Below are 66,834 nucleotides of genomic sequence, written 5' to 3' on the forward strand. Positions count from 1 at the left end.
CAGGGCGTCTTCCTCTCCGTCACATGCTGATGACAGGAGGGCCGATTATGCTGGAGCGCCATATTGTAAACTACTCATCATTAGCGGGGCCCATCCCGGCTAACGACCGAGCTGGAGATAAACAGGGCTGATGTGGAGAGCCATCTTAATCAGGAGGGCCGTTTAAGAGTGGGGCTCTGTCATTACGCACAGCTGCATCACACCAGGAAATGGGAGATGTTGAGCGGTAAAGTTGCACCATGGAGGCAGCTCTGGCCTCAGTGCTGAGCTCCGCAGGGCTTTAGTGTTGTTCTGATCGCCACTTTATATCCTTAATGATGGAGAATAGAGAAATAAGTGCTTGAAAGATCCAGCCAAGTTAAATTATTACCCACCATTGAAGGTCTCTAGTCTGAGCCTCCCAGGGATGCTCACAAACTAAAGCCAATAGCGAGAGGGGGAGAGCTGAGATAAGTTGAATGTGTTGTTTTTATGCTAATCCTGCTCCCTCACTACTCCTGAATCTTCTGCTCTGTTTATACACAACACTCCCTTTTCCACTCATCTCTCTTTCTCAAACCACCAAACTTTTCAAAACATGCATGAGTGCTTCCAGAGAAACAACATTCAGAAACAGCACACGCACAGGCTCACACCAAGCACACGTACGAGACATGTTCTAGGAAGATCTGCTTTGTGTTTATAGTCAGTTAATCCAATGTTAGACAAATATATGAGGAGATAATTAGCTGCAATTCAGTTAAAAGGAAGATTTTCAACTTTTTACAACTTTTTTCACCATTATCAAATTTCCCTTGTATCCACTCATCAAAACTCCTGTGAGTAAGTTTGAAGATGATTCACAAAAAGCCTGACAATGTCTATGTTAAAAATTTGAATGCTTTTGACTGTAGCATGGAGCAATCTATAGCATGGTGTATGAAACCCTCTTTTTCACCTTTTCTACAGCAAATATTGTTTCGAGCAATATGATTAAAAATTGCACTTTATCAAATCAAACTTTCACTTTTAAAACCCCAATCTCAAAACCTGCTTGTGCCTATAAAACTGCTGCAATTTTAAGTTGCAAAAGCAATCTTAGGAGTGACTAATAGGTCTGTTTTAAACATGCTGGTCACTTGATTCTTGCTTTTATTCAATAGCATTTTAAGAAGACAATCTAAAAAAAAATTAACAATTATAATGGCAAAAACACTAAATCCCTTTTTTGACCAAGCAGTTTGATTTGTCTCGGAACAGCATGCATTTTGTGGTGTGTCCTTTGACTAATCCCTGACAGGTCCCTAAATTACCGACCCATACCTTACAACTTTTTAGTAACCTTCTAATAGGCTGCCAGGCACATCGATCTGACCCCAGAAGGTGGAGATACAAAACACTGCAGTCCTTTGATTGGTCAAAAGACTTGTCACTTACTGTAACAGCGGTAACAGCAGCGGCTGCTGTATTTCTCTTCATGGCACACAGCCTTCTCAAAAACAAAACTTGATTGCGCTTTTTAACAAAGAGCCATATGGACAAAACAAAGAAGGCAAACTGCTGGAAATCTTGCATTTTTGTTTGGTTTACTGTTTCGTGATTTTCTTCTTTGTTGGATTTATTTGTTGGGTAAACTGTCATCACTTGTAGTTGACACAGCCATCGGCATCCGGCTTACACACCGCCTATCAAAATGGGCACAGTTGGTTGTGGAAAAACAAACGGGATCAGGCATTACAGATGCAATCCGTACCAAACTGTACTGGTCCATAATGGACCGCTTGGTGGAAACTGGGCTTTGGACTTTCAAGTTTTACACATTAAGGCATGGCTGGATTGACTCACAGGCTGGCATCCTGTTGATGTCTGCAAAGAGGATATATGCCCGCCTCTTCCCCTCATCCTAACTTAATCAAAACTTGGTTGACTTCAGCTTTTTCGACATGGTCCACTCTGACAAAAGGCTTCAACAGTTCCAATCCGAAACAAATGGGTGACGTCTTGGAGATCACATCCATATATTATACAGTCTGCTGTTTCTTTTCATACAGACCTCTGTCGTCAAAAAAAAGATAATACCGAAAGTCCCTCCCCTTCTTTTTTTAAATTGGTCATGATCAAGAAATGACATCAGCGAGTGAGGTGGCGTTCCAAAGCTGAGCTTTTTTCAACAATGTTGAGAGCGCAGCGAAAACCAAACCAGCTGATGCTAAGAGCATCATTGTGTTGAGGTTGATGAACAGAAAAACGATAAACTGTATTGTTCGAAAAATAAAAATTCCCTCCTTTTTATTCTTAAGTGAATCCTTCACTATAATTTTCTGACTTAGTTTCTAAGATGTTCTTGTTTTAATATTCTTGTGTTATTAATCTAAAATCACATCAGCCTGAAGAGCTGCTAAAGCATCACACTTAAGTTGGTCGACTGGCTTATTTGGCTTAACGAATTACACAGATTAATTTACTGTGAACACACTCGGTAACTAATTTGACTGAAATGTATATTTCCCCATTTTTAGTTTAAATGTCATAGTTTTAGATTCTGTAACATTCAGACCATTCTTTGTTTTCTGATTTTCCTTATCTCCCTCCCTTCTTTCCTGTATCAGTGTCATCTAAAGCATCCAGCCCTCTCTCTCGTCATGTTTCCCAGTTACCCGCTCTCTTGTCCCTCAGACGGACAGGCCTGAGTTGTCTGGACAGGCCGTAGCTCTCCCCACAAACGCTTGAACAATTGGAGGTAAATACGTTGGAGACAGCCCATTTGTTTTGTGCCAGCGGTGATGCATGCTTTTGCAGCAAGCAGCACATTTTTACCACACAGCCCAAAGCAGCTGTGAGTAATGGACTGCTCCGGCCTGTCCACTCATTCTGCTATTTTTATTATTGTCTCCCTTATAGTTTTCATTTTTCAAATCTGTAAAAGAGAGAGAGTGCACACAGCTTTCCCTTCAAGTATGTTCTTTACCTAAAAGACACAGGAAGCGAAAAAGCCCACACCCCCTTCCCTCCCTCTTCCACTCACTTCATCATCTTCTATCAGCCATCCCTCGCTTTTTTAAGTCAGACTGACAGATTTTGTTGGATGCCAGGAAGAGACACATAAGGGATTATCTACAGACAGCACAATAATTCAGCTTGGACAGCTTCATAATAATTTTTCATCGATCCATCACTGTTCTTTTCTGGCATACTGTCGGGTTCAGCCTCGGGGGACCCTGAGGTATTCTTAGATTGGGGGACCTGTGACGAAAGGAGCAAAGAAATGAAAGCCCCCATGAACTCCAGAGGCACAGATGAAACTGCTGGGAGGAAAATAAGAATGTGAACTCACAGGAGAAGCAGCTAAAGCTTGACCCAGGCTTTGAAGATGATTCACTAAGCAGCTAAAATTATCTGCTGCTGCTCACCCCAAGGGGAACGACTTGTATTTTGCATTGAGGCACTTGTTTGGGCACCCATAATGGCTGCCTCTTAATTCCACTGACAGCTTTACAGGACCTGAGTTATGTAGCCACGGCCGTGCTGCTCGTTAAGGCCTCGCCAGGCTTCACACAGGGTTACACTAACACCTCTCCTCTCTTCCCCCTCCTCTGCCCTTTTCCATGCACACACACACGCAAATACATACAAAAAATCAGCCTTATACACATTTATAGAGAGCAACTGGGCCACACATGTACTCTGTGTGTATAATGGTGCTTATTTGTTCAGGTTCTTCAGCTGATCTTAGTACCAGATTTATTTACTACCTTTGTGCTCACCTACATTTTCTTCACCTTCTTCTTCTCCCTCTTGTTGTAGCTACCAGGCTTACACAGTCCCCTCTTCCTCCCGCCCTGCCTCCACCCTCCACCCTCCTCCCGCGCCCTGAACCAACAGTAGCAGGGTCCTGCCGGGTGATCCATCTCTGTCAGCTGGCTAAAATGATAATGCCAATTAAAGCAGAGGAGTAATTGCCCTCAGCTGCCTCTGATCCCCTGCAGATCATCTATAGGAGCAGTGGCCCCAGATATGAATGAGACCTGCGAGGCCCCTGGAGGCCCTCACCAAGGCAAGAGAGAGCGCGAGAGAGGATAGGGACAGGTGAGGAGGAGAGAGGAGGGGGCGGAGATCTGGATACAGCTCTGGGATGGTTTGGTGGGCTGAGCTTGGGGAGAAGGGGGTGAGGGGGATGTGTGATTTGTAACTTTTAACCTCCACTGATCACCAATGGCCTTGACAAGAGAGGAGAAGAGGGAAGAGGGAGAGACACACACAAAAACAGGTGGAAGTTGCTGGTAATTGTCGCACATGGATGAACACACACACATTTATGTTCAAGGTCGCTGTCACAGGACTTATGGCCCGTGCTGGTGCACACAGACTCAGTGTGAGGAGCCTAATAGGAAGTGAAAGGACCGTCCGGCAGTGGACTGTAACACCACTGATCAGAGGTGACATAGCTGCACTCTTGGGTCAGCAGGGTGGCCATTATTACCACCGTCACCATCACAAATTCACTTTTAGGGCTATTGTCTGCCTTCAGATAACGTGCACAACACACAAGGTGGTGCTTGATATCCTACCAAAGAAGTTTATGGCTTGATGTTTGCTCCATCTGTTGGAGAAGAACAGAGCCCAGATTTGCTGAATTATTGTATTACACCAACATTTCAACCACCATCTTTTTTCCTCTAAAGGTGTGTCATATTAATCTTTCACATCCTTTTGGAGCTCTTTCTTTGTTACAAGTCTAAAAAAAATAATGCTCCTTTTTTTTCTTTTCAATCCACTTTCAAGTCCTCAATGATAGAGGAAAAACTACAGGCTGCAAAAATGTTACTTAAGGAAATTTTATGTTTGATTTTTGTATTTCCACTCTGAACCTACGAAAGGAGAAAGAAAGAAAAATGAAGACACTTTGTAATAAGAATATTGGATGGGTCTCCCATCTCCATGTATCACTATATATATATATAGTTTTTAATAATAGCCACTCTATTAATTTAGAATTAACAACAATAAAAGAAAGCTCTCAATTTATGATTCTGATAACTTTGCAAGTTAACCAATGTTCTTGATGAAGTCCCCCCCCCAGAAAAAAAAAAAAAAATCCTGTCTAAAGTTGACAGTCCGACATCAGCACAGGCCTCTGCCCTCAACTTTACCACCAACCAGGCAGCCATGACAGCCCATGCATCACAGCATACTTACGGCAGCTCTGCATTGTGTGAGCGTGTGTGTGAGTATATTATTTCTGCTCTGTTCCAGGATTGTGTGGGTGGAAAGCTCGACGTTGGATGAAGTGTGTAGGTGGCTGTTAACACGGGCTCCATCACCCATCATGACTGGGTGGTGACCTGTGGCTTGGACCAGCGGGAGAGTGCAACAGAGAGGAACATGACACAAAGGCCGGGGATGAAAATCTGTTGAGGGTGTTCAGGTTTGAAGAAATGAACTCTGAGCTATCAAAAAAACAGGGTTATCACTTTCTATTTTTTTCGCTGTGTTTGATCTGTGATGCTTCTCTGTGTGTATGAACACATTCCCGAACAAGTGAGGGACACTTGTGTGCTGTGTGAGGCGTTGACTTGAGGGAGATCCCGCAGCCTGAACATCAGGAGAGCAGCTGACGAGCTCCATCACAAGAGTAATGATCACAGCAGCCTCAATGTGACAATAATCTCCGCTAACTTCATCAACACAATTTACACCAGCAGGCCACCAAATGCTTTCAATATGTTCTGCATTATGATGCTCAGCTAAAATCACTGTTACAGTAACAATAATAACACATGGAGGATCACATTGATTCCACAGAGCTATGTCGCAACATCTTAGTATCGCTTCCTAGGCTCGATGCTAACATTGACTTATTACAAGAGAGTGCGCCGCCAAATCCATAATTAGACTCCTTTTGTTGCCCCCGTTGTTGTTGAAAATGTAATTATGAAAGATGAAACACAGCCTTCAATGAGATGGCTGTAAAATAGCATAATTAATATGGGCTTTTGCGAGAACAATCCCCGCTTTACGGGAGCCCCACGTTGGCCGTGAAATTAATTAAGTGTGCCAGGATTTATGGCCTGTGCTCGGAAATGAAGAGAATTAATCGCAGGCTGAAGATGGATGGTAGCTGGAAAATGATGATGCCCAGGACCATGTGTGGGAGGCGTCTAACTGCTTTAGGGGGGCACTCCTGAAAGGGAAGAGAAGGTTTTGACACAATTACACACCCCCCAGATAACAGCTGGGCCAGTGGTGGGATGGAGTACTTTTTGGGCCAGCTTGGAGTTATGTGATTTTTTTTTTTTACACCCTCAACCCACCTGCACCTTTTCCCTGCATGGGAATTATGGTCTTGGGGTGGAGTTAGCTTTGGTAACAAACAGTTTTCGGGAGAGCAGTAGAGTTGTTTTTGTTTTCTTGGTTACTGAGAATTAATTATTTCTCTTTCTTTGTTTCTATTTTGTCTGCTTTCCAAATGAAAAGCAACCATGTTTTACACACAATTAGGACAATTACAGTATCAAAACAATGGTTATAACAACAACTCCAAAACTAGAAGTGTGTGGAAAGAAATCAATTATTGGTTTAATGAGTTACCCCATTTTTAAGTACATTTTCTTCAGAAAATTGAAGCAAATAAAGATGTTGGTCAAAGTTGTTCTGGGTTTTAAGATCCTCAAAGTGTAAAATATCTAAAAATGTAAACATGGCAAACATCATATTGAATGAAATATTTGTCATCTTTAAATTTATTGAAGTAAAGAAACCTTTTAAAGACATCTATCCCGTTGGAAGCACCGGTGGGTTGCGAAGAAGATGAAAAAATTGCCTCGCTTCATGGCGACTGATCTCACCACAGATCAACTTTGACCTCCAACAAGGTCCTCAGACCCAAAACAAGTCCCTGCACAACCTCCCAACCCTCCTCTGCCCTTCCACTGACTCTAAAGAGTGTGTGTGTGTGTGTGTGTGTGTGTGTGTGTGTGTGTGTGTGTGTGTGTGTGTGTGTGTGTGTGTATCAAGCTAATTACCAACATGGACCATCCCACACACAGACCTAACCCAGACATCGTGGCGCTGTCCAGGGACATGGGAGGTGGGTAATTAGCCCTCCATTATTACAACACACACAAAGACACATATTTATACCACACACACACACACACACACACACACACACACACACACACACACACACACTAATAGACAAAATAAATGAATGCTTGGTGGGTGTCTGTTGTTGGACAGTTGATTGGGCAGGTACGAGGGGAGTGTCTGAGGTCTCCAGAGCATGTCCGCTCTGATAATTACATGTGTGCGTGTGTGTATTTGTGTGTGCTTGTCCACTGAGAAGAAGCACTCAGCCCAAATTGCTGTCTCTTGTCTCATTGTCAGAGTGATTATGAAATATTGTTTAATTTACTGGGTGGTAGAGTCTTGTGTGATTTTGATGAATCGTACCTTTTATTTCTTCATTCCCTTTATTGTCTGGTGGTCAGGAGTCGTGTGTATGTGCGCTAGAGTGTGTTGAGTGTTTAGACCCATGTGGATAGAGCCACAACATATAGTGTTCAAACCACACAGGTATAAATGTGTGGAAGAATAAGATACATGGAAGAACAGAGTAGAGAGATATGCTCAAAAACCTCAACTTTGTAGAAATAAAGCAGAGGTATTCAGCACAACCTGGTAGCTCATTGCTACAGGTATTAGACAATAAGATATTGTTAAGTTCCCTTTTTCAATGGAGAAATAAATTGTTACATAACCATTGTAACACTATTACAATATATTTTCAATTAACACTAACACTCTTTGTACCTTAAAGTTTCATGTGTTATTACCATAATCATAGTAAGAGTCAGTACAGACTGGATAGACACAGATAATGCAGTCAGGTCCACTCTGGTCAAGAGAGTATTTGCATGCAGTGAGTTAAATTTTGCAGCACTGCTCTGTTCTTCAAGGTCCCTGCCCTTCCATGTGCTCATGTGAAATGCCAAACCCAAAGTGGGAAGAGCACACCTCCCCTAGCTTTCATGTCCATTCATTAAAATCCAAGGCAGCAAGTAATGATGCTATGCTGCTTAACTTCCAACAGTGTTGCGTGAGTTTGCTCGAAAGGAGCCAGCTTAAAGTTTACGCTGTGTTCCATTTGTACTTGGAAGTTGGAATGTCCTGAGCATAGACTGTAAAAAAAATGGGCGTCCGCTTGCTCGGCTCAAAGTGAGGTCTCCACGAAAAAAAAAAAAACTCCTCGTAGAAATCTTTCCCCTTCCGATTGTTGTGGTGATTTGAAGATATCATTTGGCTGTCTTGTATTCAAGTCCTCTCTTTTCTGAAAATTTTTGTTTTCATTAGTTAAACAAGGTTAAAAACAAGGCTTTACGTAACGTTTAATGATGATTGACAGCTGCTGTTCTCGGGTATTTTTTTCAGGGCCTGCAAAATATGTTGAAAGGTAGAATCAAGAAGTGTTTAGACCAGGGATGTCAAACTCGTGCCATGGAGGGCCAAGAGGCTGCAGGTTTTCTTTCCAACCACAAACTCCACCAGCTGATTTCACTGATTAGTCCCTGCTTTCTGCTTGAAGGTGAGGTTATTAGTGGAATCAGCTGGTGTAGTGTTTGGTTGGAAGGAAAACCTGCAGCCTCTTGGCCCTTCATGGCACGAGTTTGACATCCCTGGTTTAGACTCTCGAAAGAATTTTTTATAAATTATTTTTGTCACCTGGCTCCACTCATTCTCCCAGAATCTCTCATCGTCTCTACTGCCCAGACTCTGGCTACACAACTACTACAATGGCTGCACTTGTGACAGGGATATTTTGGCTTCAAAACCACACAATAATAAATGGCCAATCCGATCGGGAACGCCCCCCTGAGCACCCACACCACCTCCGAGTACCCAGTAGGAAATTCTGAGTTCAGGGATAAACAGTAATTAAGCTTTTGTTAAATTCTTTTTATCTTTGGATTTCTGACTAGTGTTTGTCACAATAAATTGGTATTATTCTATGTTTGTATACAGAAACGTTGATATGGCAATTTTTTCCGACTTGGAATGCCCAACTCGGAGATGACGTCATTCCCACTCCCGACTTCCCAGTTCCGAGTATAGATAAAACCCAGCATTAGTAAACAGGTTCCAAATTATCATTCACTAATCACAAACTTGAAAAATATCTCATACAGGAGTAAAAATCTTGCATAGTTCAAGATGTGGATCCTTGAAAAAGAGGAAGCATCTCATTCTAGCAAGACTCTATGGTGGTTACAGTGAACCATCAGTGATTTTCTTTTACAACTACCAACTACCATCCCCATGCATGTGTTAATGTTTGTGACAGCAGCAAGGAAGCCATGTGGGACATCCTGAACAGATATAGAGTTTGTGTGTATAACTGAGCCAGTGTACGAGTGGGTGTGTGAGGGGAGGGAGGGAGATCTGGGTCCACTCTAATTGATTATACCAATATCGACAGGGACCCAGAAAAACAGGCACTCACTTTCCTCTTGATTGAATTAAACACCTTTTATGGGGCAAATCAATGGCACAGAGATGATAGAGGGGGGGGCAGACGACGGGGATAAAGGGAGAGGAGAGCCGAGTGTTATGATATGTGGAGGTGAGATCTGTCTTTACTCTCTCGCGCACACACACACACACACACACACACACACACACACACACACACACACACACACACACACACACACACACACACAAAGCCGCCCACAGACAGGTGGGAGGTCTGATGCCATGTTGTAATTCAGGCAAATCAATGCTTTTAAAGCATTTAGCTATGCCTGGTGATGAAGTACAGTCAGTATAGGGCTCCTGAGCAATATATGTCCCGGACCAGAATCAATCATGATTACAAGGGGACCAGGCTGGGACAGTGAGCAGGCAAAGGGGGGACAGGGCTCCATTCTGTACTTTATTGTTTGATCAAAGATGAATAATAAAAGAGAATTGCATATCAGATGCAGCTCAGAACATCATCCACCCTATGTGTGATAGATGATCACAGGCCTTTCTCACAGACGTTTGTGCTTCAAACAATAGAGATGACAATTATTTTTGTATTAACCATCATTAACAAGGCTCATATTCAGTTCTCTGTTTACAATGTATTTTCAAACAGATGAAGAAATTAGCTATTCATATCTGAAGTGTGTGTTTTTCTTTTTTTTTAAGCAGGTTGTAAAAGTCTGCTTTTTTTCTTTTCTTATCTCAGTGTGTATGTGGTTTGTGTTACTTCTGCAGCGAGCCTAATGTGGAATCTCAATGAACTGCAATTTCAGCACTTCTGCACAGGCTCCTTTTCATTAGACTATAGGTTGGACCTCCATGTATCAGACTTTGTTGCCCAGCACATCCCACCACTGATCAACTGGATTTGGATCTGTGAAATGGAAAACAAGCCAACGCCTTGGACCAATTGTTTATTCACTCTGGACCCCGTCTTCCATTGTTCTGTGGTCTACTTCTGCTGGGCACCTGAGCATTGCAGACACTTCCAGTTGTGGTTCATTATGAACACACTGACTGTAATGCAATGTGTGTTCTGGTACCTTTGAGACATTATCTTTAATGGTTATTGTTATTGCACACACTTTCTATCTTGTCAAAACATGGCACAAACATTACCCATAATGCATCAGTTTGCTCAGAAATTCTGGTGTGTGATAATAACAACAACCACTAGCCCCAAGCAGGGATGAGGAACATGCAACAGTTAATTGTTGTGCAGTTTCACAGATCCAGATTTGATCTGTTTTATTTGCAAACCTTTTATTTGATAAAATTTGTTGGACCGAGGAAATCTCCCACAGAAGCAGCCAAATATTTTGCTTCTTGTCCAATTTGTGGACCTGTAAACAGACCAAATGTGAAGATGTTCGGGGGCCTATTATTTCAGAAACATATCAGTAACATCACCTCTCTGCTTACAAATAACAGCCTTCACAACAGATCCAAGCAAAGTGACATCATCTCCACTAACTTGAATTAATCAATACAAAACAGGAGGCTGATCGCTTTAAAACTCTGTTGTCCTCTCATTAGCACACAGCCCCACCCCAAGCTGTGATTTTAATAGACCTCACTAGGTTGGAGCAGGACAGTATGACCTCATACCGCCACAGGGAGACCCCCTGCCCGCCATCGCCCGTCCAAATCAGCTCCTCAGCATAGTCTGCTATCACTACATTAGTCACCAACAGCCCCCCCACTGACCCCCACAAACCGCCACGCTACCTCTAAGGTCTGCCTCAGCCAATTAACACGGCTGTCAACATTGGCCCAAACCAATTAAAGTGTCTAATGAGCGTCTTGTATAACACTAACATGGCCATTAAAGAGCGTTTAAAGAGTGGACCGGGGTATCGGGTGGAGGCTTGTGGGTTATGGTGTCATGGCTTATTAGTATTCAAGGAGCGTTTGGTTTCCATTAAGGCTGCGTTCTGGAGCGCTCCAGGTGCCACGATGGATGTGAACACTAGTGATGTGTTCACGCATCCAAGGCTTTTAAAAACATTTCTTGGCTCGATAAGAAGGACCATCTTGGCTTTCGATTGGAAATATGAAGATATGCAAACTAAATAAACAATGAGTGCGTGGAATGTGTTGGAGAAAACAGTGACTTGACAGTATTACACAGGCACTCAGTTTAATACCCAGCCATAATACTGCTGAGGGAACTGGCCCAAGGCGCTACTCTCTTTTATTAGTCATTCACTGGGATTATGGATACATTGCTTCCATTACCTAAGAGAGAGGAGCAGAGGCACTGTCCCCCTAGGGATGACCAAGTAACTATCTCACTCTACCACACATAAACACACATGAACATTAACACACACTTTCAGGCTTAAATAGATTTGAGCTCACATGTACACACACATGTCCCATTATTAGGATGAACGCAGCAATCTATGAACCCTTTTTACTGGCAGGATAAAAGAATCAATATTGCATGTTGATGGCATCTAAATAGATCCACAACGAAGCAGCTGAAAGGCACATTGAACATCTTATTATTCTTCATTCTATTTTCCTCATGATCAAGTGTGATTTCCTCTTTATTAGTGCTCCATTTAAAGTTTAATATTGGCTTCACATCGCGGGGTCACCCTGCACACACCACTCCCCACATGCCCTCACACAAACATACAGACACGCAGACACGCGTTCTTTGGTTTGTCAGCAGTGATGTGATGAGGCTGATGGATGGCACCAGTGAGAGAAAGGATAGACGGATGAATTTGATTTGTCTCAGTGCAGGCGAGTTTAGAGGTCGCAGGACCCAGAATCAGTGCATTACTACAACAACCATGGATGCATGTATCAAAGTAAATCAACAATCAATACAATTCTGCAATTTGCATAAATCAGTCTCTTTTGAGTGGGACGGTCTTTTTCTTTTCACTCATGTTCCAGACTGAAGGAGCTTGATCTTCACCTTTATGTTCGATCTTTTCATGTGTTTCCTACTTACAGGCACCTTGACCTTGAGTCAACACTGCTTACAAAAAAAAGGATGTGCTCTAGGGATCTTCAACTATCTTCAGGGCATTTCTGGTTTTCCTCGTACCCAAATATTCTACAAGTCTGGATGAACATATCTGCTGATTTTCATCATTGATCAAAAACGTGCGCAAATAGCTCTTATTTGAGCCAAATATGCACAATAAGCTCCACTGAAAGTTCCTTCACAATATTCCAGTTGTTTAAATTATGGCTGTTACTTAAAGCCCCATTTCCACCAAGCAGACCACTTTAGATCAGTATGGTTTTGGTACAGGTGGGCTCGGTTAAGCCTAGTCCTGTTTGTATTTCCACAGCCAACAGTGCCCCAGTTACTTTACGTTAGCTCACAGATATGACTCACAAGTCTTCATAAATCATAATTACAGTACACAAGAATCATCAGTAATCATTTTCTTTGCTTTTCATCATGTCTTTTAATTCTTGTGAAGCAATCTTCAGCAAGTTGACTCTGAGTTTTTCATAGCTTAGCAGTGCTTAAAAGACCAGAGAACTCATAGAGGGATTAAGCGCTAGAATACTAACCCATATACAATGGGATCCTTTTCCATGCATAGCTTTCTTTTACGGTCCCACTGCAAGAAGAAGCAACCCATGATTCAAAAAACATGAAACCCAATTGGAAGTGCACTGACCCAAAAAGCAGATTTTACAGCAAAATATAGATACATGTTCAGAAAATGGCTGGGGTCTGAATATTTTGCTTCTCCAATGGCAAAAACTGCTCAAGGCATAAAACTTTTTTATAGCTCATTATTAAGTTTACAAGTTTTGACTGACTTAACTGGCAGGCACAGTAGCTGTGTGCAAAGAGGACAGGTACAGAGTTTGGTTGAGTTCAGCATGACCATGTGGTCCCTTTCAAGGATGGGCTTTGTAACTCCATATCAGCCACAAACGGGTGATATCATGGACATTTAGTCCATGTATTATACAGTCTATGATTCCAACAAGCTAGCGAGGATGGGGTAGGTAACAAGAGATGACATCTAGGACTTAGAGCCAATCCCAATTCTACCCCTTACCCTTAGCCTTTGGTTTTGTGGGTGCCAGTGTAGTGAGGGGGTGTCCCAGTTCTCCATAAGATCAAGTGGAAGGGCTACACAGCCCTTGAAATGAAGACAAACCGAGACCTCACTTCAAACCAAGCAGTATGACAAATTTTCTCATGATAGAGATATTTTTTTATCAGATATTCAATCCTTTGCTCTCTCTCTCTCTCTCTCTCTCTAGGTCGTCCTCAGATGAGCCTTCCATCGTTGATTCCAGTCATCCCTGTCTTCCATGCATCGGGCCAGTTTGCTGGTGCTTTGAGTTTGTACCTCCACAAAGGTTAATGTGGGGCGTCCTCGCGACCGGTGCCCATGTGTTGGTTCTCACAGAACCAATTTGGAGGCTCGCAGGTCTCTGTGCCTTTGGTAGAATCCTGCGAGTCTCATCCTCCTGGCTGCTACTTTGTCGCTCACCCTTGGAATTCCTTTGTAGAGGATATTGTTGGGTACATGTGCATCCTTTCTGATGACCAGTACTGCACGCAGCATCCTGGTGTAGCACCCGTTTAAAGACTTCTGCAGGGTCGGCTTCAGGGTCCAGCATTCACTGCTATGGAGTAGAACAGATTCCACTGTAGCGAAGAAGAAGCTTAGTTTGATTTGGCAGGGTAGGATGGAGCTCCATACACAGGTCATGCCGTTCAGTGCCCTCCATGCAAGTGCTTTCCTCACATCTAGGTCCTGCTCGGTTGAGCTGACCCATGAGCCCAGGTACTTAAAGTCCTCAACCTCTTCCAGCACAGCCCCTCTGATTGTAGTCAGTGGTTGATGTTCAGGAGAGTTGTTGCAGGTGATGACCTCAGTTTTCTTGGCATTTAGCCCAAGGCCTACAGTGGCACACTGTAGCTCCACACTGTTCAGGAGTTCCTGTGCTTGCTCAGTGTTTTTGAGTCACGGCAATAATAGCCATGTTTAGAACTGTTGGTTTTATATTGAAATCATTTGTTAAAACGATTTACTTCAAGTCGCTATAGTGACAACTACAGCTACAGCTAATAATAGCTTCACTGATGTCAGACAGGTTTGACTGCGATGGGCTGCGTGTCATGAGTGATTGGACAGATAAGCTGCATTCAGGAGCTGCATCAGCTACATAAGCTATGAAAAGCAAACATTACAGTATTTAGAAGCTACATAATATAGTTTCTGAATATTGTAATGTTTGCCCAATATTCGCTTTTCATGGCTTAGCTGTCAAGTTACTCATGTGATAAGGTTCATTACTGTGGTGTCTGTTTGCTGTAAGTTTGTCACCCTAGTCTGAAATTGGTTTATCATCACTTTGAAAAAATGTGTTTTGTCTGGAAGTAATAAACAGTCGCTCTGCCTTTGACAGCCAACTAGCGTTTAGGGGTGATGACGTGGCAGGGATTGAGTGGTGTCTCATTTCTAAGAGATTTTTTTTTTTTTTTTTTTTTTGTTAACCGCTTCCCTTTACCCTTAAAACAGAGGACCAAGGGGAGGCTTAAGAATGATAATTGGGACTGGCCCTTAATTTTAAGCTACACTTGCATGCCAGTGTCTGTTCAAAGTGATTAACAAAAGATAAATCACAGTCAGATGGGTGAAGATGAGATTGTCTACGAATTATGGCTGACTGCTTTCCACCACTTGGACTTTTTGCACAGACTGCTGCCCTGCATTCAGCCAATACCAGCTGAAATACTAGTGGATGGCATTGTATGGAACCAGATCACATCCAACAACAAGAAAACAACAGAAAATACTGTGTGTTCTTTACTTTTAGCCTTTTATCCTTTTATTTTGAGAAGACAGGACAGCTGATAGGGTAGGAAACAGTGTGAGAGGGGAGAGACATGCAAGAAAAATTCTACACTCCTCTTCTGGCTTCCAGGAAACACAAGCTTTTGATAGAGCTGTCTGCAATACATTGGAATTTCTGACCTCCATTGAGATCAGTGAACAGTTGGGGTTGACATGAAGAAGACCGGACACAGCAAAGCAGAAATTAGACCAGTTATAGAGTGATGCGGGAGAACATCTAAATATGATGTGCACTCTTATAATTTGAAAGTAGCAGCACACTTCATTCTTATTCTTTGGATTGCTGTGATTTATTAGAGCTCCATCATGTTCTCAATCAGCAGCTTAGAGATTCATAACGCTCAACTGTTTCAAATGAACTAAAATAAATATTTAAACTCTCTTCTGGAAGGACAGTATTTTCTTGCATGGGCCCAATGAAATCATGAGCTGAAATTCATGTTCAAACATTTGTCATTTAATACAGTTAAGATGCATGAGCAGGGAAACACAAGCCGGGGAAAGTAGCTGCCTGTTGACATCAATTCAGAGAATTAATGTGCCACAACAAATCTTGTTGTTTTATTTCCGCCAGTGCCTCCATTATGCACTTTTAGTCATTAAGGCTGATACTTAATGATTGACACCCAGTTAAAGTGCACCCTCAGTGCATCTCTTATCATGACCCACTCCTGCACACACACACACACACACACACACACACACACACACACACACACACACACACACACACACACACACACACACACACACATATTAATATTTACTCTCTTAAACACACAAACACGCACAGGCATGCACCCACTCTGCAAACCCCAACGTGGGCATAAATTTCTCCAGCTGTGACTTAAAAGACAAATAGCCAATAAAAGTGCCAAGGGTGTTCACACATGCATTTCTGGCACAATCAAATCAATTTCCTCTAAGTAGCCATAAACATGTTCTCTTTTAAAAGGTGTGTGAGGGGTCCCATTATCCCCTGAGCCCCCTGGCCTGCTCCTCCACCCCTAGAGGTCCCTCCACAGGGGTCAGCATCAAGGCCCAATCTATCTCAGTCTACTCCATCCTTCTGTGGGACTCAGACACAAGGAGATCAGGACCTCAGCCACGTCTGAGCCTTCTAATCACAAGGCGACGTCCATTAATCAGTAGCAGGCGGGCCAGTGACAAAGAGATCACTCGGCAGGAGGTTAGAGTCCAGGAATTGGTTTGGTACTGCTCCAGGCCTGGGGCTTGTAAAGTGACCAGAAAGGGGGTTCTGTTGTACTAAGTTTTACTTTCAAAGATGATTGTGACTGAAATGTGACCTAACAGATTTAACATTGAGTCTAAAATCTCTTACATCTCTGATCCTGGTACCTTGTTCCTTGTATCCTCCAGGCACCAGTTTTTGTCCCTTTGTAATGCATTTACTGTAGTTGCTCCAAGGGGGGTGGGGGGGACTACAATTACCCTGGTTGTGCTTCCCATAGTGAGTGATTGTAATTGTAATTGACTATAACCACTTTTTGCATAAAAACCTGGTGTAAAACACTCATCCCCCAATCTGCAAATACTCACTGTCCCCCCTTTCCCCTCATCTTCAGTGTCTGCTAAACCTTAGGGCCTCCAGCTTACACTCATGGGAGTCGACACTCAGCTCCTACAAATCCAGTTAATATTCAATGGCTCATTAAAGATTGATTGCGAGCAGTAAAGGGGGAAATCAAACACATATAAGGGCACAAAGTCTTGTCTATTAGCTTTGTAATTGTGCTTTATGGAGGAGCTTCTGTTCGGCTGCTCCCCTGGTCCTTGTTAGTGAAGGTTGGAGGATGTATAGACCTGCACGGTAGGGGAGCACGGCACTGGCCCAGGTCGGTCCAGGACCTACCCAGGCTATAAACACCAGGTCAGGGCAATCAGGTGCAGGATTGCCCCCCTGAGAGAGCAGTTCATTTCTCCTGCTGAAATATTTACAAGTCTGAGCATCAAGAGACTGGAAGTAGCAAATCTTAGATACAGCAATGCATATGTGCTGGAGGGAGTAATCCCTGAGCGTCCCAGTCTGGGTGAGCTTTGTCACTCTTCCAACAAATTATAGCCAGCTTTATTGCATGTGAATCTCAGAATGCTTTAACTACCATCACTTACTGCTTTAATTTAATTCATTGTCAACATTTTCATATTTTGTAATTTTTTTATCATAATACTCAATTTTTTTCACCTTTTTTCTATCTTGTGTTTATTTCATCTTGTTTCTTGCTCTCTATTCTTCCTCTTCTCCGCTCTCCTCTCCTTCCTTCTCCCCACTCTACCTGACCCCATGACCCCCTCAGTTTCCCAGGAGTCCCTGGCCTAGGCACTGCTGCAAACACAATTTCCGTAATGTCATTTACAGCGCAGATGAAGGAGAGAAAGTCCTGGCTGTCAAAAGCACCTCAACGCTGTGGCGACGAAAACACGACCCGACACATGACAGATTCTTAGGTTTGTACAAATGGACAGCTCTCTGACCCTCCTCCTCCTTCTCGCTCCTTCAGGTCCCTCAACCCTTCACCCATCACCCAGCAGCACCTTATTCTACCTTCTTTCTCCGCTTTTTTTAGGTTCACCCCCACTGACACTCAACCACTTTCCAAAAGCCTTGCCCTCACCCTTTCCCTTATGGTGTCACTCCCATGCTCTCTCTCATGTCAAATGGGCAGAAATTACTGCATTATTAAGAATGTGTGGAGGGCTGCATCTCATCAGATCTAATTAAATCAGGCTGTCACATGACCCCTACTTTTACGGATGTGACACTTAAATATGGAAAAATTCAGCTGGACTGCTTTTTCTTTGCTTCCTCTGTATTATTCTGTAACATTCACAGTCTGCCGTGTTAAAACAGAACAAATGAGCTCCACGTTCGTCTTATATTTGCTGTTTTCTTTTATGGTTCACGCTCTTACTTCAGCTTTACCTCCTCCCACTGGCATCGTAAAGAAAGGTAGCACCCTCTCAATCATCAGCCCAATCAATGAAGATGATTGGACCAGTGAACAGGAACACATTGGGTTAACACCTCCAACCTGCTCTGCACCTGATGTGACCCACAGCCACCCGGAGTGTGCCTCACATCCCATTTGTCATCGCAGCTTTTCCTGGATCAGGATACGGGGGTTGGATGAGATTGAACGGGCCGCAATGGAAATATGATTTTCAGTACGCATTGTTAACTCACCAGGGAGAGGCTTTTGCCAAATTCTATCAAAGTGTGCAACTGTGTATTAAATGACCATCAAAAGGCCAGCCATCGTTTTTCATGCTGTAACCATGATGCGCCCCCAGGCCTTACTCCTCTACGATCACAAAGAAGGTTATTGCTATTGATCTGCTGTAGAAAAGTGTGTACAGAGGATATGACAGTGCTGCAGATGAACCGAAGCGTGACAGTTTTGAATATGAAGTCATGGTAAGTATATTGGGCGCGTGCAGAGGGCCGGGTTAATATAGCCCCTCACTCCCAGCACAGATGGGGAAGAGACCTCGAGTCACTTTCTTCCCACGCTCAAGCCAAAAGTTTGGCACTCTGTTCAAAGATACATATGGTAGCAGGTGGGTGCAGGGGGGCCATGAGTGGGCGAGAGGGGGTCCCAGTGGGCGGTGGGTCACAGATCTTGGGGTTGACGAAACATCAGAGTCTCCCACAGCAGAGAATAGTAGTTGAATGTGGTGTTCAGTGTGTAGGAAGAGAGCTGGTTAAAGTTTAACCAGCCCCATCCTGAAACCTCCATCAGCCAGCCAGAGCCAGAGCCAGACCCCCGGTACCCTACAGCCTCCACCCCCACTGACCCCACCCTTTTAGGGACAGAAGTGATGGATCGCCGCTGTCATTGTGCCCTGTGAGGAGACCACTGCAAAGAGGGACCCGTACTCCTTGTTAATCTGACCCTCCAAGCCAAAGTGGACAACGCAACACATTATGACAACCCCCCTCGAAAAAAGGGAACACATGGCATGTAACTAAACTCACCCGCCCACATATGAGCCTTCTTCCTTTCTTACTGAGCCTATTTTCACCAGCAGCTCCCATAAACCACGACAGGAATGTGTTAAAAGCAGGGTGTGTTTGGTGTGGAGTTAAAGGAGAACACAGAGAGTTGGTTAGAAAGAGAAAAATGAGAGGTGGAGGAGAGAGACGGCGAGCAGCTGTGTGGAGTGACAGGACGGAGTGGAGATGACTAATGGAGCGGGATGAACTTGTGATATTGACGTGTGATCAGTCATGCACTGATGCCATCTCTGTCCCCAAAACCATGTGTGCACTCACAAAGGGTGCTGTAATCTTGCTGCTTTTTTATTTCTTGGTTTTCAGAAAAGATACAAAAGCCTGGGGTAATTAGAGAAAAAATAAATATGCAAATACTACAATCTAACATATGAAAATGGTGTGAGTCAACTGAAGATATCGTTTCATATTATGGAAAGAACCCAAACCTTGAAGGTTTGTTTGGTCATTTTTGTCCTTATGGTTAGCATTTCACAACTTTTTTTCCCCTTTGGCCTCATCTTCAAAGGAAAAAAATCTAAAATTAAGCTTTTTAGTCCAAGCGTAGAATAATTACTTTGATAAAAAAGCAATTTCATAAAGACATATTGGATTATTGCTTTAATCAGAAGAGGTTAAAATGTCACAGACTGTTTGGAGGACAGCTAAAGAAAGAAATTTACGCCAATCTGTAACGGTCATTCTCCTGACTTTTACATGTTTCCCTCGGGGTGAGCTGGCAATGTCAATTTTTCTGGTTTGTTAAAAGAACATGATGTCAGATATAATGAAGCCATGCAGAGGATATGGGTCAAGTTTACAATTTGCAAGAAAAAAAATCTTGAATCTGTTTTCCCTCATCCTGTGACAGTTGGGGTCAGAGCTCCACCCATCTGAGTCCTAACTGAATCCACAGGGGTGTCAGGGGCACCCAACTGCCTGAGTTTGGGGACCTGATCATGGAGGGACATGTGTATAAACGTGCATCTGTGTGGGTGGAGTGGTTGACACACACGCGCTGCACCGCTCTCAGCTGACTCTGAGAATATGTTTGCGTGGGACAAGTCCACCAAGACCCATCCATCACACGGGTCCAAATGCGCCCTGCGCCACTGTTGACATGGGGTTAACAACTTGACACTGACGGAGGTGGGCGAGGCCCACGGCACAACGGAGGCTGAGACAGAGAGAGAGATGGATTGGACTGTGATCGACATTCAATTTGAATTATTGCAAATATTTCCATTTAGCAGGAAATTGAACACATTATGAAGTGTATACGCAGTCAGACAAGTAAGAGTGATGAGCAAAAGTAAAAACAAGCAGCAATGATTTGCCTCATGACCTTGTTCTTAGTTCAAAGTAATACCAAATAGAAATGCTTGTCAAAATGGCTGCCAGAGGTGAGCTATGTTGACATAGTTTTTGGAGACATTAAACTTCCTTCCTCTCAGTAATTACCATGCATTATTACACATTAAGTATGCACTAATGTACCAGCCATCAGCTCTGTGGTGAGACAACAGCGATGGTTCAAAACTTTTAGGGGGCATTGATTTAAAAACTACTTTGTGGGCTTCATGGAAAAAAAAGAAACAGTAGCTGCACATAAAAGTTGTAAATCAGAGCAGACGGACAAGTCAGGATGCCCGGAAAGATCGTGTCCAGTAGAGACGGAGAATATTAAGTAAACCTATGAGTGGCTGTGGCAGGGATGCAGGTGGAGAAAAAGCGCAAGGGAAATGTAGCGTAATCTCAGCCCCAGCCGCGTTATCGGCTGGGCTTTTTAACACAGGGGCCAATTTAATTGCACTTAAAGCAGAATGGCAGAACATCAATCTTGATGAGTGGATCTGCATCACAGTTCTCCCAGGCCAATCTATCACTATCTATGCCTCTGGGTAGCCCCCCCTCTCCAGCCCCAAGACTAACACACTCATACACACTGGTGCTCCCTCACCGTCCCATCTGCACATTCCCATCATGCTCTGTTTTTTTCTCATGTTTGTAGCTATTGTTTGAATATTGTAGCACATTGAAGTAATTTATTATAGACAAAAGAGTATTCCCACATTAGAGCAGGTGCATTAATCTTTATGGAACAAGTCCAGTCATGTTCTACACCTGAAAAGAAGACAACTGTAATGTTGCTTCATTGATACTTTCTCACTTCTGTGTTATTCATATTGTTTAATCCACTGTTTTGTTGCCTTATACTGGGAGGTTTTATTTCTATTGGCTAGAAGGATCTTACAATCAGGGTTATGGATCATTTGAACATTTTAAGGCACTGTGAGGACTGCTTGATTGCAGTGTTGAGTCCATTACAGGGACTTTATGTGACTTTTTTGGGCCAACATTGCGCCATAGAAATCTTAGAATTTTAATGAGAACATTTTAGTAAAAGATAAAATAAAGTTTGACTGAGTTATAAATATAGTGAGGGTATTATAAGCACGATTTAGGTTATTTTCATTTCCGCTAGTTTTTCATGCAATTAATGGAAACAAATTAAAATAACTGGACCTATTCAATCAGAAGTCGATGGGCAAAATAATCCCTGAAACAAATTAATCTGACTGGAGTATGCTTTGTTTAAATCTGCACACATGCTGCTGTCCACTGTATGACATCTGCAATTCACCATTTTTTCAAGATTCCCCAGATTCACATATTTGATTGATGCACATTTGGATGTATACATCCGTAGGCAGTGGCAGTTAAAGCTACAGTATTTACTGGTGAAGTAAATGTAGGGGAAATAGTTCCATGCATTAGGGCTTCAGCCTGTAGGTCTGTGGTTAGAGAACAGTAACTACCTCCTGTGCCATAAGCATCTTGAACTCTTAGTGGCCGTGGAACACTTAAATACAGAGAGCAGCAGCTTCATCAAGGCTATAAAGCATAAAGAGGACTTAACCTGCACTGAAAGCAAAGGGACAGAGCCTATAGAGGAGTAATGATCCCTTAATGTGGTGGCCTCTCTTTCCCTCAACCTCTTGCTCTCTTTCTGTCTCCTCTCCTCCCACTCCAAAATGAAGCTACATTAGCAGGGATAATAAATGAGACTCCAGCATCACAAGCATAAACTTTTTATGACCCACCTAACCAGCCTTATCAAATGTGGATGTGATTACTCCTTCAGGTGACAGATGGAGAGATGGATAGACAGAGGCCAAGGCAGGGAACGGGAGGGAAGTGCAGGTGCTTTTTTTTTAGTGGGAATTGATAATTATTTAGTGTTTTATACATGAAGGCATGATGAGTCGGGGAAAGGAGGAAGAGGAAGTGTTGAAGTAAAGGATGAGGAATAAAAAATGAGAGTAGAATGAAGAAGGTGAGGAGAAGGAGGATGGGAGGGTCTTGAGTGCTGCTCTGAATGGAGCTGATAAGATGGAGTGGACAGGCAGTGAAAGGCGCCTTTCTCCTCTACATGATAACTTTGATCCCTCCTGTTTCCACACACCAGTCAGCAATATTGTTAAGCAGCAGTTGGTTAATACTTTAACCTGGTCCAAGAATGGAGACGAGGGGCACCCTGCTTCCCACTCCCCACCCCCACCGGCCATCCACCCTGACTGTATGCTAAAACATAAATTTCCTTTCTGACGACTGTTTGCAACTAAATACTTCCATGTTAAGTTTGAGTGTCTTTGGGGCTGCACTTACATTTTAAAACTTAATAATAATAATAATAATAATAATAATAATAATAATAATAATAATAATAATAATAATAATAATAATAAGGGATAAAGCGAAACAAAATTTGGTGACAAAATCACAACATTTTCTTAGATTGATTAAATAATAATAATAATAAAAAATTAAATGAGCCTCTTGTTTCTTTTAACAAACTGCTCCTGATAGTGGATTAAAGTTACTTTTTTTTTCAATTTACATATTTATAATTTTAAATGTGAAGGGTACTAAGAGCCAAGACTGAGAAAGTAAACATACTTATTCATGTTCTATGCTTACCTTTTTCTCTATTCCTGATGTAACCCTTTAAAATAAAACTATATTCTTTTTTGGTTTAGGGATGTTTATCGCTTCACCTAGTCTCCATCGAGATGTAAAGCCTTGTTAGAGCCCATTCTGAACCCAAAACATAATAACCTTTAGCCCAACGTGTTAATTTGTTACATTTAAGGTTTTTCTACATTTTAAGTAACATTTCGTGCTCAGCACTTTTTTTTTTTTACATTATTGGCCAGTTACTACATTTCAGGTTTTGTTTCATTTTTTTTCCCAGTTACTTCTCGGGTTGTTGTTACAAACAGGGCTCTAGCAAGCCTGGTTTGTACTTTTACACAGAGTCTATGCCACAGTTTTAGTTGTTAGTCTGTGTAGCCCTGAAATTACACTGAGGTCTTCACACAGCCTCGTGTACACCTTTGATGAAATTGTAACTACAGCAGAGACTGCAAGCCCTGTGATTGTTCAGCTGGTTAACATCACCATTTCTTGCATTTATAGCTATTTCCATCACTATCTCCTCTCTAAGCTCTAGTGCCAACATTGGCTTAGACAACAGGTTTGGAGCTGCCATGGTTTCCTCTGCACAAACAAGCAGAGTATATAGCTGAGAGCAGAAAATTTGACAAGTGAAGAAATTGCTCTTCCAGCTAGAGTTTAAACAAAGTATTGTAGGGTGGCACGGATACTCCAATCTGAAAGTTTGTAGCGTGTATGACAGTGTCAGCCGCTGTAGTGTAGCTATGCAGGAGTAAAAACTAGAGTTAGACTATTGTCAGATATCCACATTTCCATGATGAAACAACACTGACATTGCTGATCAGGCTGTTACTGTGTTTAGAGATCACATCACACAGGATGTTTCTGAGCAGTAGCACTGACTCTGGACTCTGTTCTATATGTTCCATGAGCTCATGAAATGCTTATTTTACTACTTCGGAACACAGTTTGATTTTTAGATGCTGTAAATTCAATGAGTTCTTCACGACTGCTTAGCTTGGGAAAAAAAACTTGTATTTAGTTGTTATGTGCCTGTTAAACTGTCAGCACAGCACCTGCTGCTTTTTTTGTGGCTTATTCTAGCTTGGGCTACTGCTACTTTGTATTTCTTCAATACATCATAGTTAGGATGATGACTTGCAGGGGACTTATAACATCTTTTTTATCATAACTTGCAGACAATTTTCCTGTTCCTTGGACACTTTCAGCAATTTATCTATTCCTTTTTGGAATATTCAGTTATCCTTCCAAACAATATGACAAACATCCCCATGAGTGATGCAAGTTTTACTCTCTTGTCTGCCTGTTGCGGCTGCGATTTCTTCTTCTCTGCATTTAATGATAGATAGCATACCACCACTCGTTGTAGGCTCATTAATAAGTAGACAAAATAAACGTTAATGGTTATTTTTATGAGATTAAATGGTATTATCACAATGATAATAAAGTTATCTCTCATTATTGGATGAAAATTTGTTGGACTGGCATAGTGTATATACATCCCTAAAGAAAAAAACAAAACAAAAATACAGTGCTTTAATATAAGTTGTAAAAGAAAAAAAAAAACAGACTTGACCCTTTTTTTTATCTCTCAAGTAGCTAAATCCTTTTTTATTTGCATATTTACGTTCCCATAATATCACTCTCACTCTAATGACGCTACTTCTTTATGTTTGCTTCCAGAGGATTCTCAGTGCTGTTTAATTCTGCCTTTTGCTGAATATTTCACTCCTCAAGAAAAAGTGAAACATAAATCCTTGACAGGCTTAAAGGTTTTTTCTTTTCCTGTGAAGATGCCTCCTGAAATAGACGGGCTCTCCTCACGGTATCTTCTATGCCATGTTAGCTGCATGACTGATAGCGTAGTCGCATGCTAAACATGTCTGACATGTAGTTTTTGTTCTGCCTCATTAACAAACGGCCCGGGTATGAAGAGATCAGATTAAAGGTAATTAAAATGACAAAAACACACCATCACTCCTAATGCAGCTGTAATGATGGCCTAAGTGTAGCTAAATGCTCCCCCCCTCTTCTCCTCCTCTGTTCCTCCCTCTGCTCATCCTTCTCTCCAGCTCAGCTGTGGCTGCAGAATCATTAACCTGGCTCTGTGAGGAGGATGTGCTGACAGAACACTCTGCTATTGTGTTTCCTGTCATCTTCAGGAAACCAGGGCTTCCCCCTGCTGTCGAGGTAAAGCACCACTGGGTGATAAGCGATGCCAATCTTTGAATTTGCTTCTGCTTACCTTTGGTTCTTCTGTTGTTATATACGTACCCAAACAAATTAATTTCTCTGTATACCTCACTAAAACAAAATTTCTCTCACATAAAACATCTCAGGTGAGATATTCCCACATCCACGCCAGAAATTACGTCTCAGTTACATGCCGAAAATATGACACTTTTTTTCATTTTACAGGAAATTGCAAATCTATTATTTTATTTATGTATTTCATTTTAACAAAGTAAAAACACTAAAACTTAGAAATTTTGATTACTTATGTGGGTGAGTGTTAAAAACCCAAGGACCACGCTAATATACATTAAACCCCATGTCTGCTGTTGGTGAGAAATTATCACACTTCTGTCAAACAATTTAAATAAAACATGACAACCAAACTTTAATGAGAAGTAGTATTAATTATAATGCAATTAAAGCAGGGTATTTCCAAGTGTCCCTGTTGTGTGTGTATGTGTGTGTGTGTTCATTTGTTTCCATGCATCCCGATGCAAGTGATGGAGTGGTTGTGCTCTTTCTTGAACAGCACAGACTTGACGCTTCCTTTACATGGCAGCTGCAAGGCTCCGGTGATGTATCAGAGTCAGCAGAAGCATTGATCAGAACCGGGGTTAATCATTGCTCTGGGAACCCAGAAGAAATGGAGGCTGCCTGGGGAGAGGCAAGCCATGAGAGTGGGCGGCTTCACTACAGGGGGCCTGCTGCTCTACAGTAGAGGAATGCTGGAAGGAAGCATAACCACTTGTCCAATGTCTGACTATCAGCTGCACATATGCACATATTCACAAGAGGTTCTGCGTGCGTGTGTGTGTGTGTGTGTGTGTGTGTGTGTGTGTGTGTGTGTGTGTGTGTGTGTGAGAGAGCAAAAGAAAGAGAGAGACAGTATCTATGTGGTGCATGCTGATAGAACCAGCAATGTAATCCCCTTAAATGGACGGACTTCCGAAATGTATGCAATGTGAAGCCGGATCTGTGCAGTGTCTACTCAGCAGTACCCATTCACTCCCCTGAGCTGTGGAGTTAATAATTCAAAAGAGAGATGGGGAAAGAGGCCATAGGCCAGAATGACACCACAGTGAGACAGAGAGACCAGTGAGAGGACAGAGAGCTGGAAGAAGAGGGAAGGAGAAACATGGAAGAAAATTTCCAGTGAGAAAAGAAATAACGTAAAAAGTTGTGTAAACTTTTTAGAGGCCCCTTGACTACTTTACCTGTACCCTATTCCCTCTGTTGAGCACCTTCATCCTCTTCTCCTCTCACTCTCTGTCCCTCTGGGTTGACTCTTCCCTGTGACCTGCCATCACCAACATCACTGTGGCCAACATCAAAGTCCAGGATGCTCTCTAAGAAACACACACATCAAAGAAACACACCTACTGATAATAATTCCCCGCACACACACACACACACACACACACACACACACACACACACACACACACACACACACACACACACACACACACACACACACACACACACACACACACACACACACACACACTCCTGTGCAGATACTTGGAGGAATGTCAGAAATGCCAGCAGGAAGGATGAGGGGCATTGAGAATACAAAGAGGTCCATCCCTTCAGAGCGGAGGAAAAACAGGGCAATAAAACCGTCAAGTCATGCCAAGAATCTGCTGATGGCACACATACATATACACAAGTTCACAGAGACAAAAGAGAATCTGTCAGGCACATAAAGCCATCACTTCTCCTTTTCATCCCTGAGTTTTGTCCAGAGGCGTCCACCTTTCACCTCTCCCCTGCCCCGCCAACACTTGTCAGGCAAGAGAGTCATTAATGTTTAGCTGGGCAGTGATGGCAGCACTGACAGGACTCATCTGTCTAAGAGGACAAGATGAGGGAGAGAGACAGCCCATCAAAGGATGCCACTTAAAGAGTGTGAAGGAGGAATGAGAGGGGAAAATGAAAGCTGGACGAGCAGGAAGAGACCCATCTTTCTCTGTGGAGTTAAGGGTTACGTCACCAAGGTGGGCTATAAAATGATGCTTTTGTCATCTCCATCCTCCCCCTTCCTTTATATCTTCCTATCCATCCACCTACACAGTCCAGCACCTCCCTCCACCTCACCACCCCTCCACTCCCCTTCACACGCTTGTCAGCAGTTTGATTCAGTACCTGCAGGTTAGTTACTCATTGAGCCAAGGAGGGACCAGAGACAGTGGAGGTGTATAGACGGCTGTCGATGAGCAGCCACCAGTCGTAGGGGGGCTTCTTCTTTTTTTTTTTTTGATTGACAGATCTGCCAGCATCATCCATTCCCTCTTGTAAAGACACAAAAAACAAAGCACAGGAAGTAGAAGGAGGAAAACAGTTTTGAATATGAATGCTGCACTGCAGGGGCGGTTAATAATTGGGAAGTGTTGGACTATTAATCTAAGATTAGAGGAGATGTCAGGTTTTATTTTGGATTGCTGTTGTAGCCTGATGCTCAGACCACACAGACTTAAATTTTGGTCAAATTGATAGGGAAAAGTATCCTTACATCTCCTGTGAGCCACTTGCAAAAACATAACTGCTTTATGGAGTCTCAGTTTTTTGATGAACCTCATTTTTCTGTTACTTCTTGACCTCTACAGAAACAGTTGATCTGTTGTATTAGTGGACGTGACCAGATTTTTATGCTTGCAATATGGCAAACGAGTGTTTCCTTCCAACTCTCCAGATGTGTCAGACAGTAATGGAGAAGGTGCTTTGACTGCCATGACAAGTTAAGTAGAGGGAGCGGGACTATTGTCTTCCAAATCAGTTGTCAGAGCGTTTCTGCTGTCAGCACTTTGGCTCACTACCTGCCTGGTTAATCATCGAGCTGCTCCGAGTTGCGAGCTGCTGGAGGTGTATGGCCCACCGTCACGGACCCCCATCACTGCCACAACAGGACAACATGTGATTGACAGATAAGCAAGCACTGGCGCTTTTTCAAAGAAAGACGGAGGGGGGAGAGGTGATTGGAAATTGAAGGAGACTTAAAGAGGAAATGTGAGGCGGAGGTGGTGGGTGTTTATGATGGTAGACTAGATTGATGGAGGAAGTTTTAAAAGAGGTTTCTTTATTTTATGTGAGTGCAGTTATATGAAAAAGTATGGATGATATCCTGCATGTGCTTTAAGCAGTTTTACTTATTATTTTTTGTTAATGTACACCCCTATGTATTCCAGTTTGTCTGTCTCCATCTATCCAACTCTTCTTGTCCATCCAAGTGTCTCAACTCTGCCAGCAGCTGTAGATAGCTGTGGATGCATAGTCCATTCCTTCTAGGGGTTTTGCTAGTACAAACAATTTATAACTTGTAGCTATTGTGAAGTGCTTTCATTTCAATGGATTAATTTGGGTGTAGGCCATGTCTGCCTGTGAAGTGCCTTGATCTTTTTTTTTTTTTTATACTGTTAGAAGTTTGGTTGATCCACTGTCAGTGGTGAGTCTTTTGGGTCTTGATCCACAAGTTAAGCTCCAAGAATTCACAAGGCGCTAGAAGTCTGCATGAAACTTGGACATGATGTCAGTGATGTCACCCATTGATATCTTAAGTCACATTCAGAACCCAAAAGAAGGTAGTTGCCATATTGAAAATGTGGGCACAACCCTGGTCGATCTAACCCAGTTGCCCAAGTGGAGGCTTGAAGACAGAGGGGCTCATGTAACTGGGGGGAACATGGCATTCAGAACCACTGTCTTAATGCTGGAATGTTTTCACAGCAGAACGATGAACCAACTCGGTATGCACACAAGCATTGCTGTTCATTTAATCATAGAGCCACAGTACTTGTATTTGAAAGGGTTGACGAGAAAGATGTCTGAATCCCTTGAAAAATGATGAGAGACTGGTGTTTCATTCTCATAGTGGCGCTGTTAAAACACAAGTAAACATGTTTGTAAAAAATTAGATATATGTGAGTGAGATTTTGGTGTCACTGTTGAGTGGATCCTTGAGGAAGTGCAGTTTTTGGACCTGGTTTCATTTTTCAACACTGGAGATTGCCCCTTTGTCAGCGGGAGCTGAATGGGCAGATAAAAGCCAACTTTCCAAACCAGGTATAACAGGAAGTGTATGATTTTTATTCTAATATCTATCAGCTACAGTAATAATGAAAGATGTGTGGCATGCAACCTGTAAGACCAGGGGAGCCAGCAGGAATTTTTGACCTCAAGAAAATATCACAATTGGTTTCATTTCTTTACCACGAACATCTTTAATTTCTTATAGGGCCTCTGTCAGTCACAGGCCTAAAGAAAGGTCCCAACTTTTCCACTGCATACGGCACCCCTTTTAAGAGTGGATAATAAGGAGTTCTTTGAAAGTGAAATTGCCTCCCCTATTGGACATCAGGGCTGTTACAACCAACATTTGCCCCCCTCCCACTGAGATGAGGTTATCCCCACTCCAGTCATCTTTCCCTCTTCTGATTCCCTCATGCACTCCCACTGAGGGTTGATTTCAAATGGAAAAATTAATGTGAGAATAATAGCCTGGGGACAAGCTCTCCTCAACACACACGTCTCAGCCGGTCTATGGGGGTACTCAGAGGGGAAAGTAAAATTTAGATCAGCTTGCCTCAGTTGGCCTGCTGTTCCATTATGATGCAGAGCATAAGCATACACACACACACTTGCTCTCCTCCTTAGTTTATACCTTAGAGGGTTTAACTTTCAAATATTAGTACAGTGGCTGAGCGGATTTCATATAAATAAATAAATAAATGAGGGAGCAATGATGATCAAGTCTCCTGATAGTTAAATCAATGTGTTTCGTATTTATTTTCACTTCCAGGAGAATATTTCTGCAGAAATAGTGATTCTGAAATCTTTTCAAGCTTTTGCCAAAAGTCAGTTCAACCCTCAGATTTTGCAGCACATCAGGAAGTCATGTAAAGTTTTAATGGCATGATAACAAAGTCTCTTGCTTGTATAAACATAGAAATGATCAAATAATGATTCTCCTTTTTCAGATTACAGTAGCAAATATCCGTATTAAAGAGGGCAGATGAACTTTGTTGGCTGGGAAGTGCCTCTGTCATAATGATGGCAGGAGTTTTGGTTTTTGAGGGCACAAAAATAGATGCACACACACACACACACACACACACACACACACACACACACACACACACACACACACACACACACACACACACACACACACACACACACTTTTCACATTAGCTGATACAGGCCCGATCTGGTTGCAGGCATTACTAAATCAAAGTTAGGTCTTGTTTCTCTAAGGCAAGCAGCACAAGAGGTGTGCGTGTGTGTGAGTGCGTGTATGTGTGTGTCTAGCTGTGGTAGGGGGTCGGTTGTTAAGACTTTAAAAGCGGAAGAGGAGTTGGTGTTGAACCAGTATTGATGTTGGGGAAGCCCAGTGGCGGTTTGTGTTCAAACATTCAAGAGGACCGACCCAGGTGGCAGGATTCCCGCTCTTCCTGTTTCTCCTGACTTTGAGGAATTTTTACAGTGAACAAACTCCCAGTGCTCTTCTCACAAGCCCTGCACCTCATCATAGATACCTGCCTCAGCAAAACCAGAGAAATACTGAACTTTCGAGGCATTTGAGAGGTTACTATTTGTTGTTATCCTCTCTGCTACGCTTGGCTTTGATATCACAGATGGACACTCATTTTTAAAAAAATTCAGATACATTTATCAAAAGCAACACGGCACTACTGACCTTAATGCACATCATTCTTTCTCACTTACCAAACACTGAATTGTTGCAAGGGTGAAACAGTCTGAACTCGGACAGCTAGTTTGACTCAGACTGCTACAACCTTCCTTATCAGTCAACTGTTGTTGACTGTTGTTTTTATCACCAGAGGCATTGGATCAGTAAGATAAAGGGGACTGGATAAGTAAAGATGGTCAGATAAAATAAAATGGGATGTGTACAACAACGGTTTCCAAAGGGAACATGTTGGTTGTTACAGTGCTGAAGTTCAAATGCTGATGGTTTTTTTTTCATTTTCCTTTTTAAAGCTATATTTTTCATCCATTATTGCAAGAATATAAACACAAACTGTGTTAAATTTTTATACACAATCATGAAAACAGGAAATGTTTGATACGTTTCTCATATTTCTTTGTTGCCATAAGACCCCCGAGGTGACCTTGCCAGAATCAGGATGTTTTCAGTGGCAGCAAAATAATTTAGAAAACAGCATTAAGTGCACTTGGCTTGTCTGATTTTCCTCTGATCAGCTAAACCAATTTGGCTTTTTTTTTTTTTTTTTTTGGTTTGGCTTATTGGTATATACCCCCAGCAGTGGGGTCTCCAGAAAAATCTTTATATTTTCCATCATTTTTGTTTTTGCATGTGCAGCCTTGCTTCAATCTTCTTATTTTACCATCAGCTCACTGACTTTTTGTCTTGGGACAAAACTGGTCACACACAAATCACGGGTCTGAGCCCCGTCTAAAAACAAAACGAAATGAAACGAAACAAAACAAAACAAAACAAAACAAAACAAAACAAAACAAAACAAAACAAAACAAAACAAAACAAAACAAAACAAAACAAACAAAACTTATCAATCAAGAGAAAGCTCACCTTTTATCAGATTTGATCACAGCTAACTGTGGCAGCTTACCGGCTTCATGTTAACAAGTTGGATCTGTCTTTGTTAGTTTTTCTATTAATTAACTTTTATTTTTGTGTTTTATTGATAATTAATCAATTGACTTGTGAAGAAAAGACAGAAAGCTTCCATATACTTAAACAAAAGGCACAGTCTCCCTCTTTCTAAAATTAGGTTATGATAGGCCTGGAAACATTACTTAAAGTTTAAAAATCCAACAATATAACAAAGATACTGAAGGGACCTGTGTTGTTCACCTTTTAAAAAAATGTTTATGTGAACAGTGTCAACAGCTACTGGGCTTAAACTCTCAGAGGAATGATGTATTTTTGGACTTTCAGTGCCTTAGAATGAAGATTTACAGTACAGTGTAAGAAAACAAAGGGCTGGTGGAGGGGTGTCTAGGGTAGAGTGATGCGACACACTTCTAAAACAAGCCACAATCCCCACCTCTCACAAAGTGCCCGTGGGCACTTGTAGCATTAATTGCTGCCTCCACAGAGCCTGCAGACTGCGCACACTATTGCTTGCATCAAAGAAACCACACGCTGAACTTTATGAAATTTTTATTCAATGTTTTCACTTCTCTTCCCTTTTCCCTCTCTTTCTTCCTTTTCCTATTCCCCACCTTGCCCCCCCCCCCCCCCCTTCTTCTTTTTTTTTTTTTAGCTCTGCCACCAAACAGATAAGAAAGACTTCTCTCTGCCATGTTTTTCGTCTCAGCTTCCTTCCTGCCCAGGAGCACTGGGGTATCTCGTTAGTTCTCTTACAGAGAACATCTCTCCTCTATCTGCCAGGAGCAAAGAAACCTGATCAGGGGGAAATGAAAGAAAAAAAGAACAAGAAAAGGGGGGACTACAACAAGAAGTTTGGTTAGGGAGATTATCCAAAGAGGTAGGAGAGAAATGTTATATCATTTAGATACAGTAATTACAGATACAAGAGACACAAAGGAAAGATTAAAGATGAGATGGGTTCCCCCCCGTGGTCAATGTACACCAAAGGGCCTGAGTTTCATCATTAACTCAACACAAGAACATGCAAAAGACACATTTAATATACTCCACTCACCCTCACACCTTTTTAATTCTTGCCTAATAATGACAGCAGAGCAAACCCAAGACGATTGCTGCACCCTGCACATTACCTTCCTTTTAAACGCTCTTTCTCTCTTACACACACACACACACACACACACACACTCACTGAGGTCATCCATCAAAGCAGCGATTGTTGTTTCTCTCCCCCCACATGTCTCATACACACAGGTATAAATCACTGCAGCTGATTTCTGGGGCCAGGGTTTAAATAATTAAAGAGCTTTAATTTATCAGGATTTAGCACCTCCTTACAGCAAGGCTGACAAAGAGAATGAGAGATATATTGAGGAAGAAAAAAGGGTCATATACATGAGGTACACATACAAAATTATTACACATTTTCACTGGAGAGGAAAACAAACACCTTGAGCTTAGTGTCACCACAGACTACACATGAAAAGGCAATAAGGTTTTGCTCTAGCGCTACTCGATCTGGGTGTGTTAAGTTTTATTTGCCTGTTGTTGAAGGACATGTTATGTCAAACAAAAAAAATAAACTTACAAGTTAAAAGCAAATTAGTTCACCTTTAAAGAAAAAAACATACTGAAATAAAGCCATGTCAATTTAAATGTCTTGAATCTTCACATGCTTTCAGATTGGGACACAAAAAAACACAAGTACCTTTGTGAAGATTTTAATTTCCAGGACTGTTGGCAGTGATCTTAAAAATATATAAAAGCCAGCAAACCTGCAAAGTGGAGTTTTTGTGGTGAAGCAGCAAAGACACACTGGGCATGAAAAAACACAATACACTATATTACAGTTAAGTCTAATTCAAGCCATTTTAAACTGTTTTAAAGTAAGGTTGTGAATATTCAGTTTTAACTGGAACACATAACCCCACGATAACCTCAGTTTCTTCAGTGAGTGATGGAACTCTACTGCCCCCCTATGGCCATCATAGAACATGCATATATTTTCCTGCTGAAAGAAAAATCACAGAAGTGACCAGTAATGACACGCTGATGAAACCCTACTTGCATCATTTGGTTCAGTAGATTGACTATTAGCCCTATAGATTTGGAAGTCAGAAACAAGATCTACCAGCAGGCACAAGACATAAGGGATAAACATTACAACAAAACGAATAGCCACATCTGGCTTTGTTTGACCCTCGTATGAGTTATTCTTTCCAGTAGATCTTTGAAAAACAGAATGATCGCACACTCTCTCTCACACAAACATCACCACAAAGAGCATAAAAAACTTAGCTTTCATCTGCTAAACTAAAACTTCATCCTCTTTTGAAGAGTGAAACATGCTGAGTCACTCTAACTTGATTATTACATATTAACAACTTCAAACAGTGAAGTTACTTTAGTGGTGACAGGCAGCCACCTAGTGGTCCAATCCTTTAAAAAAAATCAAGCTCTGACAACAAGGTTTTTTTTTTTTTTTTTACAACTTTGGAACTTTGTAGCCATACAACGCCATGTCATTAATGAACAAGCTGCTTCAATTCATAAAGACTAATAGATCTCAAGAATCAAAATCTATGAACTCAATTCAGTGTGGGGATGTTTCAAGATTTCCACATCAGAAACAGTGCATCATTTCTTAATTAGACAGTACAATATATATTTTGTAAACATATTGCGTGGTTTATTTTTTAGAGTATAAGCCTTAAGATTCAAGGTAATTACAAGACTGGCTCCCTGTGAAACTGATAACCCATAATAATAGAGCATCACCATCCATATAACAGGTGACTGATTCGGTGTGTTGTTCTTTTCTCATAAGACTTCCCATCACCATTTCTCCACTACTTCACTCTACTGGATCCTTCCTCTGTTGAGCTGATTTCCCAGATCAGTTGTCCAATAAGGAGCGCTGCAGAGCCTCCTGGATCATTGTGTTCTCATCTGTGGAATAATCCTGCAAAGACATTGGTGGAAGGAGAGAAGAAAGCAAGACCATTAAAAAAACTGGACATGAGGAGAATACCTCAGAATACATTTATCTTCCACTTACAACAAATGTATCATAGGAGAAGGTGTGTCTGATCTTGACGTGCTGGAAAAAGTCAGCACTCCTGTAGTTAGGATCTCCCCAAGGCATTGAGGCACAAATTGGGCACACCTAAACAGAAAACAATACCTTAGAACAAATCCAAACATTGTACAACAAAATATTATTAAAAAGATTCTTAGAAGTCACAATGCAGTGCAGATTTTTTTTTTTTTTTTTACCACTTGGCGTGTATCTCGAGCATGTTGAGAGGTGCAATGTTCAACCAGGCCATCCTGATCAAGGTTCTGGCAGTTGCAATATGGGCAGGTGAAGGTGTAGCGGTTTGGCACAGGGCTGTGTGACATAAGCAAAAAACAGAGTGGAAGATGTAGATGAAGATGCTATTTTAACCTTTTTTCTACATAGACATTTAAGTCTCATCTTGGCAAACGCTGTACAGGAAATAAATTTATGGTACAGAAGAAGACAATCTAAAGTAACTGAAGTAGTCACTGCCTTTGTACGTTTTAAAAGCACTGTCCAACTAAACTAATCATGTCTACTGGGATGAAATAAGCCAAAATACAATGACTCTTTAGAAAAGCTGTCTGGCTTTTCTCCACAAGGTATATATAGCCATCTTAACATGCAGCGGTTTCACAATATAAACTGCAATTAACACTTCTTATACTCTGGGACTCTATTCTGTCATAGGTTTGGCCAACAGAACAATCAAATACAGCAGAAAAAACCCACCAAATTACTTTAGAAAAAAAAAAAACTTATTTAGAAGAATTGTGCAATTGGGGCATTGGTAAAAGCAGCTTTACAAGGCAGTGAATTCGGGCCATAAAACACTTATTGGACATAACCCCTGAGTAACCTTACATGCTTAATGACCTTCATTTCATCCGCAGTAAAACAATAAAACCATGCTACCCATTTATCTTAAATTCTATAAGTTTTTAGCCATGAAAAAGAATGTTCTTAACATAAATGTTCATCAGCCAGTCTAATAAGATCAAAGATTTTAACAGTCCTTGGAAATAACATTTAATGAACACAATTGCTATTTATGGAACATTTTTTGCTCGATCAATTCTTATATTTAGAGATATGTGTATGTATATTATTTCAGACACAGGTCTGATTTTCTGGTAACGCTCAAACTGACCTGATGATGGCAGGCTGGTTCTGAGCAGTGGTCCTTACCCCCTCCTCAATGTACTCCTGGTATTTTGTACAGCCAGCTGTGTGGCTTCTCATCTGGGAGAGGCCAACCTGTACAACAAGAAATCACACATCAGAAACCACTGGTGCACAGACAGTTAACGTTTGTTGCAAGTACATGCTCCCTATCAATTAAAAGTTGTGCATGTTTGGCATAGTGAGCACAGGCCATTCCCCCAGGCGTGATAGGTTTGGCCCAGTAAATAAACATACCTGAGTTCCACATCCCTTACAAGATGCCACAGATGACTGAATGACAGCCTCTAGTTCTGAAGCTTTAGTCCAGCGACCTAGTCCTGCCCGACATACAGCACAAACAGGCTTCTGTGGACGCAAACACTCCTGCAAGCAACTCTGGCAGAACCTGGCAAGAGATAGGCAAGAAAACAGTCAAAAGGGAGCACTGTACGAGTTTTCTGATTGAGCCTGCATGGTATTTGTTGACGGGGTTAAAACGCGGTTACACGTCTGTATGTAATTTACAGGTTGACAAGTTGCAAGAACTCGTTGGCTGAAAGAGCCCTGCGAGGCTTCTGAATTAGGGCTTCCTGTAAATCCGATGGAAATTCCCTACCTCAAGGGGGCGCGGGGACTTGTAGTTTTCTGAACGGGTTTGCTACGTCAATCTAACGGCTTTCTAAACTACAACTCCCAGGCGAGGCCTCCTCTTTGATGTAAACAAAACTGAAACTGATTTTGCAGTCTGGCACTGCCTTTGCCGTATATTCAAGTGAATAATAAAGGAATTTAGTACCACATTCAAAGCTAGAAAACAAGAATTCTTTGTTATATGACTTTGGTGTCACGACAGCTTGAAAAAACATGCATTTGTTTCCGTTTAATTCACCCAGGAACGTTGAACCATTAGTCGTAGTCGTGGGTAGGAGGGGGCTATCGAGATATAAAGCTCAATACTCACGTATGTCCGCATTGTGTTGTTACAGGACTGTCGAATATTTCCAGACACACTGGGCAGACGAACTCTGACACGTCGCAACTCCCATCCGATACATTTTTCCTGTGCTGCGCTGTGCTAAAGCTCCCGAGCATCGCCATTTCTTTTCTCCAGACAGCCCCCCAACAACCGATCCCGTTACGACGTCATCATGTTCTACTTCGTTATGTGTTATGGGCGGAGTTTGTAGCTAGTTAGCTTTTCTATTTTCTTTATCTTAATTTAACTCTGCAAAAATTTCTCTTTCAATATATATATATATATATATATATATATATATATATATATATATATATATATATATATATATATATATATATATATATATATGTGTGTGTGTGTGTGTGTGTGTGTGTGTGTGTAATTTCACCAAAATACAGATCTCAATTTTTTGTTGTTACTGTTGGGTACATAATCTTGTACAATCTTAAATCTTACTAATATGTGCTCAACTAACTAAAAGCATTAACTCCTGTTTGAGGGAAAACTTTATTATTTAACTCAAATTATTTAACATTTAGAATATTGATGGTGATGTAGTAGGCGGGCTCTGCTCGTTTCATTCTCTTCCCAACAGCACGTGGGACCATGATGCTGATGAACTGTCAGACTTCAGCGCATGCGCGTTGAGATAATGGGAATTTCCAACAGCTGAGGAGGTGTAGCTAGTCACGGCTAGCACTTGTTAAAGGTAAGGTGTGCTGTTGTGAGTGTTTCAACCTGGAATGCGGTTCATTGTATTGAAAGAAGCAGAATTAAACGTTGTCATAGAACAGCCATGCTACTGTGGCGCTATAAATCTTCCTAACTGACAATACAATTGCAAGAGATTTCTATTTAGCGGAAGACCGCCCTGTTAGCTAACCCAATTGCTAGCTAGCCAGCTGCGCTGAAATGGGCGTTCACTGCTTAGCCTATGCTCAGCTGGGGGCCCAAACCAGTGACAACATCGAGTATTATCAGATCGGAGGGATATGAAGTATTGACGTTTAAACTGTACGTGGATCTTTTTTTCTACATGCCTTCGTTTGTCTTGGCCAGCTGGCGTGGAAAGTGTATTCCTATCACTGAGACATGATGATGTTGTTAGCTAAAGCATGAGGCATGCTATCTCGCTAAACGGATTTTGGCTAAGGTGAGGAAACTGAAATAGCCACCAGCAAGAGCCTTCATCTGCTTTCTAAATTCGTAGGACAAATTTTATGTTAATGCGTATGTATATCCTCTCATGTTTGAATCAATGTCTAGCTCCCTTAAGTCATACTGACTCGGGGTTTTCACACACGCAACGACAGTACCGCTACTGTACATCCCCACATCCTCACTAGCGCAAATAGGAATTGGAGACCTTAGGCACACGTTTTACACATTGAGTTCCGATCCAGGTTATGTAAACTGTTTCTTCCTTCTTTTTTTCCTCAGTAGCACTCAACATGAAAATAATCAGCAGTCCAACCTTTTATACACAAACCAATGATCAGCCCACACATTGCAGCCTCCCATCATCCCACTCAGGGCTCAGGCATCGCTCCATGAGTAGTGGTGACTTAACATAGTCTGCCTTATTTCAATTTTTCATTTTATTTTCTCCGTATCTCTCCATATGATATTTAGAATTTTGGAATATGTGGAATATGCAGCTATTATTGCCTGTGAATTTGTGTGTGGAAGATGATTCTATTTTTTTACAAAGCTCCTCTGTGTCATTACAGCTTGGAGAGTGCAGAAGAATCACGCATCATATATGTTTCTTCAAGATGAGTGACCTTGAACTCTGCGCATGCTGAAACCTACGACTCTTCATTGGCAGTGCATGAAGAAAAACTGGTCCTGACATCATCTTGCACGATATAGGCCTGTTTGTCTCCAAACAAGTAAGGCTTTGAGCAAATAACAGAGATGCCTGTAAGAAGGCATCCCTACAGGCTGCAGCCTAGCTACGCCAACTGAAAGCACAAGTCTACTGCATCACTTGTTCCAAGAATGTGCTGCTAATTGGACTGAAAATCTAATCCCGCTCTCATCAGTCCAAAACTTTATTAGTCTCGAATGTGTGCCAACTTATGCAGTAAATTATGGTGACCAAAAATGGTGCTTGAATGTGGCATCCAGGTGCAGGGTATGCTAAAAGGGGTGAGGCTCTCTCAGAAAAGTGTAACAGCTGACTGATAGTCTGCTGTCAATAATGGATGCCAAGCTAAAAGAGGACCTATTCCGGAGGTATGTGACAGCACTGGAGAGGCGTCTGGAAGGTGGAGGGGAATATTCAAGGAGTGGGAATGCACCAGAGGGGGACAGAGGGAGATACAAGGACAGTGAGGCCTTGCTTTCCACGGCCACAGCCCTGCTCGGAGCCTATCAGCCAGATCCAGGACAGCGTTTCCGGATGGTGCGTTTCTATGAAGTTGTGGAGAGTTCTCTGCGCTGCCAGAGAGGAGGAAACATCAGGAGTCTTGAAAGAGCCTTTCGCACATTGGAAACTATCTGCACCAACCTCTTACTCTTCCCTTGGAAAAAGGAGTTCAGATGTATAAAGGTAGGTTTATTTACTTGTAAGGTTTTTGTTTTTCTTAAGCAGTGTTTCATGTTGATTTAAACCAAGGTAGTCTCTTAAATGTTTTTTTCATCGTCTCCAGTTCCCTGTATTTTGTATTGAGTATATATTCTGTGTATCGCCACTGTATGAATTTATCAGGCTCTGCACACACAGGTTTTACAAAGTTAATGTATAATCAGTCAGTCAGTGAGTTCCAATGGAAAAAAAGATCTTTTTTATCTTAATTAATAGAATAACATTTTTTTCTCTTTAACAAAAATCCAAGTATTACTCTATGATTTGAGAAAATGGTAGAAAAACAAAAACCACATAGGTTCAACTGTACTGTTTAAAAAGAATTCTGTTTGGGTTAATATTCTGAAGAGAATGTGTAAACTGTTTGGAATCTCTGTCAATGATGAACTCTTGTCTTTTATTTTTTTTAGACCTTTACCGGCCCGTATGTGTATCATCTGCAATCTGCCATTACTGATGCTGAACTCCGAGCTCTGATGCGCACTATTGGCTACGCTTGTGACCACGATTCACAGTTTTATTTGCAGGAGCATCCAGGTGGCACAAATCATCTCCGCCAGTTGGCTTTTGAGCTCTTCCTGGCCCAAGCAGAGTGCCGTCTGCTGGGAGAGGTAGTGGCTCTGGCCAGAGGTTCAGCCTCAGAGATGGAGGCCCTGGAACTCCGTAGAGGTTGCAGAGATGATGCAGCTGGCTGTGCAGAGGCGCTCCGTAGACGCGACAGCCTTGGGGCGGATATGGCTCGTCTGTCTGTGCGGCCACTGGATATAGAGAGACCTCATGCCCACCACCTAAGGCGAGGTAGCCGGCCGTCTAAATCTGTGGATGTCACAGATGGGGCTGGTCACTGGCATCCAGCTGTAAGTAAGCCCGTGTTAAAGGCCTCGCTGAGTCTGAGAAAGGAGCCTCTGTTTGTGGATGCAGAGGAGGATATGAAGGATGAGATCATCAGACCCTGCAACTCGCTATTCTCCGTGGCAGGTCCACCATCCTATAGCCCTGTTGCGGATTTCTCCCCTATTCAGTCACCTCCCCCCGCTGATGCCTACACCTCCTACCACTTGTCGTCCCTGGATGAGATCGACTTGTACACAGAGCGAGGCACTGGGATGGGAGGCAGGCAGATCCCCTCTCGACCTCCATCCAGAGAGCCTCGGGATGCAAGGGAGGCATGGTTGCTCAAAGCTCATGGTAGTGTGAAGTGTCAGGGCTGTGGGCTGGGCTGCTCCTCCATGGCCTCCTGCCAGAGGTGTGACATGATCCTCTGTTCTTCTTGTCATGATGTGGACCCCTCCCCTTGCTGCGGCCTCCAGGACTACCATCCCAAATCCCCACGGCCCCTTGACGGATACATTCCTGTGAAGGAGAAGCTTTCTGTCTACTCTAATACACACTCCCACTCCCATCTCCATCCACACCCCCTCACACTGACCCACTCACACTCTCACCCTCACTCTCATGCTCACCCTCAGATGGTGGAGAAACCCCTCATGTCCACTAAGCTATTTCCAAGCAAATCTGTCGCCTTGACAACACCAAAGGGAGGCAGCAGTGAGCGAATAGTCTTGGGGGGATCGCGATGCGGGTTCTGCAACAAGCCGGGTGCGTCACACACCTGTGTGAACTGCTCAAAGGTGTCATGTGACTCATGCATGGGCTTGTATGCAAAGGATATGTGCACGCGAAAGAATCCCCAGCATAGCTTCGTCCCTAACCATCAGCTTAACTTCAAATCTGGCACCATATCTCACTTGGTGTACCGATAAATTAATTTGTTTCTCCGGTGTAGTCCCCTTTCTAAACCCCACTGCGTAGTCTTGCACTATTGCTTTAACTATGTTCCTGTTAAACAGCTCATTCACTATCTTCCCCATTATCTTGTGGTCTTTTGCTCTCTCTAACTCACTCTTGAACTTTGTACATTTTCTCTGGCTGTTAGAAGGGCCCTGGAATGCTCATGCTACAGAGAGCCATATCGTCTGCCCATCTCTCTGCCTTGTACAAGTTCAGGCCTTTTATGTATTTCTTCTTCCTTTTACCCCGCTACCTGCTCTCGAGTAGTCACGTGATGTTGTAGCGCTTCCCGAATTCCTCAAAGTTTGTCCTCCTTAAAAAGGGAAACTGGAAAAAAAGAGTTTACTTCTTTTTATTTTGAATGAATTCCATCCAAATGACATATACTTTGCCTCCTCAGCTAGAAATTCCTCTAGTATATAAATATAAATATATATAAATATACAGTATATAAATATTTATGTGTGTATGAGAGTGTGTGAGCGAGTGTGTATGTGTAGAAAAGACCTAAGCTTGCATTGTGAAAAAGGAAATCTTTTTAAACTTGAAGTAGGGAAAACAGAGAAAAAATACACTGGAAGTCAATAAGTCAATAGTATATATTTTTAATCTCTATTCTCTAGAAAAATGTGAGACTGTTAACTGGGCATGAGGTCTATCATTGGGTTTTTGGGGTATATAGTTCTGTCAGTGGGCCTGGGGTGGGAGATATCTTAAAGAGACATACTGAGACAATGGTCAGATGCCATATATTCTATTTAAAAGATTATGCCTTGTAAATTAACCCTGAATTGTTTCTGGTTTTATGACTGAGGTTGAGGTGCTGCTGTTGACTAGGGACTTTGAAGATTTTTGCTGTTGACTCCTTTCTGGTGAAAACAAACGAAAAACCCCTGTTGCATTGTGTCCAGCTTCTCCTCCCAGCCAACCCCTGTCATTACTCCTCCCACTCACTCCTTAAGTCCCCATCATTCATATTACTGTCGTTCACCCTAACCAGATCATGTGGTTCAATGTCAGACTCTGGTATAGTCTTAGAAGTGGCATGCTGATCACAAAAATCAAGTGGTAAATGCTCTTTGACAGTGCGTGAGCCTATTGATTGATTTTTGACAGTGTGAAAGTGAATCTCTCACATGGTTACTGTCTACCTCAAATGGCTTTAGTTGAAACACCGAGTTTCAACAGTGTGGTTTTAAAGTTGGCCCTAAAACCCCAAAATACTGTATAACTTTGTAGTTTGATTTAGGCCTACAACTAGATGAAACATTTCTTCTTCCAATCAAAAAAGAAGCTACTTTTAGAAGTTAGCAGAGTTTATTTCCTGACACAATCCTGACATTATGTGAAAGAAAGAACAGAATTTTTCTCTGTAAAAAAAGGACTGTGAAGGAAAAAAATAAGACCATTTGTAGATAAAAACATAATCTTAGATATAAAGCCCAGCAGCATCTTTTCTTCAGCAATAAAAGTAATTTTCATTGAGGCAGTCAGATGTGTTGATGATCAAGTTTTTTATTGCTCTGTACTTAAGTTGCTTTGTTCTTTTGCTGGTGGAAATTTAGGAATTCTTAAAAATGTTTTCAGTGAAGTATCTTTCTTTAAAAAAAAAAAAAAAAACTATTTAAGGTTTCAAATTTTGCAAAGCCTGTCTCTTTTGTAACATTTAAAACCAGAGTGATGAAAATTTAATTTGGGTTGTGACTTTCCAAAATATTTAGGGTGTTATGTCACCCAGTATTGTTTTGTTCATTTCAGATCATAAAATCAGTCTCTAAAGCCTGCAATTTTGGCCGATTTCTCTACAAAAACAGAATACGAAGACCGTTTTTGTCTTATCCCAAGTAGAGAAAACATTATTAGGCTGAATACAAGCCACATTCATCGAATAGTCCAGAGCAATGTCTTATTTTTAAGATATTACTAGTCGAGAGACCTCCATTGCTTGTAATGAGTAAAATTTGGCCTGTTGGACAAGAAAAAATTACTTGGTAAGTTTCTAATTTTTTTGCAAAAAAACTTAATACATTTTCTGGCATTTGGCAGTTCTTATTTCACTCTTTTTACAAGTTTTATAGGCCGTGTTCTTGGCATGTAATACCTTAAACTAAAACACTTTGCTAGACTCCTCACATAAATATGGCTCATTTGAAGTTTAAATTTAGAATGTAGTTGAAGTTTAGACTTCTTTTTGTTGTTTTATTTATTTTTGTCTTTTTCTTTAACTGGGAAAAACCCCCCCACTTTTTTGGTTCGGGATTTGTGGAGACACCGTTAGGAGTATCCCCAAACAAGCTGCCTTCTGACTGGAAATACCAATAATTGAATTCCAGTCATCAATCAGTAGTTTATCTAAAGAGTCAATCCATCGTGTGTAAATAAACTCTGTCAACATGTAAAAGGAGCATCAGGAAATTTACAGTAAGCTTTAGCGATTAGAATTTGGTTCTGTATACAAAGGATCATTAATGCAGTAAATTACAGTTGATAGACACCAAGGGCTAATTTTCAATCACATTTCTTAAAGGGGACTTTAACTCTGAGTTATCTTGACAGAGCGTTTAGGTGACTGCAGCCTTTTTGTTCTGCCAGGAATAACCGTTAAATGCCTTAAGCTAATCCAGCTGTCTTATCATTGTATGTTTTGAGTAAGACTTGATGTTGCTTGTGTTTTCTGTTTAACAAGCCTGTAGGTTAATACAGTGTTTCCAGGTTTAACACATGGCTTGCTCCACGACAGCTAAGATAGAGATACAATAATAAGATAATACACACGTTTATGGATTAACCACCACGAACAAGCATATCGTTTACATGCGTATTAACTGACTTATGCAGTAACTTACACTTTTGAGACCAACATGTGCTCTGTTAATATCCTCATGTTAATTATGTTGTGACTGAAAGTCGAACTTTTTTCCCCCAAGAGTTATTGTTAGGCCACAGTTAGTTGTTTCTAGGGAGTGATGTCTGAAATTCATTCCCTCTCTTTAACTGAGTTCTGTTTCACATCTTCTATTATAGTAACACAAAGAAAGGGTGTTTGATATGATTAGGATGTTAGGATGCTCGGACAGATTCTCTTGGGTTAACACTAACTAACTTGGGTGTCATTAATTACATGCAATTGTTTATTTTCTTCTGATAAAGCCTTCATAGTAGTTTAGATATTTATCGTAGGATTCGAGTTTCTTGAGCCTGCTCATTGCAAATCATACCAGCATCAAAGATGACTAGTGGAAGTATTGAGCCGCGTTGCAAGATCATATTTGCCAAATGAAGAACAAATATCTTATTGGAGTAGAAACTAAATCCTGTTGCTTGCCCTGATGTACAGTTTGTGAAACACAAACTGGTTTTGCTGAAGATTAGCCTTGTGTTTGTAGATGTGCGCCTGTTGAAAAAGCTCTGAAAGGGAATCATCAACATAGATACCTACTCGCACACCTTGGGATGTGGATTTGACTCTGATCAGTGGACTGATAACTTGTGTGGGTCACTACAAAGGGCTAAACAGTCCTCAGGGCTGCTGCTAAGTTTGTGGACACTGTTTTAATCTTTTGGAGAACAAATGACCTGTCATGGCTGATTATCTGATGTGGAGCTTACTTTAAACCCATCAGTGAGTCCTGATGTTGGAAAGAGCTATTTTTTTTGTGTCATGGAATACATTGAGCCATTTGAACATGATTGGTTTAACCCACATCAGACACACTCAAATCATTGTGGAAGTCAAAACTCCCTTTACCTCTTTGTATGGTTATCTTACTGATGTTAACAGTGGTTGTGTAGTTAGACAGCCCCTTGTTCATTCTCCGTTTCCAACCCCCCTTGGCATGCTCTGTACAAGGCCCAGACCCAATCCTCCTCCCTCACCCCACATATTGGCCTTGGCCACTGTCTCCTTCCCTCCACCCCTCTCCACTTTGGCACCGCGGATCACTGCACAATGTCTATGTGAAGGGATATGGACCTTATGATTAATATCTGGGCATACATGGGGGTGGAAAGGGAAAAATAGCCAAAATTGTTAATCGGTGAAAATATATATATATATATTGAAACGTAAATGAGATTTTATAAAATAATTTAAAGAATAAAATTCTGAAAAAAAGTCTGTGCTGCCTTGAGTCTTTGAATTTTTCCCACCATTTTTCTCACCGTTTTTTTCTGTGTTGCTGATTTTTGTTTTATACTTAACCAACTAGAAACAATCGGTTCAAGGAAACTGATGTATATATTTTCCTTTGTGCTCTTTAAAGCAATTGAAACACTCTTCTGACTTAAACAGTGATTATTATGTAAGTGTTATTTATTTTGAAAGTGGTTCACTCCTGCATTGGCTGCCTTTTACCTCTTTAGCCACTAGATGGGGATAAATACCAATAAAAAGAGATACAAAGGTCTAATATAAAAACTTAAATATTTTGTAGACTTGCTCTTAAAATTAAAATATATGTTTTTCAGAGGCACTTCACCAGAATACATTTCTGTTTTTGGTTCAGTTTCTTATAAATCAATATTTAATCCTTAAATGGGTGTTAAATATACCGAAACATGTTTGAGGACATTATGACCTAACTTTTGGCCAGCATTTTACAACATCACAGACAGACTCACTGCATGCCAAATGACATGTCCCTGTGTTTTTGGCACCCTGTAGAATAACTTAAGCAAGCTCAAAAAGTCAATGTGAAGAAGATAAATTGTAAATGCTGCACTTCATTTTCTAAATTAAAGTAGAATAAAAACTCAGATCTGCCCTTGAAGTATTAGCCTTATATCATACCTGACATCACACCAATGAAGCAGGGTGACCTTTACTGTAAAACAGGGATGAGAGACTGCTCATTTGATAATTAATATATGTATCTGAAGCTCAAATGCAGAATAAGAAGTCCGACCGACAAGTGAAAAATACTTGTTCATATTTTATTGGGGTTGTCCCGATCAGATCATGAAAATCGGGGCCAATCACTCCAGTTACATCCCGTATGACTATCATATCATTCTCTCTTTTTATTTTAATCAGATCTTTAATATTTCAAAAGAACTGACAAAAACAGCTTGGTACATACCACTGTTGTGTGGTGGTACATAGTCAGAGTGACACCAATGGTTGTATGCCGAGAACCTTAGCAGAACATGACAGGACCTTAAAGCTGGGAGCTCGATGTATTGGAGTAGAAGTATCTGATCGGGACTCAATATCAACAGATACTTAAAATCAAACAACTCGACTCGAATTCGGGGCAAAAAATACCTGGTTGGGACACCCCCCTAATAATTTATCGAGAGAACAGAAAGAGATCAATGGTTCTGAGCTTTTGCTTCTGAAAATTCAACCAGCTAATTAGGAATGCAAATTACTACTTGATATGATTTATAATACCAAAGTTTTTTTGATGACTGATGAGTTAAAATTGCCTGTAATCAACTTTGTCACTTGGACAATTGGAAGGTAGTTGAGCAGAAAATTTTGAAGCACAGATGGGAGTCGATCTTTCAAAGCAAATCTTTCAACATCTCCTCATCTCAGTCTTCATCCATTAAGCAAGGATCACTTAGGAATGGACAACTGTCCAGGATAAACTCACAGGGGCTTATATTGGCTCACTGTAGTTTTTCAAATGAAAAGTGAAGTCCGGGGGCACATCACTTGTCTGAATTAGCTTCCATTTTTGGTAAGATGACTGGATCAGTCTCTGGACTGAGGCGGATCTCCAAAGACATTATATTAGATTTGAGCTGTAGCTGAGATTCTTATCTAAAGGCTGATAGCAGAGGACATCAGATGCAGAAATACCAAGTGAGCACTGGTCCCCATACTCTTGTATCATCCTCTCTTCTGGGATGCGTTAGATCTGTGCTGACTTTCAGCTTTTACTAGTCTTTAGGGAGTCTGAAATATACCAACTGCAGAAAATTATCGTGCAGCAGGAGATAAAGATAATGATGATGGCTCACTACTTAACCTGCAAATAAATCAGCTGCACTGATTCCATCTTATTTAGTAGTGTTAATGAAGAAGGGGGGGCTGAGAAACAATTACACCACAGGCATTTAGATAACTGTATGCATTATTTTCACAGGGGCAAACTGCATTCAAATAGATCAAAGGTAGACTGTTTTCTCACATGCAGTAGTTCAAGTTTTTTTTGCCCTTTTCTCCATTTATTAAACTATTTAGCTTTTTAAAAGTGACCCTAAATCCTTGCTGCTGAAGAAAAAATAAACTAGTATTGAAGAACCTGCATGTTGAGATTCCAGCTACAGATACTCGTGCATCCTTAAGTAGAAGATCATTGGGCAAGAGAGGGGGGCACAGCCAGTGAACAGCATTCAGAATGAGAGAGCATGTTGCTCTCCCTTCAGAAAAAAAGACACACTGTGTTATTTGTAATATACCCATTTGTGTTACACCCACATGCAATTACACATTTCCTACACCTGATGTAAATTTCCACATATGTACACAGACAGTACAAACTCTATGCTTCCAATAAGACACAAATCTTGTGTGAACATAGTGAGTGGCAAGTGTTGCAGGGGGAAACCAAACCCCTGTGTGTGCTCGAGATGAGGTCTAGACCACGTGAGTCCTTTGTCATGGGATAATTACATGTCAGAGGAGAACTGTGATGGTTTCTCCCCTTATGTGTCAGTTGAAGGGCTCCTCTCTCACAGCCCCCAGTCCCCTACACTTTCACATAATTAGTTATCCTACTGGTTCATTAACATGTGCACTTAGCCACTCATTTACGTCATATTCAGTATTTCACTCCTGGTAGTTAAGGTGATTTAATTCTATGTTACGTGACTCATTATTTGATTAAAAATAAATTAATAAAGAAATTCTATAGCCTTTTATTTTGAGTTGTGCAAAACAGGAAATGCCCAGGGTAATCATTGACTGCCCTACCATTTATATGTCATGTCATTTATATGTCTTTTTTTTTTTTTTTTTTTTTTTTTTTACACAGAATACAAAAAATTACAATAAGTTATTGTAACAAAGAATCTTCATTTGGATGAATTGACTGAATGTCAGTCTTAATTCATCCTTCAGGAAGATAAGTCCATTATCAAGGTGACAGGATTACATACAAAGTCACATAAATGAAGGTAGATTTTAGCTCAAACTATTAATTTGATTGACACATCACACAGATACACTAAGTGTATGCAAGGTAGCAATACAGTTCTTCTGTAGATACCATGAATTGCAGTCTTAAATTTTCACAAATAACCCGTTTAACTATACACTAAACCACAATATCTACAACTCAAGTGCATTTTTACAACCTGAATAACAGCATAAAATTACATTATCTCAATAACTCAGTTATCCTTAAATTTTCTTCATTCAGAACATTAAAAAACTTCAGCTATTGACTCAGTTGTTAATTAATCCAATCAAAATGTTTATGAATTTCTTCAAGGTATACTTTAAGAAAAAGAACAATGAATCACACATTATTTTGACACCCTAGTTACCATATTGAAAAAAAATAATCCTGGGTTTACAAACAAATGGTCACGCATGCTAACATTGACTGTGAAATGGAGGCGCTAATGTTAGCATTAAGTGCATGAAGTAACTCTTCTAACTTGACCTGTCCTTGGAGTATTTTTCCAGTTATGTACATAATTACATTTATGAAAAAACTCACTATTTAATGTTGCTCGGGGGTAGGATGAGCCTACACTGCATCTCATAAATGCAGCAGATCACACATTGCTCGGTTTAAATTTGATGGGCAAAAGTTAGTAAAAGCCCATGGCCTCCACTATTAAAACTTACCTCTCATGAATATAGTTAATCAGAATGGAACTGAATAGTTCAAACAAGTACTTTTTTGTTTAATGATGTCAGTGTCACTTTATGAAACATAAAAGATCAAATTTGGTTATAAAATGTGGACATCATCATTTATATCACGACTGACATCAATAGATTCACTGAGTCTGTGGGTGGGTTTGATGTGATCAAATAGAGGCAACTATACTCAAAGTCTCTTTAAACCTTTATGAAGCCTCTGAAAACCCGACCCTCCAATTAAGGGAACTTTGGCTGTAATATAGCAGCAGCTTATGATAGAATAGAATAATAAAGGAGATACAAGGTGACCATAGAAGGAGAAGGTAATGGTTACAAGAGGGCATTACCAGAATCATTCTACAAGGCCTGGCACATTTCTTGCAAGTAATCTTAAAATCTTTTCAACTTGCTTTGAGGCCATTGTTGGCCAATAAGCTAAATTAGCACAAGCCATAATTGATGATTAACAGGTACATCTTTCACACCTTTCGTCCTTTCTGAAATGAATGTCAGGAGGTGTTGAAGTGTGCAAACAGCAAGTGGAGCCAAACAATCTCACTGATTAGGATTTCACACTTGGTGCTGACCAACCAGAGCCTGAACTGATACATTTCAAAGACAACCAGCCTGCTTAAATGACCCCGGCACCTTTACACTGGTGACATGCTTTCAGCAAATGGCTCAAGACTTATGAGTATTTTCCACTGTAATAGGTAACATCTCAGCCAATCAAGGGTAAAGGCATTTCTCATCTAGACAAGAATAGACACTATCACATAACTTGCAAAGTCTGGCCAATCAAAACATATCCCATGTTCTAGTATTAGATATCTTGAGAGCATATCCAGGAAGGTCGGGAGCTGTTTGGTACTGTCATGCCAGTTAGCAGATATCTCAGTCTACTTCTTTGAATACTCAGTGTCATAGATATCTGTAGCAAAACTTCACCCGACAAATTTTGGTATCAAAATAAATAATTTTTCATGTGATGCTCAAACAAGCAAGGAGTGTTTTCTAATCTGTGACGATGAAAAAAAACTTGCTATAGACACGATTTTTGTACAAATGTGTGCAGAACTGAACTTGTTTTTTTTTTTTTTAACCTTTGTTTGCACACGTAATGTACAATGCACTTTGCTTAAATAAACGCGAATTCCTAAATTACTGAGAACAACAAACTAATTACCTTAATATCTGAGCTTAATGTTTTAAATATTTTTTTCTATCATACAAGACTTGATTTGAAAGAAATCAGAAATTTGTCAGAAAGCCAGTCAGCATTTCATTGGCCACTTAGTATGGGGGGCAAGAGGTGCTAAGAGTGGAAAGACACACCCCATGATGGCATTCTGAGCCCTCTGCTGTGCTTCAAGAGGACAAACAACTGTAGCCACCTTGGGCCTCAAATTATCTCTTGTGCCAGGTCAGTTAGAGCCAGGACAGGAACCTAGAACTGGTCATCAGGAAGAGTAGGAAGCTGATTGAAGATTTTGGTAAGAGGAAAGGAAGGAATTGTTCCTGTTCTTACTATCAACAGGTCCCATGTTGTGTGTGTGTCAACAATATTAGCACCAATGTCAGAACACCAGATAAACAAATCTACAGCACAGCGTATAGGGCAATTTTAGTCTGAATAGCCCATTTCTCTTTTTGTTAAAATTTATATGGGGGGACTTTTTTTTTATTACTTAATCATTTAGAAGATATCAAGGCTACAGGTTTGGCATAATTAGAGGTATAGCCGACTTGAAAGTTGGTTGAGATCAGCATTTCCAAAGTGGTGATCGCCGTCATCAGGCTTCAGAGCCCATCTTCAAAATGTAGTGAAATCACCACCACAATGCTCTTGTTTTATAGTCTTTGGGCTTTATACACTAATTTGGTGTTTAAAGATGATAATGATCCAAAACACAATTTTGACTGGTGTTTGTCTTATATCCTTACCTGACAAGCTTCAATTGGAGGACATATTCAAATAATGTGTTTGTTAAATTCAAAGCTGTTATTTTATCACCTTACTTTAACCATTAAACTTGATCCTACTGAAACGTCTGGCATTTAAAAATAACTTCTAATTTCTTGCTCAAGATTAATCCCGGCGTTTGTCAAATTACTAGTAAAGGGTACCAATGAAACAGTTTTAAGGGAAACATTATGATTCATCAAAACCACATCCAAAATTGACTCTTTAAATAGTTTTTTAAATGTCTTACAAAGTGATACTAAATAATTACTGTAATTCCTCTCACTGTTCCTTGTAAGTCCATATCCAGTCTGTTTATGGGTTTGTTTATGCTCAACCAGAAATTTCAAGGGTGGTGTATTGGGTGGTAGGCGTTCGTTACACCACGTGACCTAACAATGTTTCTTTCCTCATCATCAACACTGGTCTGATCACCAATACAACAGCTTTATAAGAACTGGAAGCTTAAAGCAAATTCTAAAACTAGAAGAAATACTTTAATAAATAACCAAACTACACTTAACTATGCTTCAAAATATGCATTTGTCAGTCTGTCAACCAGCAGCAACAAAACAAAATTGGAGAATGTCGCCAAACTTAAGAATGCACAAACCTTTACATAATTAAAATGTAAAGTCCAACTTTACAACCAAGCATGGGTTGTGCCCATGTTTGGTTGTCACTGGTGGTTATGTAAGTTACTGTTGCCTTTCTATCATCTCCAACCAGTCTGTTCATTTTCCTCTGACCTCGGGCATAAACAAGACCTTTAGCCCAGAGAACTGCCACTCACTGGATACTTTCTTTTTTCCCCAGACCATTCCAGTCACCACCTAGTCTCTTTTCAGAGGGACAGGTGACCTTGCTCCTTGCCTGCACTAAAATACCTTTCACTTGTCTCTTTTCTTTCTGTATTCAAACAAGGCTGTGAGCTGTTAAGCAGAAGTCGTCACACAAAATACATAAACAAGAATCATTTTGTCACGCATGGGAAAACCTTTGAGTGTTGCTCAAATGTAACATTTGTTTTTTTTGTTGTTTTTGAGTAGTTTTCTTGTTCCCTAAAGAAACTTAAAATGGATTTATGCATCAATCAGTGATGAAGAGTCAAAATTTCTTCAACATTGCTAATATTTGAAACTTGAATACAACCAGACTGCTTCAAATTATTGCTATTAAAACACTGACTAAGCTTTTCCTCCCATGCCTTCTAGTTTTAGGAAAGGTTTGCATCTTTGTATGTGGGCTGAAGACCAATCTATGTTTGCAGGGATTGCCTGTAAAAATGATGTTTGTTTGTCCACCGATTTTTTTTAATTAAAAGATAATGCTAATTTTCTGTCAACTTGTGTATCTGCTCTTTACCATATCAGAGTATCTGATTGAAGTAATTTAAAGTATTTAAAGAGTTGGGTAAAGTAGGATTAAAAGTGCTCTGTGGAAAACAGACCCCCCCCCCCCCCCCCCCCCCCCCCTTTTTTTTTTTTTGTTTTTTCTTGAAAAGCCTCTTCAAAATATGTCCTTGGCTTTTTATTCAGAACATCTGAGTGGTTTAACCTTGTTTTTCTTAAATCTATAAAATGTTCCTAACCAAACTTAATTATCATTGTGTCAGAAAAGAGATTTTTTTGATTTCACATAAAGCCTCCGTACAGATGTGCAATGGAGTGTGTTTTACCTGGGTATATTTAATGCAACAAAGGCAGAATTTGCCATAGTGCCACACAAATCTACAGCCACAAATCAGTCAGTGACAATCCTTTATTTTTGTAATGATGTAAAGAAAAAATAACACAGACAAACGGACATGTATAAAGAGGCTGGCAGTTGGTCTCAGCCATATGTAGTTTATTATTCTTGCTGATATGTTGATCTTCCTTTTAGTTTGATTGACAGTTTGATTAGCCTATCACTGTTGATTTACTTTAGCAACTTTACAACTCTCTGTATCTCAGCGTTGAAAGGCGCCAAGAAGAGAAAGGTCAAAATACTTGGGTGCATTAGGTGCAAAGTGTTCAGTCAGAAGCTCAACTTACTAACAGATTAGAAGAATAACATATGCAGCACTGGAATAATAAAATTTCTAATCTGTTTCTCTTCTTTTCATAAAAAAAAGAAAAACAAACTCTGTTGTTAGAATATACTGTACAGTATATATTTAATCTACGTCGTGTGGGATGACAGTAAGATTTATACCCCTGTAAATCTTGTTGGCTTCACCCTGGTCCTGAGCTGGGAGAGAGGAATTTAAATCCATGTATCATGCATAATGAAGAAGCCATGATGCGTGCAGTGTATGTTATATTGCGCAATGTGGCTGTAGGTTTAGAGGAAAAACAGCTGAGTAACATTCCCACACACACGTACATACATCCATTTGAGTTTCATCTCAATTTTCCAAAGTAGTAAAGACAATTAAAGCAGTTTTAATCAAATGGACACAGTGTAAACAATAGGAAAAAAGGAAGTTTTGTAATTGGTTACATAAATTGAATATTATGTAAGTGTTAAGGAGGAGAGTAGATGTTCGGCCTCCTCCCGAGGACACACCAGCTTTTAAGACCTTGTGTTGAAAGCTTATTGTAAGTGTTGACATGTGAAAGTGGGAGCAGATGTTTATGTCCGGTAGAAAAACAGTTGGCATTGGGGTCGCATGATTGATTAGGTGGCAGTGTGGAGACGCTTTCTGATTAAATACAGTGAAGACAAATGATGAGATGGCCAAAGGGCAGTGATGCAACAGAGGGGAAATAGAATTTTCTGGAATATGCTGGAGAATGAGTAGGTACTGTAAAGTGGTGGCACAGAGGGGAAGATGAAGATCAATGGAAGCAGTCAGTAGAAGAGCCAAGAGGGCTCTGTGATTCACAGGAATGGAGCCAGGTGATGGACAGATGTGTTGACAGAGAGTGAGGCAAGAAGACAGGGGAGGAGGCAGAGGCAGGGAGTGAAGGAGATAGGGAGAGTGACTGAGAGATTGAGGGTAGGCAGGGAACAGTTTGGTCAGGCAAGACCAGCTGGAAGGAAGGAAGGACTGGGGGGAGATGGCTGCAACTGTTTTTGAGTTGTGGAACTGAAGCTAAATCATAGAGATTAACATAAAACAGTAGCTTCAAAACACTCTAGACCCCACATAATACCTGGCTGAAAGCATCTTCACATGCAGTACAGATGTAATTGTTTTTTTTACCCTGCCCCACACTGCCTAGCCTTTGGGCATCATGTTTCTGAACAATGCACATACTGTAATTCACCAGCATCACGCATGCTCACACCCTCATTAGCCACTAGTAAATGCAGAAATACACCAAAATGCAATAACTGACACAAAATGAATCAAGCTTTTACATTTTACATTTTGCATGCACCCTCTCCTCACCTTCAATCATTCCCTCTTTGTAGTTTGCAGCTGGTGCAGTGAACTGTTTGTACCTTCAAATAAACATAAAACTGCATCAAGGAGCATGCACCAAAATACAAATAACACATACCTTTGCTTTATACACACCTTTTATAGAATACGTCGCAAATAAATCACGTATGACTTCCTGGTTTTGGAGCTGGGGAAAAAAACAAGAAAAAAAAAAACATTTATAAACAGAACAGACAGACAGTCCTTTGATGGCATTTTCATAGACACTACTTTAGTGTACATATCACTTTGGTTACAAAGATATACAACTGTAATCTGTTTAGAATGTTAAAAAAAACGTAATTGAGTCACCGTTAATTATATTTCAATAAGTCCTCATAAGTGCTGTAAATGTACAACCAATATAAACACATCAAGTCCCAATGTAAGGCTCGTTTTGAGATCATTTTATTCTGCTCTCCTCCTCTGTCCCAGCTGGTTTTGCTCTCACTTTTTCTTTCGGCACATGCTTCAGTATAGCAAAGGGATGAAGTTAAGTGGAACTGTCTCAGAGCGGCAGTCATAATTGATGACCCTGGCACTGATGCCTTGTGGCTGTGAGTGAGCAGCCATGGTGTGTAGGTGCTTGTTGGAATGGACCTCTATTTTTTGTCTGGAAAGTTAGAGACTCACCTCAGCTTTATTTTTCAGTTTAGAAGCAGTGTTGTGTGTCTAGTGAGTATGCTCAGTATAAATACTGCCAGTGAATCTTGGTAATGAGGAGCTGGACTCATCCTAAAGAAAAGCTTAGCGTTATAAAGATGTAAACAAAAGCCTTGAACTTTTTGTTCATACAGAGTACATTTTATCAGTTTATAGTCAAAGGGGAAGTATTAGAATAAAAGTATTGGTATTACATGGTCTAGGGTGTTCAGCTCAGGTGAATTGGCTGGCCAGTCAAGCACATCATTGTCAAGGTCAGCCAGTCAAATGGTGGTAGTTTTGGGGCTGTGGGCAGGTGCTGAGACCAGATTACAGGGAGATCAGCATCTCCATGAAGCAGACAGATGCATGATGTGCTCTAATATCTCCTGCAGGTACATTTACTTTTCATGTGGAACAACACTGGCAGATGACATGGCACCCCAACATTTTTATTTGGTTTAATTCAAAAAAAGAACTTTGGATCACTGAGCAAAAAATCCCTGAGGCCTACAAAAATGAGAGCACAGAGTTAAAAAAAATAAATAAATAAAAATTTTGAATTGAACTTTCTAATGACATAAAAGGTGAACTGATCAAACCAATCATCATTATAAAAAATCCTAATTACACTCTTATCTTTTACCCCCCACATCCCATTAACTACTTTTTCACCACAGGCCTCTCTTATCCATGCCCTTCCTTCTCCTTCACGTGTAATCTACCCATGGTTCATGTCTCCAGTGAGTCTGAGAAGTGATGAGGATGGGCATGTCCATGGAAAAGTAAGAAAATGCCAAGATAAGCTTTAGCATGATGAGTGAGAAGAGAGATTAGGACCAGAAATTAGTCCACCTCTGTGCTGGATGTAAAGCCTCCTGTGGCAGAAACTATATCCATATATGGAAGATAAGCTGGAGGCCCAATGACAGCTGGAAGCCTTATTGGTTCGCTATTGAATTATAATGTGAGGATAGTTTTTTCAACAGTGGTGCATATTTTTTGTGATCCAAAAAGAGGTTTCTGTCAGTGTTTTTAAACTTAGAGAGGACAACTTAAAAACAAATAGTCAAGCTCATGTTCCCTTCATTCAGAAATTTCTCCAGAACGAGGAAAAACAAAAAGAGGGAAAATTTGACAAAAAAAAAAAAAAAAAAAAAAAAAAATCCCGTCAGTGCAGGTAGATGTTCAGATAGATCATGGCATACAGGGTGGTGAACTTACAACTGAAAGCAATTGATAGTCAGAGTCTTGCTCAATGACACAATTCTATGAATGCAAAAGGAGCAGGGGATCACTGCTGACCCTGCAGTCAGTGGAGTATTGCAGCTTTCATTCATCTGTAATCCAAGTGTCATTATTAACTGTCAGTGATTCAGCTCAGCCTAGACAGAAGGTCAGAGCAGATGTCAGAGTAGAAGTAGTAGAAAATATGGATAATGTGATTTGAATGTGCCCTGCCAAGTGAACGTCATATCCCAAATATAATTAGAAAAAAAAACAGGAAGTGACACATAACCTTGATTATTAAATGCATCTACACATTAGGGGTAAAAATAGGTTATTTAGGAAGTTATTGGAGCTATTTATTATGAAACAACATGATGCAAGGGCTGTGGGGTGAAATAAACTGGGGAGTAAATATACGGACAGTGAGGGAGACATATGGTGGTGTTACAGTGACAGAAGGGACATGCAAGTGCTGTTATGTGCGGATTTGAGGAAAGATGCTGGGTAAGCAATGACACACACACACACACACACACACACACACACACACACACACGCACGCACACACACACACACACACACACACACACACACACACACACACACACGCGCACACATGATCTAAACCTTGTACACAATGAAATGAAACTGTTAAAGACAAAGAATAAAATTATGTTGTGTATGTTAAATGCAAAATAAATACATTTTTAAAAAGGAGGGAAAACAAATAATATTGCACTTCATCCACAGTCCCTCAGTTAGGTTACAAAAGCAGCTTGTTAGTGATGTAGATTGGATGATGTGAATGTAGAATAGCAGATTAAATGATTCACAGTCATCTTAGCACCAAACCTTTTAACTGAGGCTTGTCATTAAGAAAAAAACAAAAAGAGTAAATATATGGAATGCAAAAGAAGAGATATGAATAAATATGACTCAAAATCATATGTTTCGACACAAAATGTGGTAAATATGACACAAATATGACTGAACGGGACAAGAGACGATCTTATATGGTTATTTGAAATAAGATAGGGTATGGTCAAATCAATAACATATGGTACAGCCTGTGGACTCAATATCAGTTTTATATGATACAAAACAAAACAAAACAACAACAAACTACAAGTTACAGCACGATCAGATGTGACTCGATAAAATATGTATACATATTTTACAAGTCAGTATAAGGGACAATGAAATGAGGTGCAGCTTGTTAGAAGAACATTTGAAACCATACAGTTTCAGATGTCACTGAAATAAGGTAAAAACAACAAAATGCTATATATCATTATGAGATTTCAAAATAATATGATGCAACATAATTCAATAAGATATAATATCAAAAGGTGTGATTTGATGCAATATATTGCAAATTCATGCAACTTAATATGATACCATATGATGGGACATGACATGACAAGACAGCCCATAAGATACGAAACAATAAGATACAATTTGATATGATTTGATAGAAATAGTTTCCCTGATGTCATCCCTCTGTTTCTAAAACAGACTTTTGAAGCAATTGGCTTCAAGTACAGCCATATTGGAATTGACTGGGGCTTCAAGTACAGCTGTCGGGTGCCTGTTAGTCACATGAGCTGGGATGTGCCTCTGATTTGGAGAACTTGCAATATTAATATTTTCTAATCTGCAGAGTAGGAAGGATAAGTTCGGTTTATACAGCTTTTACATTGTTTATAGAATGAAGTAGAACAAAATACTCAACCAGAAGGCTTTCCTGATCCAAGCAGTGCTTCGGGAGATATTTAGATCAAAAATCGTGCAGCGGACGTCCGTATAGTTTGATTCATCGGGGCATAGACAGCGCCGCTCCTAAAAGTGCATTGATCGTCCAAAAACTCGTATTTTTCACCAATATTCCATGTTAGTCCGCTCCGAGATAGTCCTCTGCGTCAGTCTGTGTCACTCCAGACAGCGCTGTTTGGCTGTACTGACCTCTGAACTCACGTTTACGTTTGCCCCTCAAAGAAAGGAGTCAAGAGCCGACTGCGCATGCGCAGTACTCTCTGGAGCGCTGGCTCCTGTCTTTGAGGGGCAAACGTAAACGTGAGTTCAGAGGTCAGTACAGCCAAACAGCGCTGTCAGGAGTGACACAGACTGACGCAGAGGACTATTTTGGAGCGGACTAACATGGAATATTGGTGAAAAACACGAGTTTTTGGACGATTAATGCACTTTTAGGAGCGGCGCTGTCTATGCCCCGATGAATCCCACTATACGGACTTCGCCGCACGATTTTGGATCTAAACATCTCCCGAAGCACTGCTTGGATCAGGAAAGCCTTCTGGGTGAGTATTTTGTTCTACTTCATTCTATAAACAATGTAAAAGCTGTAAAAACCGAACTTATCCTTTAACAGTGTGAACCAGGCTGTAAATAGTGTTATTTCAGGCTTTTTTTGGCTTGGTGTGTATGAGGCTTTAGATACCTCCTAAGCCAGACTCAAGTGGACACTGGAAAAACAGCAGGTTTTGGCACTACCGCATTGTCTCATATTTTTAGACCGGAGGTTGCAACTTGGATAGGATAAGATATTAACGATACGTTGTGATACAATAAGATGCTACACAAAACGACACAGCACAAAACACTATGAATATGATGCACTCCAACTTGGCACAATATGATGAATAGCAAAGTATGGTAGTACTTATATGTTTATATTAACCGGTAATACGTCATCTTAGATTTAGCTTAAAGAATCAGTAATGTCAAAACGTTACTATTCGAGCTATATTTATCAAAGTGTAAATTATTAAAAAATAACCCAACCATTTACCTACTTTCACAGCTTCTCCGTGTTTGTTAAGATAACCTTCTTCTTAACTTCCATTGCATGTTGACTGTACTTCTGTTGCGTTGTGGCTTTTGCATTCGTGTTGTTGCTTTTGCAAATTGGCTGACACCTATTGGCCACTGTAATACAGTACTGTAAAAACAAACAAACAAAACAACAACAACAATTTAAAATGGTACAATACAATTAATTGTAATTTGATACAAAGGAGGTAAACAGTATAATATGGTCTGGTGCAGGATGCTATTAGACCACATAATGTGATAGCAAAAATAAAAAAAAAGGATGATGATAAAAAATAAAACCACATGGTACAGAGATCCACAATATATCGTGCTATATTACATGATGCTTACATTAAAAAAGGAAGTGATATGATGAGAAAAACAACAGGCAGTGTCAGGCGATGAAAACCCATAGTCTTAACTTCACAGAGAAAAGAGAATAGCGTGAGTATGTGGCCACCTTAACTTTTACAAAATTTCACTTTATGAAAGTAAAAGAATGAACGGAAAAAAGGCCAAGTGATTCAAGGGGAGGCACAACTTTTAATTGTTTCAGTGTTTCTACAGAAGTGTTTGATCTGAGCCCAAGGGTTTCGCAATCTCAGCTAAAGTTTGCTGCAGTCTTTTATGTTAGAAAAGCAAGAACATCTCTGACCATCAGATCTGTACTCTCAGATAATGTTCAGTAATTCTCGACCAGGGAGTTCTGAAAAAAAAAAAAAAAGAAGAAATAATTAGATCAAAAAGATAAGTTTCAGCTCCTGGGTGCCTAATTCTATATCGGATCAGCCTTTTGCTGATCTGTTTTATATATGAACAACAACAACAACAACAACAAAAAACACTGGTTAGAAAATAAAATAAAATAAAAGAGGGAACATAAAACATTCCTCAAGCTTATGACAAACAATAAGGCCTAAGTTAAGTTTATTAACGGTTTACCCACGGTGCTTTTCACACCCAGGAGGATTGAAGAGGTCTCTGATCACCTGACAAGGCCAGTGGGACACCTACTGTGCTAATATGAGCATATCCCACCACAGCTGAAGGTATCAGACTATTCCTCTGCTTCAGATGTAATGTGACTGACAGCTGGCTGGCATGCCTGTCATTTTTTGATACATTTGTTGCCCCAGGCCACGCTTTGTCTGAAACGCTGGAGGTTATGACCAGGAGGCAGACAGGGTTTCACCTGTGCTTGTGCTTTAAAAGGATCGGTTACTGTCAGATCCTTCACCTGAGACCTTTGTATGAGCACCTCAATCCAAGGATGAATGAGAATCTTCACGCTACAGAACAGGCCAAGAAATGACTGCGAGCTGGAGTAATCCTGTGGGCAGAGAGCTCATGATCCTCACTCACCTGAGACAACCATTTATATTTATTTTGAGGAGGCCTGGCTCACTGCAAGCTGAGATGGCAGTGGAGAGTGGCTAGAAACAAGTGGAATACCACATACTGAAAATCTGGCACGAGTTTCAGGAACAGGAGTATCTTGATGCCGTGACTAGCAAATTCTGACATAAGGAAACTTTGTTGACACTTTGCTTATTTTCAGTGCAGTGTGGCAGAACAAACTAACTCTGTAGAGGCAGCCTTACATAAAAAAAAGTGATATGGTACTGCTGGTTTACAAAATGACACACATAATGATAATGTTCCTGGTTCTTTCTCTTTTCTGGTAGTGACTATTTCAATTTTCCAAATTACTTTGAATGATTGAATCAAATGAACAAAGCATCACAATTGAAGCAAAGGTAAAAAAAAAAAAAAATGCCTTTCCACAATAGAAGGCAATATTTTCTGCTCAGTGCAAGGCTGAGAAATATGACAGCTCTAATGCAGTCATGAAATCCCTGCAGCACCAAAAAATGTAATTAGTAGTGTTTTAAGGGTCCAAGACATTAAATCCACACTTCTGCAAATGGATGTTTTGCTTCATTTGAATAAGAATGAGTCAGCTGCACTCACACTGATACAACATTAAGATAGACAGGAAACATGGGGCCCAACATTCCCACAGAAGGAGCAGACTTTGATTTATAAGTCCCCACTCGTAACTGTAGAAGTTTCATGTCCTCTGTCACTGAAACTTTGCTGAAGTGCAACAGTGAACAGCCCAGAGGCCACTGGCACATCACACTGTGAAGCACTGTCTGTGCCATGGCTGATGGCATGACAGGGGGCCAGTTGTGTATGTCGATCACCAAGCTCGTGTATACCATTCTAGCCTTCTAGGGGCTTCTCAAAAGTAAAAGGTCACTTTCAAACTGTCACAACCCCTCATGTTCCACCTCATGATGCATTTGGAAATAATATCTGTAGTCCATATCTATAGTGGTGTAAATAAATCACAGAAGAATTTCCTGTCTGAATTTTTTGGTGCTTCCACAATGACTCAACAGTACCAAACATCAGAGGAACCATAAAGTGGCCTTTCACCAAGAGGTGCGTGCTTCCAATGATGTGTCCCAGCTTAGCCTCCTTATGGTTTGCAAACCGGCACTTTACAGTCTATGAAGGTGCTGCTGAGTGTAAAGATCACACTAATAGTGAGCTGTTGGTCTGGACTAAAAAAAAAAGAACTGATTAGATTGCTTTGACATTCAGTGCAGACATTATCTGACCTTATCTGACAGGGATCATGGTGCCCAGAGGATAAAATGTCATTGTGTTTGTGACTGCTGATTTTTTTCACCTCCCTCTGAGGTTGGTCTTTATAGTCAGGTTTTGCTCCTAGCTCACCCCAACCTGATATGGAGGCCACTGAGAGGTAAATATAAGGGCAAAATTGAACAAGTGATCTTGAAGCAGTACCAAGAGTTTATACAGAGAACCACAGTTTTCTCAGACAATTATTCAGCCCTGGACACAGTTCACTGTTAAATTTTAACCTCACTGCCTGAAGCACTGGGTTGTTATCACAGATGTAGCTCTAGACTGGATCCTTCATCTCCTCACATTTTATGACAGTTTTATATTTAGAGGATAATGCCGGTGGTTCTGCACACTTATTTAAAAAAAACCCTTATTTTACATTTCTGCAGGACATTTTCCAATGAATTTTCTTATTTCAAAGGCACTCAGACTGTGATTGCATCAGATTTGACACCATTATACCTTATTTGACCTTTAGCGAGGCATGTGAAGGTGCAGATTGATCTGAAAAGTCTAAAGCAAACATTGTCAGATGGCTCAACTTTATTCCCTCTTAAGTATTATTTATCTGTATGTGTCTCAAGTGTAAGAAAAATCCATAAATAACACCCCTGAAGCTAAGTCACAGCACATGTAATAAAAACTAAGTGCTTCTTGAACAACAGGCTATCTCTTCAATGTGTTGAGAACTTATTGAGGTAGAACCTCTGTACAGGCTCTTTAAAACCACAACTTGAAATAACAGTAAAGTTGCCACCCCTGTACCTTCTCTTATGATTGATTTGTGACTGCCTTATTTATTTCTGCTTTATGTTTGTCTGTATCTTCAGTGTATTAGTGTCATAACCCAGCTCCACAGCCATCTTGCCTTTGTGCGTACATACTGATCTTGCCGTGGCAAAATAGTGTTGTCCGATTTTTATTTTACATTTTGTGTAGTGTTGCTGGTACAAGCGGTAAACAACCACATTCTGAAAACCCCAAAAGAGGACACCTTACCTGGCCTCTGGGAAATATTTCAAAAATACACAAAGATACTCAAAGGTGACAAAATAGCTTTATAAACAACACATTTATTTAAAAAATGTCTTTTGTAGAAAATTTTCCTTAATGGAAACATAAATAATGCCTCCCTACATGCTTACACAAAAAGGAAAAAGAGAGGGAGCCCATACTGTAAAAACACATTTCTCATGTGCAAAAATGTAAAAAAAGAATCTCAAAATCCTAATTCAACAGAAAAAAAAGTCTTCAGTGTTTTTTTGTTCTACTTTGTTTGGGAGTGGGGAGTGGCATTTTTGACACATGTGCAGCAAAATGCTTTCATTATTCTGGTTTATTTCTGATCTTCTCAAACTTTATATGGCTGAGTGTCAGACATTTTTTTGCTTAAGGAATTTAAAGACCAGTTCCAGATTCAGAATCAGTGTGAGGTGGATAAGGTTACTTCCAGATGTTAATCAGATATGCTAAATGTAAAATGAATGTTAAGCCTTTAAAGATGTTGTAAATGATACTGTCTTATTCTGGTCCAGCCATAGTTAGTCAATATATATCTCTAATTTGCTCCTATTTTGCCAAAGTCCTACTGAAGAGAAAATATTGAATTCTTCAGTGAAAGACTTGAACTTTTGCATGCACATTTTGAGACATTTTGTATGTTTTACTTTTGCAATATCTAATTCAATACTTGGCCTGGTCAGAGAATTGAATTAAAGTAATTTCCTGTGTTAGAGGATAGCACATGCATGTACCGAAAACTGTGTCTCAGCTCAACGATGACATTATTTACACAGGCGATCTTGTGCAAATTGGTTCAACATATGTCAGCTGTGGGAGTGAAGAGTTGGATAGCCACTTTAAATGAAATGTTTGTTTTCAGAGAGTCTGCCCGTGAGCAGAAAACATTTGACTTTGGCCCCTATAGACACATTTTTTTCATTTTGAAAAGTGGAAGTAGTTCAGGATTCACTAATGCAGCAAACAATAAAGGAAGGTATATTATATAACTCACTTAAACTAACAAATATTAAAAAAAATCAAAAGTAATGACATGTTCATGAAAATTGATGGAGATGAGCTTAATATTTACTCGAACATTTAATTGATTTACAGCTACTGTGAGAAGCATTGTTTCATGTGCCCAAAGCCTTATTTCCTATACTTGCAGATCTTGTCATATACATGTAACTGTTCCCTGTTTCTTCTTAATTTTAAACAGTCAAATGTGTCACAAACTGTGAATCTTTGTGGACAATTTAAGAAAAGAAAAACACATAGCCACCGAAAACACTTCGGGGTACCTTTTGAAGTGCAATACATTTTTGGGCCCTGTTAACCGGGACTAATTGTAACCACCTGTATACATAAAGTATTGGTGTTGAAAATGAGAATATGCACAATTGTGTTAGCACAGTAAGGTCAGCCATTATTGGCTGATTAGATATGCTGACATTGCAGCCACATAGTTAAGGAATTAGTGCCCTTTTCATCTTCAACATTTCTGGCAGGAATATAAACTTGGACCAGTTTCACTTTGGCAGATGCTTAAAGAACTACCACCTGTTTGTCAAGGTGTCTTTATTGATTCTAGTCTTTATTTAAGAGGGTATTTAACCATATGACATTATAGTCATTAAGTCACTGTGCTTTAAAGTTTTATGTACCACTTTCATATTCCTACAGTGTCAGCAAACGTGTGTGTGTGTGTGTGTGTGTGTGTGTGTGTGTGTGTGTGTGTGTGTGTGTGTGTGTGTGTGTGTGTATGTAGGATAAAAACCCTGAAATTTATCGTTGATGGACTGACTCTGTTGTGTCCTGCATTAACATTCTGCCATCTTCTCATATAGGCTGAATCACCGCTGAAGCTCCCATGTCCATCACACTAATTCATGACTGACATAAAGTTATGCTGAGCTGCTGTATGCGTTCCAATCCTGGAAATCCTGCTCCCGGTTACTGCAGACCTGGCAGAGTGCAGACGTTTTGGCAGATGGTGTTCAGCAGGGGGGACATGCTGTTAAGGTGAGGCTGCCTGATCGTAGCCATATGTTTGCATACAGTCTGAGTGCCCTTGATGACAGTCTGTGAGCTGAATGTAATAAGCCAGGTGTGTGGAAAAGCTGTACAGTAGATTAGAAACAAACTGCCTGGTGCTTACAGTAAGTATTACGTGTTCTGTACATGAGGTGGTGAAAATTGTTTTCTCTGACTCAAGGTTAGAGATCTTGAAATGTCATCGAAGATGAAGATTAAAAACTTCATTAAAGGTCAAACCGCACTCGTGTCTGTAACATCATATGAAGGGATGATCTTCTTAATAAGAGATTATTCAACCAATAAATAGATTAGGGGAACAAAGGGAATTGTACTAACCTCTGATTTATTTAGCAACAATGTGTTGCCTGTTTTTTTTTTTTTTTTATACACCCAAGCACACAGATATATGTGTAAAGTGAAGCTCTTTCAGAAAGGATCTTCTTTTCTAGTTGCAGGAAACTCACAGAATCAAATCAATAGCCTCATCAAAGCGAACAAGTGTACAGTATTTGACAAGACAACAGACTGAAAACACTACAGCTGACACAGATTGGCTGATGGCCTTCTGAATCAATTCCTCTCTTCATGTTCAAAAATCACCTTAAAAGAAGGGTTCACATTTTCAGGTCTCTCTTAAAGAGAAATAGTCACACTCCCTTATGAACAGAAAAACAGGGTTTTCTCTGCTGCTCTCCGTTCAATAAATACAAAACACATTCCAGAGTTCATCTTGAACTAATACCTGATACTAATTAAATAAACTAGACTAATAAAGGGGGAAGCTTGTGGTTTAAGTGCAAAATTCCTTTTCTGTTTTCCTTTACTCCCTCTGCAGCTGAGTAAGAGAACACTGTCTTAAATGGATTTTGATTTTGGTCCGTAACTGTGGAAAAATATCCTCTTGATCTTTCCAAGCTGAGACAGCTGACAGCTGAGGTCTGTATCTATAAATACCAGTTACATTCTAAACAAACTTAAACTTTGTTGTTTTTTTATACAATGACAGTAGAGTGATTCTGATACTGACTTTGGATTATGCCCTCTGAAGATAAGGAGTACACTATTTCTTATGTGAGGTAATGTGATGCCATCCCCAAATATACTAGTGGATATCAGTAAGTGTTGTTTGCTTCCTGTTTAGAGAAGCCAGCCTGATTTCCCATTTGAAAGCTGAGTTATTTTTTTCTCTGTGGGGTGATGTGCAACCTAGCAGTGTTCAAGTCACCAAAACTCAAGTCCAAGTCTTAAGTTCCCAGAATTCAGGTCCAGTGATGCCGGTAACACGCCAAGTAACATGGTACCCTGATTTGACCACTTTTTTCAGTAACGAGTAATCTAACACCTTACTATTTTTAAACCAGTAGTCAGATTAAAGTAATTTATCCAAATTACTGCATTACTTTTCTTTTCATTTGTCTTGTAAACAAAAATCTATATGCTTTTTTCTTGCGTCTCAGGGA

The 66,834-nt window shown here is 40.5% G+C and overlaps 2 protein-coding genes across 3 annotated transcripts; one reads left to right on the plus strand and one right to left on the minus strand.

The window, feature by feature from the left end:
• Window positions 1-33,483: 33,483 nt before the first annotated feature.
• Window positions 33,484-37,558, minus strand: rnf114 (ring finger protein 114). Its single transcript, XM_074680683.1, has 6 exons — window positions 37,381-37,558; window positions 36,675-36,825; window positions 36,406-36,512; window positions 35,471-35,585; window positions 35,253-35,360; window positions 33,484-35,156 (listed from the first exon to the last, which is right to left on the minus strand). Exons 1-6 carry the CDS (start codon window positions 37,515-37,517, stop codon window positions 35,091-35,093), a joined length of 684 nt encoding a protein of 227 aa, XP_074536784.1. The 5' UTR covers window positions 37,518-37,558; the 3' UTR covers window positions 33,484-35,090.
• A 464-nt stretch (window positions 37,559-38,022) lies between these two features.
• Window positions 38,023-45,849, plus strand: spata2 (spermatogenesis associated 2). Of its 2 annotated transcripts, none has more exons than XM_074680680.1 (3): window positions 38,023-38,107; window positions 39,129-39,952; window positions 40,399-45,849. In XM_074680680.1, exons 2-3 carry the CDS (start codon window positions 39,602-39,604, stop codon window positions 41,749-41,751), a joined length of 1,704 nt encoding a protein of 567 aa, XP_074536781.1. In that variant the 5' UTR covers window positions 38,023-38,107; window positions 39,129-39,601; the 3' UTR covers window positions 41,752-45,849. The 2 variants fall into 2 exon arrangements, with proteins under 2 accessions (XP_074536781.1, XP_074536782.1); XM_074680681.1 differs by lacking the exon at window positions 38,023-38,107 and adding an exon at window positions 38,415-38,551.
• Window positions 45,850-66,834: the final 20,985 nt, after the last annotated feature.

The sequence above is a fragment of the Halichoeres trimaculatus genome, unplaced genomic scaffold (genome assembly GCF_033239565.1).
Source record: "Halichoeres trimaculatus isolate MK-OKI-2021-1 unplaced genomic scaffold, fHalTri1.1 fHalTri1_scaffold_11, whole genome shotgun sequence".
In the NCBI taxonomy this organism is placed as follows: Eukaryota; Metazoa; Chordata; class Actinopteri; order Labriformes; family Labridae; genus Halichoeres; species Halichoeres trimaculatus.

Excerpts from the sequence above, each read along its gene's own strand:
- rnf114 (XM_074680683.1), bottom strand. The coding sequence starts at position 37,517 with ATGGCGATGCTCGGGAGCTTTAGCACAGCGCAGCACAGGAAAAATGTA. Across the intron at positions 36,513-36,674 it reads GTAAGGGATGTGGAACTCAG|GTTGGCCTCTCCCAGATGAG; the intron begins GTATGTTTATTT and ends CTTGTTGTACAG. Across the intron at positions 35,361-35,470 it reads CTCGAGATACACGCCAAGTG|GTGTGCCCAATTTGTGCCTC; the intron begins GTAAAAAAAAAA and ends TTTTCTGTTTAG.
- spata2 (XM_074680680.1), top strand. The coding sequence starts at position 39,602 with ATGGATGCCAAGCTAAAAGAGGACCTATTCCGGAGGTATGTGACAGCA. Across the intron at positions 39,953-40,398 it reads AGGAGTTCAGATGTATAAAG|ACCTTTACCGGCCCGTATGT; the intron begins GTAGGTTTATTT and ends TATTTTTTTTAG.